General features: G+C 52.3%; 1 protein-coding gene across 8 annotated transcripts; it reads right to left on the reverse strand.

Moving 5' to 3' along the window:
* Positions 1–27333: 27333 nt before the first annotated feature.
* POSTN (periostin) lies at positions 27334–57607 on the reverse strand. 8 transcript variants are annotated; one of them, XM_045839195.1, is made up of 23 exons: positions 57445–57607; positions 56059–56157; positions 53654–53718; positions 51847–52004; positions 49554–49718; positions 48376–48522; positions 47861–48002; positions 46564–46776; positions 45864–45998; positions 44584–44732; positions 41594–41730; positions 40860–40990; positions 40372–40502; positions 40163–40265; positions 39990–40057; positions 39264–39309; positions 36212–36292; positions 33877–33966; positions 33166–33255; positions 32460–32537; positions 31554–31637; positions 29109–29150; positions 27334–28123 (listed from the first exon to the last, which is right to left on the reverse strand). In XM_045839195.1, exons 1-23 carry the CDS (start codon positions 57582–57584, stop codon positions 28086–28088), a joined length of 2532 nt encoding a protein of 843 aa, XP_045695151.1. In that variant the 5' UTR covers positions 57585–57607; the 3' UTR covers positions 27334–28085. The 8 variants fall into 8 exon arrangements, with proteins under 8 accessions (XP_045695151.1, XP_045695152.1, XP_045695147.1 ...); XM_045839196.1 differs by lacking the exon at positions 36212–36292; XM_045839191.1 differs by lacking the exon at positions 31554–31637.
* Between the last annotated feature and the right edge of the window lie 11488 nt (positions 57608–69095).

Raw genomic sequence — 69095 nt, forward strand, 5'->3', positions numbered from 1 at the left:
GCACCTGTCTCTCGGTCCCGATAACGTCAGCCCCCCGTGGGGAGGGTGCAGGGAGAAGAAAGAAACGGAGGTATGGGGTGGGGGCTCATCTGCCAATATCGGTTCATCTCCCAATTAATGAATCAAGTTACCCGACAGACGTTCCCCGAGCGCGGCCCCGAGCCAGGCAGAGGCCGGACGAGGAGGGCCGGGCCTCCCAGCGCCGGGGGGTCGCCGCAGGGCGATGCCGGCTCCGCTGGCACGGGCTCCCGAGCCCCTCTGAAATGCAGCCGCAGTCTGCGTATTTCTCTCTTCTTTTCAGACTTTCCCCCTTGTTTTGCCCATTTTAGGCCAGTTGGTGAGTATTTCGGAGGCAGAAAGAGGCGATGCTTGAGCGCTGACATGCAGGACCCCTGACGTGTCCGGGAGGAAGCCCCGCATCCCCGGGGTCTGGCCCGGCTGACTGGGGGGGCGGGGGCGGGGGCAGCCCTCGCAGGTGCGGAGCCCCGGCCCCTCGGGACAGCCTGCCCCGGCCACAGCTGCGGCCTCCCTCCCCCGGCCGGCCTCGGGGCCCGGGCTGCGTTTCCGGCCTGGAATCCTCCCTCTCATTGCCGGGAAATCTTCCTAAACCTTTCCCAGATACGGGGAGGGAACTCGGAGACGGAGGGGGAGTACGCGCTCCAAAGGACTCTGTCTGTCTGTTACAATTCAGTGCATGCATCTAGTGCGCACCGTTTCCCTTCATGGCATTCACACTGGACTAGACTGCAGTCCTCGTTTCTCACGGCGACTTTGCATGGTCACCTGTGCTGGAGGGAGGGGTGCCTCTGCACTCGCGTCGCAGCGAGACAGGCGGCCGGAGCAGGCCACCCGCGGCCCAGCCGAGGGAGCATTGCACACAGCAGGCAGCACGGTGCCGCAGCGAAGACTGCAGACCCCGGGGCCCCCGTCTCAGTTCCGGTCTCCCCTGACCTCGGACACACCGCTGACTCGCCCGTCCGTTGGAGTCATGACACCGTGAACTTCACGGGACTGTGGGGAAGGTTCCGTTCGCGGTCACACGGGAAGCCCTTAGCGCTCTCCTGGGCCCAGAGCAGCCAGCAGTACCTGAGAAAAATCACTTTACTTTCTGTCTTTGTGCAGAACTCGAACACCGAGAGCAGAGAGGGGTCGCACCGCCTCCTGTGACCAAGCCGCTAACGTCCACTTTGTTTTAAACTGCGCCCCTCCCCCTCAAGCCGGCGCCGGAAACCCGTGTTCACACGCACGGTGTGTGCCGACTCTCAGACCTACAAAGACTCTCTTCGTGCACCACTTGCACCTCAAGCACGGGATTCCGCTCCGCACCGCCACTGCCGGTGCCATTGTCCTCAGCTCGAGCGGAGAGAGCCTGTCGTCCTCACGTTATCTCAGAGCGCCCAGCCCCGCCGCCAGCCGTGCAGGTGCAGCTGGCCCACGGCAAACCGGAGTTTCATCAAGGACGGAGAACACGCGGCCCTGGCAGCGCCCTCCGTTTGTCCAAAGATCCGAAGACGGTCGCCCGGGGCGCCCGCAGAGCCAAGCAAATGGCCCAGGTGCCGGCTGTTACCGGCAGCAGCTGGAGGGAGAAAAATCCAACAGGCAGCCCTCACTCGTGTGCTCATAAATGTTGCCGTGGAGAGAGACACGTGGGGAAAAGCCTGTGACCACAGGAGATCAGTTCGATATGCAAAATCTTAGATAAGAACAAAAAAATGAACCAACCAAAGAAGTATTTCATGTTCCTAAAAAGCAGGTGAGGAGCGGCCTGCTCTCACGGGCCATGCTGCGGGGGATGAGGCACTGGCTTCCACTGGGGTACGCGCCCAGTACTCTTTCCTCCCGCGGAAAATCTGACGCCTTAGCCTGAGGGGTGTGTGATTAAACACAGACGCCCCTTCCGCGATTCCCGGTGTTTTCCCCTTTCGAGTTTCTGATCTGCGCTTCCTGGTTTGAATCACCGGGTGCGCCCCTGTCGCGCCCCCGCCAGGCACACCCCCTTTCTTCCCCCCGTGAGTAGTGGGTCTCCCTCCGCTGTCGGGGGAGCAGTTTCTTCTCCCCAGCAAAGATGGAGGGTCCCCCTCTGGTCCTGCTCATTCCAACCAGGACGCCTCACACGGAAGGACAGTCAGACGCCAGGAAGGTGGCGGTGGTTGGTGGTCTGTGCCGCCCCTCCAGTGAGGAGCCACAAGCCCCGGCTGCCAGGCCCCCCACGTCCAGAGGCTGTTCTGGCCCTTTGGGCCCCAGAGGGACTGCAGAAGTCTGCATCCTCAACACGCCTGTGCGGCAGGACGCCCAGCAGCACCACTATCTGCTCCGGGCGCCGGGCCTGATTCCGAGTGAGGAAGGTTTAGTCTGGCTCTAGGGAGGACGTTAAGGTCTCGTGAGTAACCACACAGGTTAAAAAATGAAAGTTAATGCAGTGACATGTATCACGCGAGTGCTGAAGCATGAACCAAGGTGAGAGCGGGCAGCAACGATGAAAGGGGGGGACACGGTTGCCAGCACATCAGGTAGCACATCCCACATACAGTCACAATGAAACCACACAAACTCAAGCCCTGGCTGGCGTAGCTCAATGGATTGAGCGCGGGCTGGGAACCAAAGTGTCCCAGGTTCGATTCCCAGCCAGGGTACATTCCTGGGTTGCAGGCCACGGCCCCCAGCAACCGCACAGTGATGTTTCTCTCTCTCTCCCTCCCTCCCTTCCCTCTCTAAAAATAAATAAAAAAAATAAAATATTAAAAAAAACCCCACACAAACTCAAGCGCATGGATAACAGTAATATGTAGCAAAATACGGGAAAACGATGAGTTTTAGTATTGGTCTTTGCTTTTAATGCAACTTATCCAATTTTAAGTTGATGTAGTTTATTTTTACCTGTGCCTATGTTTAAAGCCAGCCCTTAACAGTCTTGAGAATGTGACACCTGGTTCTCATCGGCCGTGACGAGCGGCCCCGCCACAGCCCTCCGCTCTGTGTTCCCCGACTGGGGGTCTCAAAGGGGAGAAATGACCCTTTAGATTTAATACGCTCGGAACTTATCAACGTACCAAACCTTTTAAACTACAGGACTTGAATACTACACGTTAGAGACACACGGGGCCTAATTACATGAAGAATGCAATATTTCTCAAAAAGAGGAAAGCGTCACTCCTGTAAATAAACTAAAGTAACGAACTCGCCCCCGCTGGGCCCACGGACCGGGATGCTGTTTACCGTGTCAGGAGCACCGGAAGCCTGGATCCTGTGATGTCACCCGTGAGCAGGCGGGGCGTCTGTCAACTAGAAATGAGACACAAACTAATGCCTGGCTTATGGGTCATGTTCACTCATTTACTGAAATGTTCAGAAGCGTGTGCTGCGTCACTGCAAGTCCTCTGCTTGGAAGGAGGCAGGTGTGTGTGGGGGGTGAGGGGGTGGGGGGGGGAGATAGGGAAGCAGCCAGCAGCCGCCTTGCTCTGGAGGCACACGGGCACATGGGGGGGGTGTGGTAACCAGGGCTTTTGCAGAACAGCCCGGACCCGTCCTGGACGTTAGCTCCAGCAGGGAGCTCGTGGTCAGAGTGAGGCCAGGGCGGCAGAGGCGGAGCATCAGCAGGAGAAAGGAGGGCACTTCCCCTAAACCGAGTTCCCACGAGGCCAGCGCGAAGGCCCCCCTCCCCCGCCACCTCGCCTACGAGGCCGAGCCAGCCTTCCGCTCCAGGTGGGGGGCCGAGGTCCGGAGACAGCAGTCCAGAGCCCGGGGGGCCTGCGACAAAGGGCCGTCGGATGAAGATGCCTTCCCTTGCTGGGCGATGGAGCAGGAGCGAGGACAGAGGCGCACACCGCCAGGCTCTCCCTGGAGGGCTGTGAGCGCCAGGGGACCCACCTCAGACCGGGAGACCCGCGCCCCCGAAAGGAAGGGGGCGGGAGGAGGTATGTCATGCAAATGGCAACGGCGACGAAGAGCTGGGGTGGCAATACCTTCATCAGATGAAACAGAGTTTCTAAGAAGGGCGGTGATAAGAAGCAACGGAGGACATTAAGTAATGCGGACGGGATCGACCCAGCGGGAGGAGAAACTCCCGTAAGCGCGAGCGCACTCAGCCCAGGGGCACGGAAGCAGACAGCGCAAGTCGGACAGAAAGGGAGAGAGTGACCGTGGCCCAGCCGGGGCCCAGAACCTAGACACACCATTGACCGTCCAGTTAAAAAGTGGGCGGGGGACCTGAGTAGACACGTCTCCGAAGAGGACACGCAGATGGCCAAGGGACGTGTGAGAAGATGCTCAACGTCACCGGTCAGCAGAGATGTTAATTAAAAGCGGGACGAGCTATCACCCACGCAACCCGACAGGCTGTCAGCAGTGAAACGGCAAACAAGCGTTGGCGGGGTGTGGGGGAAAAGGGAACTCTCGTGCCTGTGGGTGGGAACGCAGCCCGGGGCAGCCACCGCGGGGAGCAGTGTGGAAGGTCCTCAGGAAGTTAGAAAGGGAACTGCCTTATGACCCAGTGATTCCACTCTGGGTGTAAATCCAAAAAAACCCCCCAAAATACTAATTCAAAAGAATACATTCACCCTATGTTGACTGCAACGTTATTTACAATCGCCAAGGTACAGAAGCAGCCCAAGTGACCACCAATAGATGAGTGGATACAAAAGTAAGTAATGGTACGTTTACACAGTGGGATATTCATCGGCCACGAAAGAATAAAATCTTACTATTGGCGACAGCGTGGATGGATCTGGAGTGCATGATGCTCAGTGGAACAAGTCAGTCAGAGAAAAACAAGTGCCATATGGGTTCACATATTTGTGGAATAAAACAAACCAAAACAAACAAACAAAATTGAAACAGACTTGAGATACGGAGAACAGACTGATGGTTCCCAGAGGGGAGGGGGCTGGGGGGCTGGGTGACGAGCTGAAGGGGCTGAGGACACACCGGTGGTCACAGAGCACTCGCGGGGTGTCGAGTGCAGCACCGGGAACCTGGCCAGTAATATCGGGGTCACCGTGTCAGGGCGCTGGGAACATCGGGGGGCACTCTTTGTGAAGCATGCGATTGTCTAACCCCAGTGCTGTACACGGAAACTAACGCAAAATGATACTGAATGTACACCATAATTGAAAAACAAAATTAAAAAAAGAAGAAAGTCTATGGAAGATTGTACAAAACCATCACCCTTCCGTGGCTGGGTTATACATCTCCTGGCATCGTCTATTCAGGAAAGGGACAGCGGAGATTTATTTTCAGAGACTGCTTTAACTAAAAGTTTCCACTGCTGCCTTAGACAAAGGTGAACTTGCCAGAACGACCAAGGTCACGTGTGTGCAGCACTTGGCGTCGGGGCCAGAGCCGCCTCCAGCGTTATCTGGGACTTCGACGGACTGTCTCCGGTGGCCTGGGATCCGGCTCCTGGATGGATTCTCACTTCTTCCGTGCATTCAGTTTCCGCATGGGCGCGTAGAGGCGCAGTTTTAATCTCACTAGGCTATTTTTCAGGGCGTGCCTAGTTTAAGGTCTTTTTCATTGACCTCCTCCCTCAGAATATAACAAATATTTTAATCTGCATACTTAGGGAATTCTGCAAAACCCAGCAATGTTTTCTTCAACGTTGCCGTACCTTTGAGCTTCGGGTCTGACTCAGCGGTCCTGCTTCCCCGCAGGAGCACCTGTCCAGCTCACCTGCGCTTCTGCGGCCGCCGTTTGTGTGGTCATTTGAAGGTTTTGACCTTTTCTCGTGAACTTGGGTGCATCATCGAATGTTGGTTTTCTAGGACACAGTTCTATTTCTCCGGAATGCCAGTTCTTTCTCTTTCAGCACAAATTTTGATCCGCTGTACAGCTGGGTCCTCGAAACCCTTCCTTCACCTTTTTTTTTATTGCTCACACGGGCCCCTCGTTCGAGAGGCCCCCCCGACCGACACCGTCCTCACTGCTGGTTGGCGTTTAAATGCCCTCCAAAAACAGTTCAGATCCAACCGCTTCGTGTCTGCGGAACGAATCGGGTCTCACTGCTTAAAATTCAGAGTGCTCTGTGGATATTTAACTACACATAGATTTTCACCATCAGAAAAGCCCTTTGAGGAAGTATCTGACACTAATGGCCGATTCTGCGTCCTTACCCAGTTTCTGTAGTTTTCTGTAGTTCTGTAGTTTTCCTTCCCTTTTTGCAAGCAGACGAACTGTCAAGCCAAGAACCGTCCCAAATTAGCAGCACGAAATACCACTCGGATAAGTCAGCTCGCACTGCGCTCTGCCAAGTAGGTTGGACTTTCTCACACTCGGTAAGACCTGCTGCTCAGAGACGTGGGAGCACGGCTTGTGCTCATGAAACTCATTAGAAATGCAATTTATTTTAATTTAGACTCACCCTGAACACTCTGGCGTGTTCATATTTTTCCTGGCTTTTTTTTTTCCTCTCTTAAGGGAAAAACAAAAATTAGTTCTGCAGACACTCTTCGCCATTTAGCAGTTGATATAATTATGCATGAATATAATCACATATTGACTGACTATTGCAATCCAGTGGGAAAGTATTTTGATCTCGGCCTCACACTTTAGAAGTTGGCTCACTAGCCCTGGCCGGTGTGGCTCGGTTGGTTGTGTCGTGCTTCTGTAGACCGAAAGGTCGCGGGTTCGCTTGCAGGTCAGGTCACATGCCTGGGTTGTGGGTTTGGTCCCGGTCAGGGCGTGTAGGAGGTCGACCAGATGTCGGTGAGTGAAAACGGAACAGTCTGCCCAGCACGGAGGGTGCCGAGGTAATGACCTAGACCAGTGCTCCTCGAAGGTGAATGTTCATAATGCGCTCCAGGGCCACCCGTGCTGTCGCAAAGGGTGAGATCTTCTCCCTTCCAACAGCCTAGCAGTACTCCACCGTGTAAAGCTACCACCGCTTTTTTAGCCACTCACCTGCTGACGGGCACCTGGGCTGCCTCCACGCTTTGGCTGCTGTGAATAACTCCGCAGTGGACACAGGGGTGCACTCACTCTTCCAAACTAGTGTTTGGGTTTCTTTGGATAATATTTTTTTACAACAGGACATAAGGATTTAGTTTTTATAGCCCAGTGTTCCTCTTCCTCCTCTCATGTTTGTACTTTCTCTAATTCCCACTGTCAGAAAAACTTTCATTCTGTTTTTTATTAGGTTGGCATTCATAGATTCTAATGTTACGAACACATAACTGGAACTCACAGTCAAACTGTTGATCACAATGACTTCTGGCGGACAAAGATTTATGTTCCGTGAAATGGCTGCTTTTCTTAGAATTATCTGTACAGAGTGAATCGGCGTGTTTTGTAACAGAAGTGTGACTCCCCTGGCCAGTCCCCCGGCCCCAGTGGCGCTCCACCGAGGTCCCCCTCTGCAAGGGGAGACCCGCGGGGGGCTGTCCTGCTGCTGCACGGGCTCAGCGGCCGTTACTGCCGCCGGCCCAGCCTTCCTCCCGGGCCTTCCCCGCCATCACCCACGGCGGTGCGCCCAGCCTCTCTCCGACTCCTCCGGTTTCCGGATCCCACGTCTGTCTCCCCGCCCCTGGGTCATCGGCTTGTATGCGGTGACCTATCACCTAGCGACTTCCTGGCAGAGGGCGTGTGGGACAAGAATATCTTGAGCATTTGCGTTTCCCCGAAATGTCACTCTGTCCCCTTGCAGCGGGCGGGTGTTTTGGTCGGTGAGGACGACATTGAACTGCTGATATGAAAGCCAGGATGTGCTGTCCTCTCCACCCTGGTGTCCCTGCCAGGACGTGGTCCCCAGCTGTGCTGCTGCTCTGCCAGCTTCCCGGGCTCGGGTGACACGGGGCATCCGCTTCCAGGCTGCCCTGGCGGAGGGCCCCTCCACTTTCTCTGTTAGCCCAGCGGGCCACGACTGTCCCAAAGGTTTCACAACTCCCACTTGTCCCTGCCATCCCCCGGGCTGTGGCCTTTGTCCCCGTGAATCCCCCACACAGTGGCAGATCCGCAGTGGCGGGTTCAAGACGCTGCCCAGAGACCACAACGAGGAAGGAAACCTGAGGTTGTCGGACACAAAGGGGTCGGCCCTGAGCCCGACTCACGGTGCCAGGGTCAAGTTCCCGGACAGGAGACGGAGGGCGCTTGTCACAGGCCCCCCTGCAGTGTCCTCCGTCTGCGCAACGTCACTGCGTCTCTCCAGTGACTCCCAGCTGTCAGACAGGCACCCAGAGAGGCCCCGCAACCAACCTTAGGAAAGAGCATCCGGAGCCCGGGGGCAGCCGCCTCTCCTGCAGGGCCGGGACGGGAGGTGTCCGTGCACAGAGATAGCGGCACCTGCAGCCGGGGGGAGGGCCTCTGCCCCAGGCCCCGCCCCGCCGCGCCCCGCCCCGCTGCGCCCACGCTCCCTGTTCCCGCCAGCACGGCACGGGGCCTCCTGCCTCTGTCCCTGTTTCCATCTCACTGAGAGCTTCTACTTTTTTACATTACTTTTAAAAATTGTATTTCGAGTGCAGCTGTCTCCCTTCCCCCCCACCACCACGGTGAGCTTTCCAACACCGGGTCCTTCTGTCTCGTCTGCTTCCTGGAACGGGCACATTCCCCTCCTGTGGATGCATGGCACTCGCTCCCCATCCTTTCCACAAAAGGCCTCAGTGTACGTCCCCTTTCCCATCGCTGCAGGAGTATTTTCTGTGGCACCAGCAGCGGGCACGTCAGGCAGGCGTCCGGTGGAGCACATGTGACTCACGTTCCCCCCCCGTCCCTCAGAATCGCCGTGCGTGGAGCCAAATCCCGTGGCCAGCCACCACCCGCGCAAGTGGTGTTTCCTGGAAGACGCTTTTACGGAGTCGGAAAAGATAAGTCACACGGTGTCAGGTCACGAGGAGAGCGAGGCAGCAGAAACCCAGACCCTCACTTGGGAGCGGAGAGGCTGTTGGAGGCACGAGGACCGAACATTCTTTCTGGAGGGTGGGGACGTCGGGAAGAGCGCCCTGGTTGTGGGCAGCGCTCCGGGAGCCGGCCCGCCGCGGCCCCGGCGGGCCGGGGGCCGTCATCGGACACCGGGGCTCATGTGGTGCACACGTGTGCCTGGCCGTGTGCGGGGCCGAGCGAGCCGCGCCGGGGCGTGTGCCAACGTGTGCGCCCTTCTTCAAGGTTTCAAGTTCCGTCCCACAAGTTTCCAGGGACTCTCCAGGGAGCCAAAGCCATAAGCACAAGGACTGAGTGTAAAATGTAACCATCACCAAATACTTACGGTGTCTCAATTTTGTGTCATTTTCCTTCCTTCCTGCAGGACATGTTTAGTGAGGGAAGCCCACATCCTGGAATGATACATTATTCCTAATTTTTACTCTCAGTGTGTTGACTATTTGGCCACATAGACTCTTATTTTCCTTTTTTATTTTGAAATGTTTGCTATGACGTTGATGTGAAAAATACAATGTGATTCCCAATGGCTACAAACACAGATTCGCCCAGCCAAGACAGAGGTGTAGGTGGGCATGCACTGTGCCTCCTCACACAACTGAAAGGAGGAGGACATATTTTATTTTATTTTATTTTATTATTTATTTATTGTAAACATTTTATTTATTTATTTTTTAGAGAGGGAAGTGAGGGAGAAAGAGAGGGAGAGAAACATCAATGTGCGGTTGCTGGGGGCCGTGGCCTGCAACCTAGGCATGTGCCCTGACTGGGAATCAAACCTGCGACACTTTGGTTCACAGCCTACGCTCAATCCACTGAGCTACGCCAGCCAGGGCCTATTTTTTATTTTTTAATAATTTCATTTTAATTATTGTTCAAGTACAATTTTCTATCTTTTACTCCCATCCCGGCCCACCCATCCAGCCCTCCCCACCTCCCTCCCATTTCTACCCACCCCTAGTTTTTGTCCATGTGTCCTTTATACTTGTTCCTGTAAACCCTTCCCATTCTCCCCTGAAATTTCCTCTCCTCTCCCCTCTGAACTCTGTCAGTCTGTCCTCTATTTCAGTGTCTTTGGTTATATTTTGCTTGTTTCTTTGTCTTGTTGATTAGGTTCCTGTTAAAAGTGAGATCATATGGTATTTGTCTTTCACCACTTGGCTTATTTCACTTAGCATAATGCTTTCCAGTTCCATCCATGCAAGACAACAAATTTTAAAACAAAAAACAACCAGAACTGCCAGAAAATCAAACTGTATGGAAGTCCGACAACCAAGGAGTTAAAGAAGAAACACTCACCCAGACCGGCAGGAGGGGCGGAGACGGGCAGATGGCGGAGAGGACTCGTGGCGAGGTGGCAGTTGGTAGACTGGGGGGCCCATGTTTGGGTGCAGATAAACAAGGAGGAACAACTGGAGAGACTCGCAACCCAGGGTCTCAGCGGGGAAATAAAGCCTCACACCTCTGACTGAAAACACCTGTGGGGGTTGAGGCGGCGGCAGGAGAAACACCCAGCCTCACAGGAGAGTCGGCTGGAGAGACCCAAGGGGTCCTAGAATGTGCACAAACCCACCATCCGAGAACCAGCACCAGAAGGGCCCAGTCTACTTGTGGGAAGTGGAGGAGGTGACTGGAAACTGGCAGACAGCGGAGCAAGTGGCACTGCTCCCTCTCGGACCCTCCCCCCCAGACAGCGTCACAACGCAGCCACGTGGGTTGCAGGTTGCCCCGCCCTGGTGAACACCTAAGGCTCTACCCCTCACTACATAACAGGTGTGCTGAGACAAAAAAATGGCCCAAATGAAAGAACAGACCAAAGTCCCAGAAAAAATACAACTAAGTGACGAAGAGATGCACAGTTCAAAACACTGGTCATCAGGATGCTCACAGAATTGGTTGAGTGTGATCATGACATAGGGGAAGGAGTGAAGGCTCTGAAAAGTGAAATAAAGGAAAATGCACAGAAAACCACCACTGATGGGAAGGAAACCGGGACTCAAATCAATGGTTTGGCCAGAAGGAAGAAATAAACATTCAAGCAGAATAGAATGAAGAAGCGAGATTTCAAAAAAATGGGGAGAGGCTTAGGAACCTCTAGGACAACTTTAAATGTTCCAACATCCAAATCATAGGGGTGCCAGAAGGAGAAGAGGAAGGAAGAGCAAGAAATGGAAAACTTATTTGAAAACATAATGCAGAAGAATTTCCTCAATCTGGCAAAGGAAATAGACTTCCAGGAAGTCCAGGAAGCTCAGAGAGTCTCAAAGAAGTTGGACCCAAGGAAGCACACACCAAGGCACATCATAATTCCATTACCCAAGATTAAAGATAAGGAGAGAATCTTAAAAGCAGCAAGAGAAAAGGAGACAGTTACCTGCAAAGGATTTCCCATAATATTGTCAGCTGATTTCTCAAAAAAAACCTTACAGGCAATAAGGGGCTGGAAAGAAGTATTCCAAGTCATGAAGGGCAAGGACCTACACCCAAGATGACTCTATCCAGCAAAGCTATCATTTAGAATGGAAGGGCAGATAAAGTGCTTTCCAGATTCAAGTTAAAGGAGTTCATCATCACCAAGCCCTTATAATATGAAATATTAAAGGGATTTATCTAAGAAGATAAAAAATATGAACAGTAAAATGACAGTGAACTGACAACTATCAACAACCACACCTAAAACAAAAACAAAAACAAAAACAAACTAAGCAACCAACTAGAACAGGGACAGAACCACAGACATGGACATCACATGGAAGGTTATCAACAGGGGAGTGGGAGGAGGAGGAGAGGGGGAGAAGGTACAGAGAATAAGTAGCATAGACGGTAGGTAGGAAATAGACAGGGGGAGGCTAAGAACAGTGTGGGAAATGTGGAAGCCAAAGAACTTATATGTACGACCCACGGACATGGACTAAAGGGGGGGAATGTGGGTGGGAGGGTGGAGGAGAGTGAAGGGGGGAAATGGGACAACTGTAATAGCGTAATCAATAAAATATATTAAAAAATAAAGAGGACACAGGGACAAAGACAAGGGGGTGGGCTCAAGTCGAGAGGTAGGGATGGGTGGGGGCCAGGCGAGGGGAAACTGGAAACAACCGCACGTGAACACAGTAAAAATACATGTTAAAAACATGGATGACCTGTGTTTCGATTCAACAGACAAAACACCACTTGCGGCCTCTCCTCTTGATATAGGTAGTCCCGTGTCTGTTTTTCGTTTTGTTTTATTTTGGTTTAAGGAGGTGGAGGGCACATTTGTGTAAGGCTTTGAAAACCTCTCGGAGCGTGGGTAACTCAAGCCGAGACACGGACAAGGGGAAGGCGAGGGGTTTGTTCCAGCCGGGTGTGCGGCACTGTTGCCGTCCCGACCGCTGTGCACTAACGACGTTGTGACTAGCCAGGAACTACGGGGGCCCAAAACTACGTGTTAAATAGGGAACTTCTTAAAATTGTAACAATACAGTCATAATATTGTTTTCAAGCAGAACGGTTGTTAAAGGACTGCAGGCTGGCCATCACTTCACGGAGGTGAAAACACAAGGGACTTAGAAAACTCAGTTTCCACTGCAGCGACCTCGGTCGTCCTCGTCCTCGGTCAAGTGCCACGGCGTCCACGCGAGTCCCGCCTCCTTCGCTGTCAATCTGCTTCGCTCTCCGGGTCCACGGCTGCTCACGAACGTCCACGTTTATCTGTGGCCGTTTCCATGCTGCTAAGGAGACAAAATGATGGTAAATGCAATGTTTGAAAGCATTTTAAATGCCAACGACATGAAATGCGTGCATCACCGAGTGCGGAACTCAGGTGGAGGTGAGCAGGCACTCTTGGGGGAGGCGGGGGGCGGAGGTGGGAGGTGGGGGCGGCTCCCTCCCGAGGTCAGCATGGGGACGAGTGGTCCAGGCCACCGTGGGCTTGAAGCTGCGTTCTGACGTCAGAGGCGCTGAAACGGGAAGGACAGGCGACCTCAGCACGGATGACCTGTGGCAACCCTCTTTTTGTGTGCGGGCGTACCAGTCCAGCTTTTCTACTGAGTAGGACTTTTATGTGAATAACGATTTTTAGAGCTTTGTTGAGCTACAACGTACCATAGGTTTTGCTCATGTAACATACAGAATTGTGTGTACATTTGCAGATTTGCATGACCGTCGCCATAGCCTGCGTGGAGAACAGTTACTAAAAGTCCTCGTGCCTCTTTACGGCCCCCCTCCACCCAGCCCCACCTGTTTAAAAGCTAGTCTTATTGAAGTATTTAATTTGGTTTTTACATATCTGCTTGCTTATGTTTTACTTTTGCTATTTTTACAATACACTGCTTACATGAAAAAACTCTTTTGCTCCACGAAGACCCTAAGTTCTCGCTGAAGTTCCTCCGCCCCCACCCGAGAGGCGGCGTGGGTGCCTTCCTGCCGGTCGCGGGCTGTCCCGCCACGCGTCCTGGGGTCCGGGCGTGCAAAGGCCTCTCCCGTCGGAACGGCGTGCGCCCCTCCCCCACGGTTTTCTGGGCTCATTCTCGTCTCTCCGTACTCTCTCCGCGGATTCTGGTACGGCCAGCTCCGTGCCCCCTCGGGACGGGATGCCGACGGCACTGGACGGAGCTGGACGGAACCGGAGACCCAGGCCCGGAACCAGGGGGCAGGTGGGCCCCCGCCCCGGTCACGGGGACGCCTTGGCTGCCTCTAGTTCGGACATGCGGGTCGATTTACGTCCCAGTCCTAGGAGCAGGGCGGCCCTCCGTTTAGCCCGTCCCTCTGGGCAAGGGGTCCCACTCCAGGCCCCAGCGTCGGACCTGGGTCGGACGCTCACTGCGGTTCTAGTCCCGTGAGCCCGAGGGGAGCGGGACCCTGCCGGCTTCTGCTCTCCGACCCGCGCGGAGCTCGCTGGCCGCAGCCGCAGCGGCAGCGCTGCCCGCCGGCTGGGACTGCCGTCACTCCTGGCCGTGGGACAGCGCAGTGCTGTGAGGTGCATTTGTAATGCAGCCCTTTGGTGCTTAGCCGCTACCTCTCGCTGTGGTGTGAGCTACCCCTCAGCACGCGCTGTGTTTGCGTGTGGGCAGCCCGGGCTGGCTGGCAAGGTGTGGTCACCGTCTGGACTCAGGATGGGCAGGGTTGTAAAGCGCCCCGTGAGCCTGGAGGTGCAGTCTCCTCTCCGGTTTCCCCGGGATGTTTTAGACCTGCCGCCCTGCGTTCCCGGCGCTCAGACCCAGGGCGGGTCCTGGGACGGCAGATCTCCCTGCGTGAGCACAGGGCAGGGAGTGGCGGGGGAAGTGGGTGGGCAGTCCGGCCTGTGACGAACAGAGTTTACTGAGGGAAGCTTCCAGACAAGGTGTGTCTTGGGCACCTGCTGCACTTGGCAGGGGCCACAGAATTATACAGAGTAAAGCTTGGGACAGCCACAGGTGCTATTAAACAATGAGCTACAGCCCTGGCTGGTGTGGCTCAGCGGATTGAGCACCAGCCTGCAAACCAAAGGGTCGCTGGTTTGATTCCCAGTCAGGGCACATGCCCAGGTTGTGGGCTGGGTCCCCCCATAGGGGGCACACAAGAAGTAACCACACACTGATGTTTCTCTCCCCCTCTCTCTCCCTTCCCCTCTGTCTAAAAATAAATAAATAAAATCTTAATAAACAATGTAATAGCAGCAATAAAAATTCACCTTGCTTAGAAAGAACGTTGAGGGGACCTACAGATTATTAAAGAACGCTCAGAAAGCGCGCGGACGCTTCCAGGCCATCTCAGGGCACGGTTGCGCGCTGGCAGCAGACTCGGCCGCTCGCCCGTGACGGCCGGGCGGGGAGGGCTGGGGCCGGAGGAGGCCAGTTAATCATCTCTCTTCTGTTCAGGCTCCAAGGACATTGAGAAACAGACTTGAAGTCAGAGTGGGATAAAGATCGGCTTTGACTTCGGTGGGGCTTGCTGGGGGACACGGAACCCCGCGGTGGCCGGTCCTGCCCGGGGTCTGGGGAACCCCTGGTCCCACCGCAGGGGCGGCGGCCCCGCCCCCAGAGCAGGGAGGGCGGGGAGGGCGGGGCAGGCTTCCCCTCGCACTGGTGGGCCCACCGCTTTGGGGGGAGGAGGGAGTAAGTGGTGGAGGTAGGGGTGCAAGCTCCTTCCCCCAAACTCCCACGTGGGCGGGAGACCGAGGAGAGAGACCGGGCTGGGCGGGAAGGAGAACTTCCCCTTACGACTTACGAGGCCCGTCGAGTGGGAGGGAACCAGCCGCGCCGCACCGCGCTCTGCTCACCGGCAGGCGGTCCCTGCGTCTCTGGTCCGCGGGGGAGGCCGGGGGCTGCCCTGCGAAGCCCGAAACTGCTCTCGGAGCCTCGAGTTATGCCTCGGCCTTGGCAGCTGGATGTTGGAACGTTTCAGGTGGTCTGGGCTTTTTTAAAAAAATAAATCATCAGGATAATTGCTCAGTGATTTACTGTCTCTCTGCTTTAAAAACAGTGCAATCTTTAAAAAGTATTGCTTGTGATTACACCTGTATTATTCACTTTAAAATTAAAGTTATTTTCATGTATTACTGTATCTATATTTTATATTCAATTATATATAAGTTATGTACTACATTTATATTATATTCCATTTGTGATATTATTTGTTATGTTATTACCGGCCAAAGGGACAAGAAATGAATATCACGAATCTGAAACCCACACCACTATGCACTTTGGATACTTACGTAACTAAAACAGTGCAAGGTCGGGCTCCTTTAGAAAGCGTTCTTTGGCTCAGAGGTTGGTGGTCGCGCTCCACAAAAGCAGCGTGAGGTCTCTGGAACTCAGAGGACAAAGTCCTACAAAAGAGCACCGGACCCCCCTTTTATGAAAGGGGGAGCCGTGAGTGCAGCAGAGACAGAAATCTTACACCCAGGCCCTTCGCTTTAACGGGGGTCTCACACACACACGTGTTCATAAAAAGTTATTTAAAATATTTTCCCTTCGAGCCTTAGCCTTCAGTTGTAAGTAATTCTAAATCGCAACACTGATTCCTGCCTCAATTTATAGTTATCTAAAAGGCTCTCATAAAAGATTTCTTCCACTAAAGCCATTAATCAGAGGCTCGCAGGATCTGGTATGTGTCCGTGTTTACTGGTCTGCCTGTGTGGACCAGACGGGGCCCCGCAGTGACCCTGACCAGCCAGGGGGCCCGCGTGGGGGCCTCACCCACTCAGACACGGACAGGAGCCGCACAGGACGGTGTGAGGGTGAGAGTCTCTAACCAACAGCAGGTCCCGGCAGGTGGTCAGGCCCTGGACTGGAATCTCCCCTGACCAAGTCAGCGTGTGCTAACTGAGCCTGTGTGCTGTGCTGTCTTTCTGCGCCTCTGATGACACAGTTCTGGGGTGTCAGCGTGATGTCCAGACCCCTCAGGGCACAGGCGGGGCGGCTGGGGGTGGGGGGACCACAAACCCCCTCATTGTAATTGTCGTCCTGCTAATGAATCGTTGGCTGGCGAGCGCCCTGTGCCCGGCTGTGGGAAGACGCTCGTGCCCGCCACGGCACCTGTGACCCACTCCCACGGGCTCCCGCTCGGCTCTCCCCCCCCACCCCCGAATCCATCGCCATTGGGTTTCAAGGAACCCAGTTCCGTCTTCTCTTTTGATCCTAAAGTATAAAACAAGGTGCAAAACTGCCGTTTTCTGGAGCATTTCCTCAGTCCGGTGAGGTTCTGCTCCCGGCAATTGTCAGTTTGGCTCAAATAAACTCATAGAAATTCTCACCCGTGTAGCCTTTTCTTGCGGTGACACGTGGAAACTGTGCATCATGTATTGTCTAATGGAAACAGACTGGAGGGTGAATGATGGTTTACGTTCAGGGAGGGTGATCCTAATTCCGTCATGACTACAATTATTATTATAACTTTGTACCCCACAGCATAGATACCATCTTTAAAATGAACTTTCTCTCCTCCATCACCTCCAAACCCACAGACAGTTCTTCCCTGCGCCGCCTTAGCCGTGTCCGTGTATCGTTTTCTTCTTTCTCCACCGCGGGGAGCAGGACAGTCTCGCCGCGAGCCTCCTCCCGGAGTCAGACGCCGCTCGGGCCGAGGCACCTGCTGCCGCCCGTGGGGACCCGCTCAGACCGGCGCGCAGGGACGCGGAAGGCAGGGTGCGGGGGCTGCTCGGCCGGGGAGACGCACGCCCGGGCCTGCGGACGGGGTGAATGGGCACGCGATGTCCCCGCATGCACGTGTGGGCGTTCCCGGGGCGTGGTCCAGACCGAGCCCGTCGGAGGTCGGTCAGGCGCATCCGCCCGCACTTGGCCGGGAGCCGGAGCGTCCGGCTGCTGCGCAGACATTGGGGCGGGGCGGGGGTGGGTGGTGAACACAGATTAACATACGGAGGACGGCGCCCTCCGCCCTCGGGTGACGGGGGTGCAGAGGCCCGGGGTCGGTGGGGGACGCAGACAGAACAGGGACGCTCGCGGGGAGCTGGTGCCCCCACATTCCAGGAGCGAGGCAGTGGTGACCTGGGCGAACCGCCAGACCTCCAGTGTGAACCGAGTTCACACCAAACCACAGTGACAGAGGAAAAGTTGCTGTCTTCGCCTCCCTGTGACATGACGCGTGAGGAGGGACCCACGGGGTGCTGAAGACAGCGAGGGAGCTGCTTACGGACCCACCAACACACGGACTCACCTGGTCACCCAGTCATTTGTTATTTTAAGATGCGTTGAGTTCAGCATTGCCCGCCACCATGTTCTGATACAAAGGAAATCAATAAATGATGTTTATTGCCAAGCCAGCTTTCACGATCTGCTTGGAGAGACTCACAATTCACCTTACGTGAGATTGAGACCAGCCCTTGTGCCGGGGGGCCGCCCCGCCGCCCGGAGGACTGGAGAGAGAGGGAGGAAGGGAGGGAGGGAAAAGAGAGGCTCATATATGCACGGGACATATTTTTAAGATAACACAAGGAATTGGAAAGAATGGCTAAGGATAGCAACAGATCTACTTCTTAAAAAAAGTCATCTGTGCTTTGTATTTTATGTCCTGTATATTTATTACCTCTACAAAAACATATTTTTAAAAAATACCCAGAATGCTCTTTACTGCATCAAACCTCAAACCTTGGTTCAAATATTTAAACCTGGCTTCCTAATGAAGTTTTCTTTCATTGTATCACACTGCTGCTGAAGGCCTCATGCCTGTCATAAATCACTTCTATTGGCTTCTTCTCCACTGTTTTATTAACATTTACGGCTCTCATTAAATGTTAATTAGTGTCTTGAGCAATCACTCGTGAGTGCACAGGAAGGGCAATAAATCGATCATCTAATTAGCTTATAGCCTTCTCACACACACTGCACCGCACGCAGACACGGTCAGAATTTCCACGCCTGGGTTATTGCAGAGTGAAAACATTGCCATTGTTTGTTGATGCTAGGTATTCTGCTTTGTAAGAGATCTTCTTTAAAACAATCCATCTAACTTCCAGCGAACATTATATTGACTATTGCTGCATTGTTTATGTATAACCCAGAGAAGATTCAGTAAAAAAAAGTGACCTAACCCAAACAAACAAAAAACTGTAAATATAACAGGTCACTGAAGTGAAATACAATCATAACTAGGCGTTGATTTGAATTCTAACATCGTTCTAATTTTGAGCAACTGGTACCAAATACCAGAGCGTATATTTTTAACCAGTGCCCTTCCTGAAGTGTATGATGCTATTTTTTTATCCTTTCCAGGTTCAAGGAGATTACAGTGTTACCTTCAACTTGATGGAATGACCTTCAACTTCACTGAGCATTGCCGAAGGGTCCCCTTTTACACTACATTCTGCACCCCGTCTGCAGACTCTTGCCAAGGTGTCCATCTGCCGGCGTGCTCACTGCCTGTCGTGGAGCTTCTCTGCCGGCCTTCCCGGGGCCTCCTGTCCTGTTCGGTTTCTCACACGGCTCTGATTCCACGCCGTGTTCCACGGAATATTGAATTTTGCTTCTGCAGCACTTTCCACGCTCAGACCCACTCATTTTCTCGATTCCTGCTATCTGGATTCCTAAAACTCCACAGTAAACCAATGTTGTCCCTCTCTTGGGCTGTTATGAACTGATGACAAAAATCCGGATACCCAGGGGTCCTTTCCAGGGTAAGGGTGTGGTCTAAGCGGAAGCGTGATCGCCCACAGCGGAAGGAGGGGCCGTTCTTGTAAGACGAACATGGAAGAATCAAGACCCCTCCTCCCCTCCGGTCACCGTCAGTTCTGTGCTTTCCATTCTGGTGGTTACTCACAGTCACAGCACAGACCTCTATGAGAGCATCTGCTTCTCTCTAGGACGGATGCGGAGGAGATGCCCTCTCTCTCCCGAAGCAGCTTCCGATGTGCGTTGGCATCGCGAGCTCTCGGCGGCTCTGGGTCTTTTCCTCGTGCCGAGTCGCACACTCCCCACATCGGTGCTGGCTTCTTGCTGCAGTTTTTAGACTTTTTACTTTTTGTTTGCTTGTTTTTTGGTTTTTTTGTTTTTGCTTTTGTTTTGTTTTAGTGTGTGTGTATTAAATTACCAAGGCATTCATGGGTGTTGACACGGTCTTTCCCACGTTCTCGGGCTTTGGCCCGACCAGCTGCCCCACCGCCCCGGGAACTGGGAGGCAGTGGATGCCGGAGCCTGAGCGGTCGGTGCCGCGTGATGTCCCCGTTGTCCTGACCGCGGCGGAAGAGCTCAGAGCGCAGTGACTGTTCTTAAAACGATGGCTCGGGAAACTGTGTGGACGTTCGGAAGGACGGCGGGATTTTAGAGGCCTGGACAGGGGTCGTGACGTAGGAGTCCAGCTGCCGTCTCTCTGTACACAGGAAGGAAACGTCGTGTCTTGAAAAGAGCGGGCGGAGCTCACCACGAGAACGGGGACAAGCGCACCCGTGAGAGCAGCTGCCTCCGATGGTTGTTGGTACCAGGGCAGCGTGAAACTGATGCCGTCCTGACTCTTTTTAAACTTTTTTTTATGAAATTATAGTATTTACTAAACTGCTGAAATAAGTAGATATTGGAGCATATTTATTTATTTATTTTTAGAGAGGGAAGGGAGGGAGATGGAGAGAGAAACATCAATGTGCGGTTGCTGGGGGTCATGGCCTGCAACCCAGGCATGTGCCCTGACTGGGAATCGAACCTGCGACACTTTGGTTCACAGCCGGAGCTCAATCCACTGAGCTATGCCAGCCAGGGCCATCTTGACTTTTTTAATGTAATTACTCCAATATCAATTTACTTCATTACATTGAATGCTGTAAAGACTTGGTATAATTTTAATCAGAAAAAAAAGGTTGTTTTTTTAAATAAAAATCCGGGTGTTTGATAATACAGTTCCAAAAACTTTGTGTTTGCCTGAATTATCCAAATAAAGATTTTGCCTGCCCTGAGTGACCCTGCCCACAGATGAAACAAGGTGGAAAAGTAAACGTAAAACATACAGAAAGAGAAAGAAAAGAAGTGTGTTACCTGACGGCTTTGCGCCAGGGGCTGGTCCTTTGGCATGTCCGGTGACCTGTGACCTCCAGGTTCCTGACCCCTGCGGGAAAACCTCGAGGACGCGAGTCCGGAGGGCAGGGCTCGTTCAGCAGGAGACAAAGGAAGTGGCCGGGGCGCCCGGCTGCCCAAGGAGCAACAGTAGGAGCCCAAGGGGTGGCAGTCCACACGGGACTGAGTCCCAGACACAGTCAGTCAGTCCCCGAGACTTCCCAGGGCAGGGGTCGTCTCTGAGCCCTGTGGTGCCGAATTCTGACTCCACTTTCTGGCTGGGAGGGGCGCCTTGCTCCTCACGGGGTCCCTTCTGGAGGTGCCACGGCGTTAATCCCCCTCCCCCTTCTGCCTGGGATGCATGTTTTCTTTCTAATGATGGAACAGTGAGCTTTGGGGCCCTTCCCTGGTGAGCTTCACCTCTCATCCGGGGTCAGGCTGGCTTCCTCGGGTTTCTTATCTCCCTCCCTGGCCGCGGTGATTGGAACCATCTGCTGGGCGGGTAGGAGGGCAGAGCCCTGTGATTTATCGTCTGGATGCTGACCTCTCCGCCTTGCCCGGCGTTTGGCCCGCGCTCGGTCTCAGCGCCCTCCCTCCACTCCCCAGGAGTCCGCCTAGTGCCTTACTAACCTGCCTCAGAACCCACATATCTCAGACTTGGATTTCACAATGCAGACGTGATTAGAGGAAGTTGCTAGGAAAATTGTTTGCCGAACTTAGTTTGAATAATTTGCATTTCCCTAATGTCCCCTAGAAATAACAAAAAATGAATGCCATAGGTTCACTGTATTTCTTGACAGGCCAGTCACATTCTTGGAAGGAAGCCTCATTTGTGGTTGTTTGTGAACTAGAGTGACCTGACTGCCACTTGAGAGCTGTCTTGAATGGGACCAAGGTGACCTAGCCGTTTTCAGGAGAATTGGAAGCTAGGCCCCTCCATCCCTTTCTTGTTGAGCTATCGGCCTGGTCTAGGAACGGGAGGGAAGGGGAGTATTCGGCGGGAGGGCGAGGTGCGGGGCAGGAGGCTCAGACGGTGAGAGGCCGGTGGGGGTTGGGGGACACAGGCAAGTGAACCACAGGGGCTCAAGGACTCGGAGAGGCCAGAGAGGGAGGCAGCGGGCATTTCGGAAGTGGAAGTCAAACTGCCGGCCAAGATGGAGGCGTAGGTCGACACAGTGTGCCTCCTCGCAGAACCGAAAGAAGGACAACAATCAATTTAAAAACAAAAAACCACCAGAACTGCCAGAAAACCTAACTGCACGGAAGTCTGACAACCAAGGAGTTAAAGAAGAAACACTCACCCAGACCGGCAGGAGGGTTGGAGACAGGTTGCTGGGTGGAGAGGACTCACAGTGAGGTGGCAGATGGCGGACTGGGGGTCCCGCATCTGTGTGCGGATACCTGGGAGGAACAACTGGGGGGCGAGAAAGACCCACAACCCAGGGCTCCAGTGGGGAAATAAAGCCTCACACCTCTGACTGAGAACACCTGTGTGTATTGAGGCGGCGGGAGAAACTCCCAGTCTCACAGGAAGGTTCAGTAGAGAGACCCACAGGGTCCTAAAACATACACACACACCCCCACCTGGGGAATCGGCACCAGAAGGGCCCAGTTTGCTTGGGGAAAGCTGGGGAAGTGACTGAAAGCCGGTGAGAGCCAAGCAAGCGGCACTGTTCCCTCTCGGACCCTCCCCCACACACAGCGTCACAACGCAGCCACGTGGGTTGCCCCGCCCTGGTGAACACCTAAGGCTCCGCCCCTCACTATGCAACAGGTGCACCAAGACAAAAAAATGGCCCAAATCAAAGAACAGATCAAAGCTCCAGAAAAAATACAACTAAGCTACAAAGAGATAGCCAACCTATCAGATGCAGTGTTCAAAGCACTGGTCATCAGGGTGCTCACAGAATTGGTTGAGTATGGTCACAAATTAGAGGAAAAAATGAAGACTATGAAAAGTGAAATAAAGGAAAATGTACAGGGAACCAACAGTGACGGGAAGGACACTGGGACTTAAATCAATGGTTTGGGTCAGAAGGAAGAAAGAAACATTCAAGCAGAATAGAATGAAGAAATGAGATTTCAAAAAAATGGGGAGAGGCTTAGGAACCCCTAGGACAACTTTAAATGTGCCAACATCTGAATCATAGAGGTGCCAGAAGGAGAAGAAGAAGAGCAAGAAATGGAAAACTTATTTGAAAACATAATGAAGGAGAACTTCCCCAGTCTGGCAAAGGAAATAGATTTCCAAGAAGTCCAGGGAACACAGAGAGGCCCAAAGCAGTTGGACCCAAGGAATCACACACCAAAGCACATCATAATTCCATTACCCAAGATTAAAGATAAGGAGAGAATCTTAAAGCAGCAAGATAAAAGGAGACAGTTATCTACAAAGGAGTGCCCAGAAGACTGTCAGCTGATTTCTCAAAATAAACCTCACAGGCAATAAGGGGCTGGAAAAAAGTATTTAAAGTCGAGAAAGGCAAGGACCTACACCCAAGATGACTCTATCCAGCAGAGCTATCATTTAGAATGGAAGGGCAGATAAAGTGCTTCCCAGATAAGGTCAAGTTAAAGGAGTTCATCATCAACAAGCCCTTATAGTATGAAATGTTAAAGGGACTTATCTAAGAAAAAGAAGTTAAAAAATATGAACAGTAAAGTGACAACAAGTTAGTAACAACCAAACCTAAAAAAAAAAACAAAAAAGCAAACTAAGCCAACAACTAGAACAGGAACAGAACCACAGAAATGGAGATCACACGGAGGGTTAGCAACAGGGGAGTGGGAGGAGGAGAGAGGGGGAGAAGGTACAGGGAATAAGAAGCATAAATGGTAGGTAGAAAATAGACAGGGGGAGGGTAAGAACAGTACAGGAAATGTAGAAGCCAAAGAACTTACATGTACGACCCGTGGACATGAACTAAAGGGGGGGAATGTGGGTGGGAGGGGGTGTGCAGGGCAGAGGGAAGTGAAGGGGGCAAATGGGACAACTGTAAGAGCATAGTTAACAAAATACATTAAAAAAAGAAAAAAGGTATGAACAGATGTCTTCAGTAGGGAAACAGAGGTGAATAGAGCAGCTATTTTGAAGGCCTACTCCGTTTTAAAAATGTATACATAAGACTGCACCAAAGGGTAGTTTTGTTATTTTACCACATTTTTTAAAGGGCAAAGAGCTTTTAAACATTTCTTAAAATGTTTAATAGTAAAACCAAAAGATATGCCACGTCAAAACTCCCAGTGGTCAGCCAAACCATCAGGAATAGCAGTTTTCTTCAAAAAAAAAATGTGCAGCCTAGTTTGCAGAAAATATGGTTATCATTAAACGTTACTTTTTATTTCCCTCCAAGTGTCTATCTGGTTCAAGTAATGAATTCTAAATTTTTGTTTGCTAAGTTTATTGCAAATGTGCCAAAATTCGACATCTGCAGTTCTTAGTATATACTCCGCTGAGAAAAACAAAGTGTCCTTTTAATTAGGTTTGATTTCAGACCCACAAACAAAACAATGAAGTCATTCTTTCCCTCGCTTCCCAGGAGCGATGCGCACCCCAGCCAGTAGCTGGGGCTGAGGCCGGGGGATTGGGGGGGGTGGGGGGGGTGGGGGGGGTGGGGGGGGCTGGCTGGGACCCGCAGGCCCTCTCTCCCCGGCCGGCCCGCACTCCTCTGGGCTCCGGCCAGGTCCTCGGCCCGTGCGGAGAACAACCCCCAAGAGGCAGCGCACGGCGTCCTGAGGGTCCCAGGCTGCCGCACCTTCCCGCTGGCCTTCAAGGGCCTTCTCTGTTCCCCGCATTCGGAGGAGAAAGCCAAGGACGGGATGCGGTGGGAGGAGTGCGGCGACCCGCGAACTGCGCTCTGGGCCTCCGGACTGGAAAAGCAGCGCGCAGGAGACGCGCTGGCCCGGAGAGGTGGCGCCTGGGCCTGGAGGTGAAAGACGACTGGACGTGGGCTGGACGGACGCGGGGTTCCATGCGGGCGGGCGTGTGTGTTCGCGGGTGGGGTGTGCGCGTGGGGGTCACCGCGGAGAGCAGCGGAGGCCGATGTGCAGCCCAAGCGCGCGCCAAGGTGTGACCGGGGAGCCGGACTGGACGGACCGCGCCGTCGCAGTGTGGGGCCCGATGGACCACGCGGAAGCAGACGGTCGGGGGTTGGGTCCCGCGGGGGCGGCTGATGGAGGGAGTTCAGCCTCCATCCCCCCAGCTCGGGGGTGACCCGAACAAGGGGGAGACGTAACTGAGTTTGGGGTGTTGAAGGGTTTCTGGTAACAGAGAAGCAAGAGGAGGGGCAATGAGAGGCAAAAACTATAGTAAGAGATCCAAGTGAAAAATTGTGGCAGAAAAAGTGGGTATCACAGGAATAGTCATGAACAAAAGATTAAGGGAACAGAATGTTGAATCCGTATTTGCCACAAATACATGAATTTTTGGCAAAGGCGTCAAAGCAAATCGATAGACAAAAGATAGTCTTTTAGGAAACGGTGCTGGAATCACTGTCCGTAGTGGGTGTGTGTGTGTGGGGGGGGGACCTTGGTTTATCCCTGCATCTTAAAAATTAATTCAAAATGAATCATATACTTCCACATAAAACAACTCTAATAGAACTTCTGAAAGAAAACATGTTAGAACATTTGTTGACCTTTGGTTAACAAAAGGTTTCATAGATGTGATACCAAAACCACAATTCATAAGAGGAAAAAAAATAGGACAAATTTGACTTTGGTGCCTTGAAACACACCGCCAAGAGAATGAAAAGACAAGTCACATGCTAGGAGAAAACACTGACAGCCTATGCAGCTGGTAAACCACTCGAATCCAAAATACATGAAGAATCTCAGAGCTCTATAGTAACAAATTGTTAAAGTCAACCCAATTAAAAATTGGCAAAATATCTGAACAGGTACTTCACCGGGGAGACATACAAATGTCACGTAAACATGTGGAAATCATGTGTTAGGGAAATGCGGCTTTAGTGCCACAGTGAGATACCGCTCCACACCTATCGGAATAGCTAATATTAAAAAGTTCGACCATGTCAAGTGTGGGCAAGAGGAGCTGGAACTCTCTGCACTTCTGCTGGGAGTGCCAAATAGAACTCCTTTGTAATACAATTCGAGTTGCCAAAATTCTAATCATACACCCGCCGTTGGGCTCCTGCACATTAATTAATCCCAGGAAGAGCCAATCAGACAAGGCCACGCGTCGCGTGTGATTCACTTTGTAGAACAGTCTGGAACGTGCCGTCGTCTCCGGCGCCAGAAAGCCGACCGGCGGTGGCCGGGAGACGTGAGCTGTCAGCGGAAACCTCGGGGGGGCGGGGAGCAACGTTTCCCAAGGTCAGGGCCGGGACCTTGGGCGGTGGGGTCAGCCTCAGGGGCTCACGCTGGAACGCTGACTCGGCGCGTCGTGCCCAAACCTGCTCCAAGCTGGTTCCGCCGAGGACGGCGGTGCGGGGGCCACACGGGCGCTGGCCGCCTGAGTTTGGGGTTTGGGGCGAGACAAGAGAGGAAGTCATGTGACCTCACCGAGCCGCATTTTTTCTCATATAAAACTGGAGATAATAAAACGCTTCAGAATTTTCGAAGGATTAAATGGTGCGCGCAGCAGCACGCAATGACTCTTCAACTTGTAGAACGGGAGCAGGACTGCTATGCGGGTATGCATCTACTCCCAATTCGTGTTCTGTGGTTTTGTTCTTTGTTTTCATGTATTTTCGTATTCTTCCCACTATGAATTTACTTCCATTTTATTAGTAATCCCTTTTTAAGAAAATTGTATTTACACACGTCCCTGGAGAGACTCTGTACCTGACCGGAAAGACGGGCTGGCTTTTGCGCGTGCACCGGTCCGCACTGGTTTCCTTTTTCTTCTGCAGTTAAAAAAAGCGCGCCTGTACGTCGGAAGGCCTCAGCCCCCAGCCCCATCCCTGCTGTCCCGGACTACGATTTTCCAAGTCCCGCTCGGCCTCGTCGCCAGTGGAAACCCTGCAGGGGCTCAGTGGAGAAATACATCTACCGTCTGTCTGTCCAATAAACGTGTGGGGTTCTAGGCGACCATGACCGACACGCTCTGTGTTGGGATGGTCCCCGCCCGTGTTGGTAACAGTTTGGTGTTTTCTGCCATTGCCCCTCGTGTCCACCTCCTCTGAACGACTTTGTGACCGTGGACACCCCCTCCAGTCGAGACGGAAGTCCCGAGACGGTCCGCAGTTGGTATTATTTCCTGGCGGGGGCCCTAGATCCTGGCCACTGGTGTCGCCACCGCCCCAGACTAGGAAGCACCCCGGAGCACCAAGGCTCTCAGACACGTCCCCACCGAGCAGCGCTGTCAGGAGTGTGTCCTACTGCTTCTCCACCCCAGTCGTTCCCTGATGAAGAACCAGTACCTGCTGTTACCCCCAAAGTCTTCCGGGTCCTGCAGGGGCACCTCAGCTGGGGCCTCTGACCCAGGCTGGGCAAGCGCAGACAAGGTGGCACCTCCTCCCAGCAGGCCTCCCTCCGGGGCACGGCCTCCCTGACTGCCTTCCAACGCACGGCAAAGTTTTATTGCACAGTCACAGGTTTCTGCGGCGTGAGTTCTGTTTCCTGAGCACCCTCGGGTCAACCCATCCCAGCAAGGACGGCCCTTGTGGAGACCCGCCAGATCCACCCGGTACCTTTCCCGCTCTCGGCCGACATCCCCCTCCCCTTCGTGGCCGTGCAGTGGACTCTGGCCTCCCTCCAGCCTCAGCTCCGGCGTCTCTGTGGCCCCCCAGCGTCCAGCCCAGTCTTAGGAAACATTAGTCGATGTGTTTGTGCTTGTTGGTGCTGATCAGAGGCCATGGTGCATGGCGGGTAACGGATGGTTAGTCTCTACCCTTGGAAGACGTCAGCTAATCACCCGTAGATCTTGATTGACAGCTTCACACTGGTCTGGGGTGGTATTAGGTACACAGTTGTTCACGTTTATTAATTGCCTTATCGTCTAATGATTCTCTTTCAACACAGTCATTTTAAAAATTCAAGAAACGCTAACTTTATTCAACTTCCTTTAATGAGTATTTGATATAAAAAGAGGTATAAAGTCCTGTTCCCATGTTCAATCCACTTATTAACTTAGACCTAGAGTTTTGTGAATTACCAAATTTGGAGTAATTCTCTTTATACCCGAAAAACAGTCTTAGGGAAATGTCTGAGATAAAAAATAGGCATTGCAGTAAGCATATGACAAACATTCAAGAGTACAAAATGAGTTGTAGAAGTAACATAATTTACCGGTAAACCCACATTGCATTAGAAATGTGCAAAACCTTTTGATGTAAAAGTTGTATTTTTTTTTTTGACCTGAGCACCCTTTTCCATAGCTTAGCTTTCCATTGGGGGTGGGGGGGGCTGATTGCCTGCATTTTTTCTACCCACTCAGTCAGTTCAAGGCTCCGTCTTCCGGAGGGGAACGCGGCACGGCACTCGAGGGTTGAATTGTACGGAGGCCGGTGGTGGGGTTTTCTCTGATGGATCGCCAGGTCGGCCAGAACTTCCAATGTCAAGCTGTAAAAGTCTGAAATGTGTTCTGATTCTCTCCGTTCCCACCCACAGGAGGCTAACCCACAATTTCCCTCCTGTTCTCTATTCAAACAGAAACTAAGTTTGTGTTTATTTGGCACTGTTCAGTGGCTGCTTTTTGGGGGTGCTGGTGCGTTTCCTGAAGTCGCGGGGGCGCTCGCTTGTCGTCTTCCTGTAGGGCCGGGGGGGCAGGGCTGTGGAAACGCTGTCGTCCGGTCTGGGTTCTCAATGAGAATCTTCTTCCCTGGACCGCCTTCTGGACCCTGAGGAGGGAGGAGGGAGGACGTCAGATTGCATAAGCAATGAACCTGCCGAGGTTGACAGTAGGCTATTCCATGCGTTACTTTATCTATAAAACACCGTATCTCTTACTGCGACAGACTTCAGATTATACTTTCTTAATAATATCCTCCATTGATGATGACGAAATCAAGGATATCCTCTGCTTAAAGGTATATGAAAATGATCATTTAAAGCGGTCATTTCGGTTCTTTAGAAAACTTGAATTCCTGATAAATTCTTTACTAAAAATTCACTGCTCAATTTCCAATGTCTGTTTTGGATTCGTTTCCAATCAGATATGCCCATAACGCATGTCTAAGACTCGCAACTCCTTTAGACTATCGGGATGGAATTCTTTTAGAAGTTCCAAATTTGTCATTTGTTCTAAGGTCCACAAGGAGGAGCTTTGATTTTTGAACGTGTCGGAATGTGAGGTAACCTGATTAGAAGTTCGGAAAACGCACACAGACGTCGTTAGGACGGGCATCACAGTGCACGGGCGACAGGCACAGGCGTGGGACCTACACCCTCTATCCGCGGACTCTCGCCGCAGCGGCCTCCCGCACATGCGCAGTGCCCGGCTTCGCGCTGCAGACCCGGCCCAGCAGCCAGGGGCGGAGCGCCCGGCCCCTCCTGTGCTGCCGTCCGCTCGGCTCCGACACGCGAGGGCGTGTTTTCACACTGACTCGCCTTGAGTGTTCCTCAAGGTTTAATGCACCTCGCACTTCACATGAGAAGGACTGCCTTCTTCTTGATACTCACTGTGCTTGTGTTTTACCCACAGTGAAGAACGTGAACACTTCACTTTCTTCTTGCCACCCAAGTACTCTGTCGCCACCCAGGCTAACCTTTCTCTCTGACCGACAACCAAGTCTACAAAAGACACCCAGCACTCGTCTTTTCTCGACACGTCAACACACGCCCCCCACCCCCACACACACACATCGCCACAGTCAGCACACTTACCTTGAACTCTTCTGTTGGCTTGTGCCTTCCTCACAGGTGTGTCTAAAAGCAAACAGTCGTAGTTAGCAAACCTGGACATGGTGGCTGACATCACACAGGAGACCACAGCTAAGTGGAAAAGCGGGAAGTTCTGCATAAACAGCACAGAGCAGCGTAGGTTCTCTTTGGGAGCAGGGCATGGCGTCCCCGGGGGGGCTGCTGCACCGGGGACAGGCGGGCCAGAAACTTGTTCCCAAGCCTGGAGGTTCCAGAGAAACCTCCGTGGCTTTTTCCGGTTCCTTTCTCCATACCCTTCCTTAATCACTTCAGTAGTTTTAGTAAACGCAGTTCTGCCTGAGATGAGCATAAATCTCTTGATGCATTTTGTGAGGACATGTTTTAGCTAAGGGCGCCGAAGCCCCTGAGTGACAAATGACGACGTTGGCGCCAGAAGGACCGCTGCGTCGTGACTCCACTGACTGAGCGACGCAGTCGGCTCATCACAGGGCACCGGATGAACCACAGTGCAAGCCGTTCTGATGGAGAACCCCGGGCTTGGAGATAAAGCCGTAGCTGGGACAGGGGTCAACTGTCTGTGCTCTCAAAGGCAGAACGGTCACCCTTGATGATGTGATCTGTATGCACATCAACCTCTCTGTAAATCAGCGTGTGCTGAGCTCTAGGCCAGAAGGCACGTGGCTCGGGGCTGGTGCAAGAAGCATCTCAGGGATGGAGACCGTGCTAACACGTCCAGCCCATGTCTGGACACGCGTCGCTACCCTGACCACACTGCTAAGCAGAAAGGCCTTGGAAACGTTTGATAAAAACTCAAGGTGTGGCGGTGTGAAAGGCGATGCTTGTAGATTCACAGAGAAACGGGATGCCGGGAACCGAAGGGACCCATCTGTGCGCCGAACAGAAACACGTTTAGGGAGAATCTAGTAGCTAAAACCAGAAGATCATATTCTTAGCTCGTAGCAGGTTTATCGTCTTCTCTCGGCTGAAGCGATTCTTAAGTACTTGGTTCGTTGTTTATCACGGACTTGTGAACGGGAGTTTATTCACGGGAAGAAAACATACCCACCTGAAGTTCAAGCTTAAATAAGTTAAAGCAATAGACACAGCTTTAGCTACTAACCAATGCATTCTCTAAAAAGCACTACTTCTGTTCTACAAAGCTGCTTAATGTGGCAAGGACTAAAAAAAAAGAATTCAATTTAATCTTCATGACGTTTTTCACCTCTTCCCTGAAATTCATATTTTTTCACAGAGTATTAAGCATTTGGAGGTAGATAAGTGAATTCTGTATTAAAACCTTCGGTTCCGTTGGAGCTTTGGCTGGTCAAACACTCCCCGCAGTTCGGAAGGAAATCTTGCAGATTTCAGACACACATCTTTCTGCTGTGGGAAATTCAATCATCGGCTGAATAAAAATTACTTATGGTTACTACCGATGAACAGCTGAAACACTGTGCAAGATATTTTCTCCGTGTAAAATAAGGAGTCAAGAAACAGTGGTTATACATGGTCCCAAGAAAATATAAATTATTTTTTCTATTTTTGTGATACAGAGTGATACCGTTTTTAAAATTTTAAGTAGAAAAACCATCTGGATGAGACTTTGGATAAATACTAAACTTTGTGTTATCTCAATTCATAGTATATGAAAGAAGAACATTTAATTCTTCTATGTAATTTAAATACTTGTTTTTCTAAAAGAACATGCCATTTAAATAGTTATGTCATTAATAAAACAAACTAGAAATTCATTTATTCAAATAAAAATTATCCAAATTGTATTTATAACATTTACTGTTTCTTCAAATAATGGGCATTTAGAGTTTGCATAAGATTTTGAATTCTTTTTTTTCTCTTTTGCATTTAAAAGAAGGTCCTTTTAATGCCACAATCAGAACATTCCAGAGAACATTCCATACTTCAAGATTAATTTCATATGCAAAACAATGGGCAACTCCAGGTCTACATTATCACTCGAAGTGTTAGAAGAAACACATACTGATGCCCAAGAACAGAAAATTAATAAATGCATCATTTTTTTCTAGATCTAGGAGCTTAAAGATTCCATAAACATGCCTTTTATTATTGTTGTGGGGGCAGTGAATACATTTTTGAAAAATATAAAAAGTGTGTCAATTTGGGTTTGTTTAAATCATTACCAGCTTAAAAAGTTTTCCCCTTGCACATACTTAGAATATCCTTACAATTTGGGCACCAAAGCAAAAAATATTCAGTGCTCCCCAAGGCTGACGCCATACTTTTTAAAGACTGCTCAAATTACTAATCATTTCTGTATACATATCAATGAAGCTGCCGCCGAACTAATCCATCCATTAAGACAACACAGGATACCAGCGTAAAAAGAAATCACGAATGCTCAGTCTTTAAAAAGTTGAAGAACTCGGTCACCAGACCTGTTAACAGGTTAGTTGTCTCCCTTTTACTAACCTCCCTGAAGCAGTCTTTTAATTTCTTCATCTTCAAATAAGTGGCCATCACCCCCTTCAATGAGTTTGGTGACTTTGGTGACCTCTGAGAGGATATACGTTTACAGCAGAAATTGGTTTATGTAACAAAAAGACAGGAGACGCGATGTGATGATGTACCGCACACCTGCCCAGCAACGACTTCGGGACCTGGTTCTTTCTCAGTGTCGAGTGCTTTTTAAAAAATCCTCACCCGAGGATATGTTTATCGGTTTTAGGGACGGAGGGAGGGAGCAGTGGGGAAGGGAAAGAAAGAGAGAGACAGAGGGAGTTGGGGAGAGGGAGAGAGACATTGCTTTGATAGAGAAATGCTGATCGACTGCCTCTGACTTGTGCCCCGCCCAGGGGTTAACCCCGCAGCCTTTTGGGGTACAGGATGATGCTCCCACCTACTGAGCCACCTGGCCAGGGCTAGCGCTGTTTTCTGATAAGCCAATTGTCTCGTAAAGCCGTTGAACAACGCCCAGCAAACACAGGGTCTGACAGAAGTGACGCCGTGGCGTGTGGTTGGTCGGGTATGTGAACGTCTCCCAGGAGATGGACAGCGAGACTTAAAATGTCATACGGCGTGCTGGAGTGTGATAGTGTTACGTCACAGAATCACATGCTTATGATTTTGAATGATAAGATTTTATGTAATAGAGAAGGGGCACTATGTGTGCTGGACCTTGTGTATGTAACCTAACGATCAACACGACTTTCACTGAACTTCCATTCCGTATGTTTATATTTTTCCCTCGCGTTGCTATGGAACGTAAACAGAGAAACGACAGAGAGCAGGGAACATGCACGAGGTCTCAGAGACTATGTAGACACTGATACTGAGAGCTGAGGGAAAGCCACATTCTCAGTTTTTTAGAGTGCTCACCTTCTTGCAACAACTTCTTCAGCGTTTCTTCTGTTTCCCCACCACCAGCCGTGATCCTGGTATACTTTATTTCGGGGCCTAGAGAAAAGACAAAAAAAGATCTGAAGCGGGCAGGCAGACGTCCTCTGTGAAGAGCCCGACGGGAAGCCTTTCAGGCGACGCGGCCCGTGTGGCGACATTCAGCTTTGTCGCTGTGGCGTGAAGACAGCCATGGACGTCGGATACAGGGGTGGACACTCCTCACGCCGACACAGCTTTACCGCGTAAGCAGGTGGCATGGGCCACAGTTGCTGATTGCTCGTTTAAACAAATATTTATGGAATCGCTGTATTCTGAATTTCAGGCTAGTCTATTGCTGGGGGACTAGACGCCAAGGTTCCCTGAAATGAGTGGTTTTATACGAACTTGCCTCTACGTTGGTGCGTGGATGTGTAGACATTGAGGATGAACAGAAAACCGAAGGAGGAAACGGTTTTGATCCTAGGACACAATAGTGTATTCTATACCATGCGTATGATACACGTAATAAAAACAAACGCTTCTAGAGTTGTCTATGAGTTTCCAACTCGGAGGAAGAACACCGATTACAGGATTAGAATAATATTATATCCTCCAGGAAAGAAAGAAAGTTACCTCGGTAACCGCCCTAGTTCGGTCTTTAGAGCCCAAGCACGCCGGTGGGCCTACGTGAGGAGTTAGAGATTACCTGTAATGATCCGCTCTTCCCTCGTCTCCTTTTCGGTTATTTCCATGGGCACTCCATCAATGATTTTGGTGTATTTTTTAATAATTGGCTCTGAAAGTAGGGGAGGAAAAATGTGTTTCATTTGCCCCCTACGGTGGCTAAACGGCCACAGCTAGATGTTTTCATGAGAAAATGTCTCTCTCTAGACAATACCATTTAGGATCTAACTGGAATACATTCCGATCAGCAGAGGTCTACATGCTAGTCACCGTGTCCTGACTCCCGGGGGGAGGTCAAGGTCAGCTGGCGCTAACGCTCCAGGTCACGTGTGTGTCCTGACCCCCCGGGGGCCGAGCAGCCAGGGAGAATCCAGGGAGGGGTCCTGTGATCATCCCAAAGGGGCTTCCTTGTTACTCTAGCACTGATGGCCACGCTTTCTTCTAAGTCCAGCATGTCCTTGTGCTGACATGATTGTCATCATTATAGTCCACCATCGTGACTGCGCATGCAGAGACGATGGCAGTTTTCCTGGGCCCGGTGACTTAGCCTGGTTAAAGGAGTTCCCACCAGCCCCACTGAAGGTCAACTGTATTTCATTGGACAGGCTCATAAGAACCCGCAACGGAGAAAGGTACCCCACAATTTATGCAGAACCGAAGGCAAGGGAAAACGTCGGGCGTGGAATGGATTTAAACCAACGCTACTTTCAGCTAGGAGTCCTGCACAACACACCTCCATGGATGATCTCCGTTACCGCTTCGCCTTCTTTAATCAGCCTGAACTCGGGGTCCCCGTCGAGGCTCACCTGGGTTACGGTGGGTCCTGCGACATGGTTGTGGGGGACAAATCAAGGGTTAAGGCGGTCCTTTCGGTGTGCCCGAATGCGGAGTGTGGTTCTGCGGGGATGCTACTCAGACCGAAAGCGGTCTCGGGCTTTAGGAGTGCAGTTTCAAACATTCCCCATGGTCTTCAAAGTAGGCAACGTTTATGGGGAAAAAAATGATGCAGCTTTTGGGGGTTCTACTAAAATTACTGTCTCCTTCGTTAGCATTTGAATTGAGGTGTAAATCCAGCCACTCATTCACGGCTGTGAATTATGATCACACAAAATACGCGTGGCTATACTTCATCAGTCACACAGTAGGTACAGATTTGCGCTCCTGTAATGACAGCTCGAGTGGGTCTCTCTCTACCGTTCTGAGACTGTCCATTACTCCTCCCTTACTAAAATTATAATTTAATTTTAATTACTCAGTATCTTACACGTCTTAATTTCGCGGGCATAAGATTGAACATTTAAAAGTCCCAATTTTATACCTAAATTTAAGATACTGGATTTCAGGTTTCATGGGGGAAATGAATTTGAGTACTTACCTTCCACATGCAAATGATGCAAAACATTTACTAAGTAACAGGCAGTCCCTTCAAATGCGAACGTTAAACGCGTTACATTTGACTGGCAAAATGATTTCGCTCCCACAGAAAATCATTTTGGATGTTAGGAAGCTGACTACAACATGAGTTAACCGAGACCGTTCCACGGAGGGGAAGGGAAGTACGGTTCAGTACATTTAACTCGTACTGCGACGGCCTCCGGCGGCGGAAGGCAGTGCGTGTGTTTATCCTGGAGAGGCCTGCCTGCTCAGAAACTGCCAATCACCCAGAATTAAACAGTCTAAAACAATTTAGACTAATGAAAACAAAAATACGATTCTTTCAAGCAAGAAATACTCCACACCGTGCTCTTTGATCTGTGGGAAGGGATGCTGAGTGTGAAAACGGATGGCCAAGGTGTTTGCGGTGTTGATGTTTCAAAAGGAAAGTCTGCTCACAAAGTGTAAGCATAGGAAACTAGGGAATAAATGATCCAAATTAACATTCCTCTAGAAGAACCTAAACTGATATTTCAAAATTTCCTCTATAGTTAAGCTCTAAGAAGGCAAGGCCTTTCATCAAAAAAAAAAAATGGATTTTCGTTTGGACCCCCAGCCTCCGGAGAGCCGAGGCCCCGGAACTGCGCGATCGGCCTGTGCTGAGTTGAGTGGCCGCTGAGTTACCCTTCAGGCAAGAATGTGGTTAAATATCTTTTTTTAAAAAATAAGCAGCATCTCACAATTGTGCCCTGCAGCCTCGCCTATTTAGTACGAACTCAGTGAATCCGCAAAAACCGCAACAACGAGAAGGAGGAAACGCCAGGGATGTTTTTAGAGCTGGCCGGTGACCGACGGCCACCGAGCTGTCGGCCAGTCACCGTATTAAGGTGTTTACACGCAGAGATGAGAGTTTCTGAGACCCGACAAAAGCACGTGCAGGAAGGTGGCGTCCCCGGTGTCGAGCATGGCGGGCGTGGGCGTGGGGGTGGGCGAGAAGCGTGTGTGGGCCGTGCCGGGCGGGAACATCAGGAGGCACGGCTAACCCACTGCACCGTGGGGCTGGACTAAAGAGACGTCCGGTCTGTGGGAATACGTCTGTGCCCACAGACACAGTCGGGGCTGGGCTGGCGGTTTCTAAGCCTGGGCTCACTGCCCCAGCTACCGACTCCCTCCTCCGTTTCTGCCTGTCTGACTTCAGAGCATGCGCTGGGCGGTCGCAGCTTTAAAAGCTCTCGTCAGTGCGCAGCTGCTGCGCTCTGTTAAGCAGTTGGGTGCAAAACACCCGCGCTCTTCGTAAGAGCTTCTTGTAGCAACAGGACAAGAGACCCACGTCGGGGTGGGAGACACGGCCACGGTCCCTCTCTGAAGGGGACCGACCGCAGCAGAAACGCTCGGGATTGGCCTCTTTCCTGAGCAGCTGGGCCCCGGGGCCACCGCAGCAGCCAATCGGGTTCGTGGGAAGCCACCGGGCTTCCTGGGTACAGAACAAGCAAATGTACTGAAAGTGTTAGAGTGGCCCCATCTGCGCTGCCAGGGACTCTGCATGCCGCATTCCTCCACGACGTAGGCATGCCGTCGGCGGGGAAACACTCAGCGTGTTAGTTCCAAAAAGAACGGAGATACATTCGTAGAAATCAGCCCATGACATGGCGTTTTTCCCAGTCAAAGGAACCATGTGCAACATTGATTTTTACCTTCAGTTTTGATAATAGGCTGAAGACTGCCTTCAATCACTTTAATTTTTGGTTCCACAACTTTGGTTATAATTTTAGTTGCTGAAAGCATAGAAAGTGGAACATAAATGATGTTTACATAAGAAAAAAAAAACCTGAACAAAATTGTCTTCGTGTGTGTGTGTGTGTGTGTGTGTGTTTACTGGGAACTGAGGTGTCATATACGGTAATGTGTTCAGGCAGCGGATGCAGGGAACACTCGTGGTGCATTATCTAGGAGTATCTTCTCGGGTCCAGGTGGGGGCTCCCTGAGGTCCAGTGACTCGGATCTGCTTCCGGGGAACAAAGACTCGCTAAGTGCGGAATGCTACCTAGAAATCTACCGCCTCGAGCCGCACCCCTAGAGCTCTTTACCTTCGTGTGCACTTCTGGAAAATACTGGCTGCATAGCAACAGAAGACAAACAAACACGATTAATGTCATGCAATTCATCGTATCTCAAATTGCATTGCAGGGTTCTTTCTCAAGTAGGAAAAAATAGAAGAAAAAGAAAATATTTTTCATGCACTTTACAACAGTCATCTAGAGAGGAAAAACATGAAAAACAGTTCAGTATCCTGAACAGTAAAAATAAATCTCAGCCAGCCAGATACGGGCTCTAGGCACAAACACACTGTGATGAATAATTTAAGCTACAGTTGGTCTTTCGTTTGTAGCCTTAGCATCATCATCTTTTTTTTTTTTGTTAACTTAAAGGCATGTATTCTGAATGTAGGTCATCCGCCCACCTAAGATAGCAGCCAGCCATGTGGTTGGCTTTTGCTCGTGCAGATTAAACAGAAATGGGGCCGTCTAAGCAGAGCTACTGGCTCTTGGTCACTTCCAAGTGCTTTAAAGACGGCGCCAGCAGAGCACAGGCTGCCCCACGGCTGCCCGAGGTTGTACGGACGGACGTGTTAGAGGGACGTGTCAGCCCAGCTCGGGTCCCTATCACTCGCTCACCTCGGGTTTCTGAGACGTTCAGCTGTGTCAGCGTGTGAGTTAAGATGGGTTCTAGGCCTGGCGTGTGGCCGTGGTTCACTTATTTCAGGTTTTCTATCTTGGAATCTCAAGGTACAGAGCGCTAAGGCACCTCCAACCTGCGTGTCCATGGCCTGGTGTCCCAGGCGGTCTCACCCCAGACCAACCTGCCCCTGAAGGTCAGGTCCAGCGCTCAGAGCCGCCGCCGCTATCAAAACGGGGTAACTCCTCGTATCGTCCATGTCTACTTCAGGGTAAGGAGTTTGAAGTGTAGGGTGTTTGGTTGGGTGTTAGTTTTGTTTCAATCCTGCTTTTCGGGAGACAGAAACAGTTTTGACAGGTCACGCACTGGGGATTCAATAGTGATTTCCTTCCTCTTCACGGCAAATGTTACGTGTTTGGCCATGCAGCTGAGAAAATCCCCCCACAAAGAATGTTTTAAATGTATGGCATTGGGGGGACAAGAATAGGTAGCAAGGAAATTAAAGAAATGTTCTAGACCAGTCAATAAAGACATGGAATGAAATCTTGGGTGTCGTTAGTCTCTGCCTCTGTTTAAAGAACACATCTAGACACAGCATCCCCGTCGGGGCGAGGCGAAGGGAGCATCCGGCATCATCGTGTGAACCTCAGACCTGTCTCCCTGTCGCTCTGAGCAGGGAGGCGACACCCACTGCACCGGCATCAATTCATCCAGTGCGACGTCCTCTGTGAGTGAGGCCCCGGGCGCAGCCCAGCCGAGGACAAGGGACAAGTGACAGGTGCTGGCGCAGTGACAGGTGCTGGCGCAGTGCAAGCCAAACAGGGCGCGGACAGAGGTGGCCAGGGGTGCACGTCCCCTGCACGAAGTGGGACGAGCGGAGCGATGCGGGTGGGGCGGCTATACCTGCACACTCAGCGGAGACAGACAGCACACTCCCTCTCCGACGGACAGAGCCCGTAAGGGAGCTTCCGTCTCCTAGGACGCGCGCCCCAACGACTCTGAGTGCTTCCAGACTGACACTTACGCCGCGCTGAGCCAGAGCCGCTCCGACTGAGTCTTTAAACAGGGCGGGGCTGGCTGGATGCTGGGTTTGTGCTTATTATTCTTAGTAACGGAAATCAGCGCGAGGGGCAGGCACTGGTTTCACTCCTCGCCCTGTCTGCTCCTCTTTCCCGCATCCAGGGCGAGTCTCATGGGAGATTTTTCTCCGTTAAATGGCCGCTGCTCGCGGTATAAAACGGAATAAATTTGTACCCAGGAAAAATGGGGGAACTGCAGTCATGTGTGAGCTGCTGTAACATTTTGAGTGTCTCTTTGTGGAGTCAAAACAAAAGGAGAAGAAATCCTGCTTTGAGAGCGACAGGAAAGAAAGAAAGGAAAGAGGACGAAGGAAGAGCACCCCACTGAACAGAAGTACGAGGCACGTCCGTGAGAAGGAGGCGCCCCTTCCCCTCGTCTGGTGGAGGTCTGGCTTTGATAATCTGGCAGAGTCGGGGCTGAAAAAACCTCCGGTCTAGAGAGCTGACGCTTACCACCTGGCCAGCTTTTCACTCCTCCGTCCAATTTCAGGTGGAGAGGGGTTTTTAACCACCAGCTCATCCACCCTGGGGGTCTTTGGCCCACTGTGCCCGCCCTGCCTTGGGGGGGGTTGGGGGCTGGAGGGGGCGAGAAAGCCTGCGGCGACATCATTTCTGTGCCCGCCCACCCGGCTGCGCCCTCAGACAGCGCGGCGGTGCCTCTCAGCTGTCCCTGCCCTCTCACGGCTGCGGGGCTCTTTCAGCCGCTCTGCCGGGCTCGCGGGTGCGTTTTACCGCCCGTCCCGTGTCCCATTGCTCCTGCTTTGGGGCGCGCGCCCAAGTGGAGCCGGACGGACTGGCTGGGGCGGAGAGGGCTCGGGCGGAGAGGCCGTTTGGACCCGGAGTCCTGTTTCAGGTGGGGTTGAAGTTGCCATTGTTTGGAATCCTACGTGCCAGATTATCAACAGTCTCCACGTGTAGATACCAAACATTACTTTAAAAAAAAAATTTTTTTTTCTTGTATGCGACAGATAAATAGTCACTGTGTACTTACTGTAGACAGTCATGGGGATTTCTTTGAAGGTGCTGCCGCGGACGAACTGAAAATAAATGCCCAGAGTTAGTAACAGGAAAGGTGGTGGTTTGGTGACAAAATCATCCACTGCTTTAATGCTTGCTAAAGCCAGCCAAGGGAAGCTTTCAGGACACGGGACAGGGAAGAAGTCTTCCTGCGAATCAGCTTCCGGTTTCCCGCTAGGAGGGGCGGGCCTAAAAATTGCTGGACTTGTTCCCACGAAAACGTAAAGAACTGTGCATCCCAAGCTGAATGGATTTATGAAATAATACCCCCCTGTTTTCTGGCCCTTGGACCCTACAAATGTAAAGAGGCAACATATCCCTTTGCCTTTACCTCTTGTGATTCGTGGCAACTAGTACTTTATCTGATTCTTATAATCAGTAGCAAAGACAATTGAGGAGAGGTAAATTGTATTTGTCTATGTCCGTGTCTTATCTGTCCCACTGGACTGTCAGCCTTTTTGGCAACAGAGCCCTATCCGATTCAACTTCCACTTCGCGTGACGTTCAGCACGCTGCCTGGCCCCAAGCAGGCTTCCGCAGGTGTTTGTTGAGTGAACCCGTAAAGCTCTGTGCCGCCTCCCTGCGGGGGTGCAGACCCCGCCGAGAGCCGTCCGAGCCCAGTGCCCGTCCTCTCGTCCTGCACGTGCTTCCGGTCTCTCATGCTCCACACGGTGCCAGTCAACCCAGCCACGTTTCGTACCTTAATCTGGATGTATTTGACCAGCTTGTTGAGTATGTCCAGCAGCTGGTCGTTGCCAATAGGGGTGTCTGTGGAGGGAACATCGAAAAATGTCAGTGAGAACGTGTGAAGCAAGCATCTAGGTTTCTGCCGGAAACGGACCGAGCCTGTTCAGGGGTTCAGGGGTCACCCACCTGCCGGGTAGAGAAGCTTATCCACCACGTGGATGACGCCGTTCGTGGTCATGATGTCGGACTCCTTGGATTTCAGCTCGTTCACCAGCAGTGTGTCATTCACCTGCGGCGACAGGGGGCAAGGCCGGCGCGGGGGTGAATGGAAAGGGAGCCCCACGGGAGGCGGGCGGTGGGCGAACGGGCCCAGGCACTCCGCCCGGGGCACTCACTCCTTTCAGGTAGATTTTGCTGCCTTGCGTGGTCTTGAGGATGTTGGTGACGCCAGGCTCGAAACCCTTCCCGATGAAAACGCCGGGAGTCAGGTGGTACAGGATGATGTTTTGGAGGGCGTTTTTGTTGCCTGTGGGGGCAGGGGGGAATGGATTTATTTAACAATGCGCCGTCTTTCTTTGTGACCTGTGGACGCTCTGGAGACTACGGAGAACAGGACGTGTCTCTAACTCCTTTCCCACGCTGTCACTTCTCACGCCCCCGGCCTCCCAAGTGGACACCAACAAATAACCTCGCTGAACGCCCAGCTCAGCAACGTGACAATAAGCAGTTAACTGACAGCCCGAACGAGGGACCCTCCGCACAGCCCGAGTGAAGACGAGGGAAACTGAGGCCGGACAAGAAGAAAAAGAAGGAGGCGTTTCGGGGCGGGGGGCCCGACGAGGTCCCGGAACCGCGGGGCAGACCCGGGGTCGCTCCTACTCACGGATCAGAACTTCCTTCTCCTCGTTCGTCATCCCCTTAAAGGCGTCGTTGGTTGGGACGAACAACGTCCAGTCCCCGGGCTGCGTCAGGAGTTCCTTCAAGTCCGCAGCTTCCAGAAGGCTGAGGAAGATGCTGAACGGAGAGGACACACGCTTGTTTTGTTAGAGTCAGACGCGGCCCCGGTGTGCTCGCCCGCAGTGCGCGGGGTCGGGGGTCGTCCGTGTGTCGCAGGGAGCGTGAGGACACTGTGCGTCCGTTTGCACGTGTTTCAAATGCCATGTATCTGTTCCGAGGGTTTCCTCATAAGGAAATAATTTAAATGTTCATAATGCTTTTTAAAACTTCCTAAACTCCGTTTTTATCCTCCACACCTTGACAAAGTCACACTTTATAACAAATAAAAAGCATGTTTTTTTTCACTTGCTATTCTACAAAATAGCCTTTGTCTGTATATATTATCATTTTAAAAACTTAATTATAAACAACTTGCAAAGAGTAGTTCAGCTCATAAGATTGATTTTTTCCACTCATTGAATTATACCACGGTGCACCAGGAAGCAAACCCGTGCGGAGAACAGATTTTTGTTTTGAAAACATGCTCCTCGAGCTCTTATTCTAAACCCTCTCCTCCGCAGCACCGGACACTGCAGGCTTTACGGAATGCCGTGGCACAGCGCGCCGGCGCCCCGCACGCCGGGGCGGCGGGGGGGGGGCGGCGAGACCCGCCGGGCTCACCTGAAGCGCTTGTCCTGCTTCAGCCTGTCGTGGAGGGACTTATCTGCCGGCTTGATGATCTCTCGGAATATGTGGATGGCGCCGTTCCTGCCTTGCTTGCTGCCTCTCACCATGCAGGAGTTCTCGATGCAGACGGCCTGGCCAACGAGAGAAACACACGCTCCGTTTCCTCGCGGGAAATTTCCTCTGCGGGAGCGAACTAAAGGTCTGGACTGGCCCTCCTCCGAGGAAAGCTGACCTCTGCAGTCAGAGGAGACAGCTCCTCTCCTCCGTTTCTAAGACCTCGCACACCCTGACGACACACGTCCGTTCCGCCAGGCTCCCCGGCACCTGTCAAGCTACCCCGTGTGTCAGGCGGGTGGTTTGGTGAGTGAGTCACAAAAGCTCCTAGAATCCCATTTGTGCATTTTCCACCATTCCTCCTCACTTTCAACCGTTTCCCCAACGCCCTTGGGGAAAGTTGCCTCTCAGGACCGTCTTTAACCAGAAGTTTCCCGACTTCGGTTTCTCTTCTGGTCTTCAGACATATTTACTACATTTTCTCGATTGTGGGATCCCATCAATTAGAAATGAAATGATTTACTTATAGTATTTTTAAACAGATAAAGGTATTTGTATGACTCAGATTGAAGCCCGTTTTCTGCACCCTTTAAAATGTGCGCCTTGGGCACCTGTCTGGCCTAGCTCAGTGAATTGAGCATGGGCTGCAAACCAAAGCATCGCAGGTTCGATTCCCAGTCAGGGCACATGCCTGGATTGCAGGCCAGGTCCCTAGTGGGGGCCACATGAGAAGCAACCACACATTGATGTTAGTCTCTTTCTCTTTCTCCCTCCCTTCCCCCTCTCTAATAAATAAATAAATAAATAAATAAATAAATAAAATCTTTAAAAGATGTGCGCCTTGGAACTGTGGCACCGGAGTGAGGAGCTTCTGGGTCCTGTTCGGCTGTAGGTGACACCGGGCCTGCAGTGGGACACTCTAGCTGGGGCTGCGAGTGATTCCTGGACCCACGCCTCACGGCGCCACGGGTCCCACTGTGATTTCCACAAGCCCTATTTCCTGGAGTGCTTTCCTCAGATGAAGTACATCAGGGCCATTTTATACAGTTCAAAGATCTTCATGTGATTTTAAAAGCTTATCCTGAACGTCATCCAAAAGAGATTCAGTTGCTAAACTGTGATCTTGTGGTAAAACACCATCCTACAAATTTGATTCTCTATAAAAGCTACCTTGTAAACTGTAACAAACTCTAGACACCAATGTGCAAATGGCCAACAGATGTATGAAAAGATGTCCAACATCACCACTCATCAGGCGAATGCAAGTCAAAACCACAATGAGACACCACCTCCCACCAGTCCACTGGCTATAACAAAACACTGAAAAAATTAAGAATAGAGGTATCATACCACCCAGCAACCTCTCTTCTGGGTGTCTACCCCCCAAAATTTAACAACATTCATTCACAAAGATCTGTGCCCCCCTGCGTTCACTGCAGCATTATCCACGGAGGCCAAGACACGGAGACACCCGAAGTGTCCTCAGCAGATGGTTGGCTAAAGAAGACCCGGTGCATCTATGCAACAGAATCCTACTCGGCCACAAGAAAGATGAAATACTGCCACTTGCGACAACAAGGACAGACCTTGAGAATGCCACGCTACAGGAAATAAGTCAGACAGATAGAGTTAAGAACCACAGCATTTCACTCATACGTGGGATATAAAACTGGAAGCAACAAATGAACGAGAACAACCGACAAACAAAAACTCACAGACACAGACGACAGTGTGGTGGTGACCAGGGGGATTGGGGGGGTGAGGGGAGTGAGGGGGGTCAGATACCTGGTGACAGAGAAGACTTGACTTTGGGTGGGCGGCACACGGTGCAATATACGGATCGTGCGTCATGGAAGTGTGCGCTTCAAACCTGCATGACCTTATTCACCCATGTCCCCCCCGACTGAATTTAATTCAAAAGATAAATAAGTCATATACATGCAGTAGCAAAAAGAAAGGTCAACAAACAACAAGTGTAGCCGAGGGTGCAGAGAAAAAGGAATGCTAGTGCACCGCTGGTGGGAGTGCAAATTTTGCTGCGGCCAATACGAAAAACAGCACAGAGATTCCTCAAAAAGGTAAAAGTGGGTCTACCATGCGACCCAGTGATTCTACTTCTAGATATTCACTCATCTCCATGAAGAAAACAAAAACAAATTCAAAAACACGTGTACATCCCCATGCTAACGGCAGCGTGAGTTATAACAGCCAAGATGGGGAAGCAACCTAGGTGTCCATCAACAGATGAGTGGATAATTTTTTGCGATGGAATATGAGCCATAAAAAAGAACGAAGTTTTACCACTTGTGACAACACGGTGGACCCAGAGGGTATTGTGCTCAGTGACGTACGTCAGACAGAGAGAGACACACGCCGCACGACTTCACTTACGTGTGGAATACGGGACAAACAACAACGACTCCTTGGCATTAGGGTGAAACGGGTGGTTTCCGGGGGGGCGGGGTGGGGGGATGGAGGAAGGCTGGGAAGGGGGATGCGGCGAGCAGCCGCCCGGGGAGGGACGGTGCCCGGACTTAGTGGGGCGATCACACCGTAAGTAAGGCGCGGGAACGTCCAGTCACTGTGCTGCACACCTGGAACTGATGTGTGCGCCAGCTGTACGTACATTACAGATAAGGAGCAGCTTATTTTAGAGAAGTGTGGGCGATTTCTGGAGTTGAAATAATGCTTTATAAGAAAGTTATGTGTCATGAAACAAATGCAGATTTTCTGAATTACGAACACACACAGCAATGTCGTGTCATTTCCTGCCTTCACACACGTCACTCAGTTTCCCAGTCTCATGATGCGTATTAATTATTAACACTTCATAAAATTGTGGGAAACCTTTGCTGTAACAGTGCTCTTTGACAAGCGCCCTTGGACACCTAGGCCAACGTAGATACTTGACGTCCTCCTGACTCACTCACCGTCCGATACACGAAGACCCTGAGCTGTTTGCCTCCGACGGTCTCGAGTTTCTGTCCGTTGTAAAGCTCGCTGAGGCCAACTTTCACTTTCAGGATGTGATTCTGCAGAATTAACTTCAGAAGCCGCTGGTCCATGCGCAGGGTATCATCTGTGAGCACGTTTTCAAGAAGAGAAGATGGTTTTACTGAGAAAGCACTCGAGTTTCTCCTGGTAGGAGACATTCATGAAAACGGTCAGTTCTTATTATCGATATTGTGGATCCTATGCTCATATCACATGCGAGTCAATTAAATGCTCCAGGCGGTGGGTGTTGTGCGCCCACCGAAGCTCTGTGACCCGTCCCTTCCGGCGACCCTAACAGACCCCACGCAGCGCGCACAGTGGGCTTCCTCTCTGGCAGGGCTGCGTGTGGTGTGTGGTCACTGGCGCAAGACAAACTCTAACGCTGGCCAAGAATTTCTCGGAGAATTTGACGTCAATGAATCGTACGAAAGACTACTGATGAATCATTTGTAAATTTATCTTTACTATTGAGGAGAAAAATCAAAGCACCCAACCTCTTAAAGGTGGGTAAATGTTAACACATATGGACCTCATTATTACAAAGAGTCGAACATTTCTAGGGATTTGCATTTTTTATTAATAATTTCTATGTCACAATTTGGTATTTGGAAAATTGTAAAGCATGATGGTATTTATCTGTTTTTATAATTATTAAATTATGCCTCACGATCTAAATATGTTTTTATAAAATCACTTTTCTGGAAATCGTAGCAGGTTACATTAATCTAAACACTGTCCCTGAATAGCAGCTACTAGGTAAAATACTTATAACAAGAGTTCACGTTATAATATGGAAATGTATAATATTCTCCTGCTTTTATTTATTTATAATTTAACATCTTACTGTCAAATTCTGAGATGCAAAATATACCCGCGTATGTGGGTATCGGATAAGAAAATTAAATTTACTTTTAAGACACATGATGTGCGCTGGTCATGTGGTTTTATTCAGAGAGTCAGTAAACACCCCTCACACAAACCTGCACTCCAGGTGCACGATTCCCTGTTGTAATAAAACGCTTTGAAAAGCAGGACATTTTGGCAGAGTGCATCGTGCTAACCCACGGTATGGATAGCCACTACAAACACCAGTTGACACCTTGTAAAATATCTGTTATTCCTTGTTGCAAACAATCACGGGGCAGCGAAGGGGCGAGACCACGCCAGGGGCAGGAGAGCGGGCGGGGCGGGGGCCGGGGGCCGGGGGCGCGCCTACCCGAGAAGGCGGTGTTCACGGGGGCCAGCAAGGTGTACTCCCTGTCGGGTCGCAGCGTGGACGCCAGCCCCAGCTGGGCCATGAGGTCCGTGAAGGTGGTTTGCTGCTTCCCGGCCAGCTCCAGGACTTGTTTGGCTGTAAAACAAACCATGAGGAGGATTCCCAAAAGGCGCCGTCACTGTTACCATCGTCGTCGTCGTGACCAACTTCGTACGTCAGTTCTTGGCTGTTCTCTAGAAGCTCTTGGCTGCACCGACAAACACAGCTTCCCTTTTTGGGGGTCACAACCGCACAGCATGTCGGGGGGACGGTGCCTTCCTGCCTTCTCACGTGCCGTTTTCTGTAACTCTGCACTGCTCACCTCTGCACCTGACTCTCGTGAGCACCGTAACGCTTTCATGTATTCAAAGATGACCGTTTGGTTACACCTTTCCTCGTGTTGTTAAGAAGCCCTTGGCCCTGTGGGGGCCTCCTGAATATTAGACAATAGAAACCCTAGAAAACCCATGTTCCCCACATGAGGTGCTGGGGCCCACGGGTTACTGATGGGGCGACCGGCTCACTTTCCTGTTCATTCTGCGTTTGAGTTCCCCGTGCCGTCCTCACACTGGACGCCCGTCTTTCGCGGCCCTGCTCTGGAGGTGCCCTCGTCGACCAAGAGGAGGGAGAGGAAGAGGAAGAACAGGACACCGTCACTCACCAGCATCGGGGATGAGGACCTGGTCGATCAGGTGGATGACGCCGTTGTTCGTCACGATGTCTTTTTTGTTCACCATTTTGATCCCGTTCACCGTGATGCTGTCGCCGTCGCATCCGATCTCAATGGTGTCCCCTTCCAGGGTCTCAAAGACCGCGCCTCCCGTGATGGCCTCCGAGCACTGGAGCGTGTTTAGGATGTGGTACTTCATGAGAGCTGGGGGCAGAGCAAAGCGAGAACGTGTCCCTGTTGGCGGGACTGGCCCTGGCCCTTCCAAACACGCGTCACCACGACAACCAGTCTTCCTTAAAAACATAATACACGCGTCTTATCTCAGGATCCACCAAAAGCTTTTACTGTTTTTTTTTTTAAACAACCAAAGGTTTTTAAAATCTGTGCAAGTTCTTGGAATGTTTTCTCATCGTGTATGCGACAGAAAAAGCTCAGCCCAGTGGATCAGTTGCATGAAATGATTTGTGCAATACCGCAAAAAAATGTTCCCACTGTTCTAAGAAAATAATTTCTGATGTGAAGGCCAAAACAGAAAAAAAAATGTCCCCTGCAGAAAGCTTGTGAAGCTGTCTGCTCCAGAACGCCCCGGCCGTGTCCCACACACGCACGCCTCCCAGAACAGCGGCACAGAACTCAGAAAGGGGTTAACACGGGCTGCCAGCAGGCAGCTCATTCCCTAACGACAACGTCGAGGACGCAGCCAGAGAAAGATGGTCCCTTCCAGGAATCTCAAGGGATCTGTGCCTCAGCGCTATTATATCCGCACCTTCAAAACGCCTCATCGCAAGTTGGTTAAATGTACTTCGGAACAGGCCGAGTGAGAGAAGTACACTAGGCATGACGTGAAGTCCACTTGGAAACAGGGAGAGTGCAGAGAAGCCCAATTCTGTGGACCGGTAATGGCCCGAGAGAACCGCGCAATCTTCTCAGCTCAGTTACGCCCCTTAGGGTACATTTAGAATTAAGAGCATTTCATAATATGTATACAGTATGAAAATCTGGTCATCGAATATTTCTTTCCAACACTTGTTAATCCTTTTTAATGTGGCTATTTACGTACTTGAAAACAGTTCAGACATGTAATCTTTTGAATATTGGGAGTGTAATCACTTGAACTATTAAATTATTTAACGACTCCGCACATTCTTTCCAGGACTTTGTGTTTTAAGATGTTTACGGCCCAACTCAGACAAGCCTGTGTCTTTGCTCGCGAGAGCCGACAGACAACGCGGGCGCGCTTTTCCTCTTGGGAGCTGGGAGGCTCCGCACGGGGGAGCCCTTCTCGTACCTTCGGAAGCCACCTTGTCTCCCATGATCCTCTCCAGGACCCCTCGGGGAAGTCTCTGAAAAGCCTCGTTGGTGGGAGCGAAGAGCGTGAAGTGGCCGTCTCGGCCGAGGGTTTCCATGATGTCAGACGTGATGGCGGCCGCCTGCAACACAGAGGCGCTTTCAGGGGCGGGGGCGTCGCGGACCCCAGCGCGGAGGACCGCGTGCCTCGCCTGGGCCGCCCGGGCTGGCCGCCTCTGTAGACGCCCCGGCAGTTTGCCCTGGTTAGAAAACCTTCGGGCAGGGAGAGTAGCAACGTCCAGCCGTGCGCGTAGCAACCAAGGCGGGCACGTTCTAAATGCACTAAACACACAGCAGCTGCAGAACTAACCAGGCCCGTCTACGTTGTCCACATAAATGTTATTGCATAGGAGGCGATAGATTTGCCGAACAGCATTTCACTGTTCCTCCCTCGGGGCCGGGAAGAGAAGGACGGGCAGTGACCCCGGACACTCGACCGGGGCTGCTCACACTCACCCGGAACGACGAGAGGTCGTCTTCGGCCTCGATGAAGTCTTGAATGGAGGTGCCGATCTGGGTGAGCACGCGGTCGATGACGTGCACCACGCCGTTGGTGGCGATCTGGTTCCCGTGGATGATGCGCGCACAGTTCACGGTGACGACCTGGGAGAGTGTGGGGAGACCGGCGTGCGGGGTCAGAGCTGCCCGTCGGCCGCGGAGACCGCCAGCCCGTTCCGCACTTTGAGTTCGTGCGGGTGCAGTGCACCTGAGGGCGGGCGTTCTGGTGCAGACGCTGGGAGTGGGGACCCACGTGTTGCCACGTGTACGAAAGAATGAGCAAGCAAAGCCAGGAGAGAACGCAAGTACGGTTACACTGGACATGGAAAGCAGGAGACAAAAGCATTTTTTTCATTTGAATTGTCGCTCGTATTCTTTTCTTTCTTTTATAAAGATAACAATCGACTTTCTGATGTGGCGCAATAACTTGCGTAAAAAGCCTCCATAGCCCTAAACTAAGTTCTGAGGGAGGAGCACGGACACTCACAAATGTAGTGAGTCCTGTTCTGACACTGTCCTACCTGTTGCCTCGTCAGGGGTCCTCCCTGCGCCTGCACGTTGGGCGGCTGAAGGAGCCGCGCGAACGTGTACCTTGCACCCAAGGATTCTCCTCGAACACACGGGAGCCTGCGTCAGGGTAGTGGCCAGAGGCTGAGAAAGGGATTCTCATTCCCTGTTACTCTTTGATAAATTCTCTGATAAACTCTCAATTCTTATTTTTCTCTGGTTGTGGTTTTTTCAAGCACATCGCTACTAAATGTCCTGCTTAGAACAAACATCTGCGTCTACTGCCAGTTTCACTGATTCCTCACAATCACTCTTTTTTTTTAAAGATTTTATTTATTTATTTTTAGAGAGAGAAGGGAGGGAGAAAGAGAGAGAGAGAGGAACATCAATGTGCGGTTGCCGGGGGTTATGGCCTACAACCCAGGCATGTGCCCTGGCTGGGAATCGAACCTGGGACACTTTGGTTCCCAGCTGGCATTCAATCCACTGAGCTACGCCAGCCAGGGCTACAATCACTCTTTAGTAGAAATCAATCGCTGAGTCAATAATGCACCGCCCTATGATATAAACAGTACCGAGAAACTAAGGGCCATGTTGCTTAGACACACCCTGTTACTGACGAAACTTACCCCGTTAGGATAGTGGTTAATGAAAAGTCCCAGATTGTTGTACATCGAAGGGATGATCATGCCGTTTTTCAAGTCCTTGGTTAACATTCTCTTGTTGACCATGTGGCTGTGCAGAGCGTTCAGCAGCTCAACATTCACGTTGCTCTCCAGACCTCTGCGAATGTCCTAGGAAGAATTAAAGCGACAGCAGTTTAATTCACTGTGGCTCATCCTTAATAGACTGATAATTGTACCACTTCTGCTCTCATTACTTTCTCATCGCATTATCTAGCTGGGCAAACGAAACTGGCATCACTTACTTTATACCCTTTGAATTGATTAAGGGATTTTGTCAGTGCAGGTACACAGGCAAGCGTCCTGAATCTGGTAGAGTGAGTGGGCATTTTTAGAGACAAAACAAAATCTTAAACACATACACTGATGAAGTGACCATCTTGATATAATGTAAAGGGTTATGGGGATACAGGCTTATCAGATATTTAAATTATAGTGAGCAATAGAACAAAAAGCATTCATGTGTTTACTATGCAAGGATTTTGTGTTTATTCAAAAGCAAATTTAAGAATTCAAATGCCCCGGGCCTTTCCCCTTATCCAGTGGCAAAGGCCGTGCAGAGCTACGGGAAGGGCGATGACAGGTCAGGCGAAGTCTCTGCCTGAAGACCCTGGTCACGCAGGGCATGTGAACGTGAACTCGACAAGGTCAAGGGCAGGAGGAGGAAACGATGATGTCAGGGGTCAAACGAGAAAGGTCAGCGTTTGGAGGTTTGCCGACAGGCCCCGGAGGGGCGCGGGGAGAGGGGAGGTGGGGTGATGGCCCGGGCCAGCGGCCCAGCAGGCCGAGCGGAAGGAGAGCGGCGGTCGCCCCGCCCCCGCCCGCCCCCGCGCGGTTCGCACCCACTCCCGTGCTTCCCAGATAAGCCTGCGAGAGGCGCTCGGACGAGCGTGGGCGGCAGGAACGTGCAGGGCTCCGAAGCCCGAGTGACGTGCGGACTGGACGGGCCGGGGGCAGCCACCGGGATGGCGTGGCCTCGGGTCCCAGGAATCAGCCTGGGCCTCGGGGAGGCTATAGGGTGGCTGTGCACGCAGGAACGAGGGCAGCAAGAGTAGAAAACACAGGACGTGGGCGACGAACCGCGGTTTGTAGGAGCTGGAGCGGGAGCCGCTGGGGATGACCCACAGTTTTCAGTCCGAACCCTGAGGTTCCTACTGTCAGTTATGGGGGGGCGGGGGGGGGGTGAAGCCAGCAGAAAAGCAATTGTTTATGGGGAAAAAGTGGCATATGTTTCAGGCACCTTTTTGTTTAAAGATACGAAGTTGTCCCCAAGGAGCAACATGAAGATAGATATTAGAAATACTCCCCGGGGACCCAAGGGCCGCAAGTGCAAGAAACACAGGTCGCGCACGGGGTTACTGTGCCGAGGTGACCGCTGCTGACCTCACCGGAGGTCGGTGCAGGGAGCCCAGCGGACTCCCGGCCAGACGTCCCCGAGGCCGGCCCCTCGGCGGGGAAGGCGGGGAGTCGGCGGGAAGGGCGGTGGGCGGTGAGGTCGGACACCACCCGGAGCCAGAGCGAGAGCGCTGTGCCGCCGGGCGGATTGGCCGCACTGCAGACGCAGCGCCGCGCCGTCTGCGGGAGTCTGTCTGTCACCGGGTGCTAGCAGACTCCCAGGGCGATCACCGACTCACCCTCCTATCAGCTAGAAAGGGGAACAGATTCCCGTACCAGCCTCACAGATTTGGAAATCCGCTCACTCATAACTGGGTGTGTTGTAGATCACAACGTATCTGAGAATCAGATGTGTTGTTTACAGTGCTCCATTGACACATGCGTACGTGTGTTTATCAGTCTGTCGACCTCTGAACAGCCAATATCTCCACGCACACTTAAAATAATAATTAAGTATATCTATATAACATAACATAATAAACTTCAGATGTCACCAGGCTTCTTAACTTAGCTTTCTACTAGATATGCCAATTAAAATTACACATACTTTTTCAGAGCCAAGAAGGAAAGAGGAGAGGAGTAAAACCGAATAATAATAAGCGCTCGCTCAGTCCGTTCTTGGTTTGCCTTTTCTTTCCCAGGCCATGAGGCGCCGGGGGGTCGTTTCATTTACGGGCGCATTGAAGTGGTTCACTCCTTACCCTCTGCAACCCACCCCTTTCTGCATCGTCACACACGCACCACGCAAATGCACGAACCCCTGCCCACTGCCGAGGTCACCAAGCAACGAAGGCAGAGCGACAACACCAGCTGCGCGAACCGCACGAATGACAAGGGGAATTACCGGGTCCAAGTTGTCCCAGGCGTCGTTGCTGGGTGCGAAGTAGGTGAAGGAGCCTTTGCCTTCGATCTCCTCCCGCAGCTTGGAGATGTCGGAGTAGCGCTGCGTGGTGGTGGCCCCCACGATGCCCAGCGTGCCGTAGACGTGGTCGATGGGCATCACTGCAGCCGCGGGGAGAGGAGGAGGAGGGTTTAGGGTTTCATTTCAGCAATCGTATTATTGCACAGTCGTCTACACGTCGCACGGACTTCCACAATACACGGAGCTGCTCGTTTTAGCAACGGTAAAACTCTAGGACTCACTGATGGCGCACAAGAGTGGGCCTCTGAGTGCCAACTAATGAAATGCTGCTGGAAATTACACGCCTGTGGGTACATCCCTGTGAGGAAAACGAGTTTTGAATGGTCATCCCGGTCTCACACTGGGTCTGTCCGGGTGTCCCTCAGTGCCAATCATAATAGCTCTGCTACAGTCATCAGGAAATATTTCTCATTATGTCATGGCAAAGGTAACATTTTCAGTCATGTTGCCTTAAAGTTCCTAAATATAATATTTTAGGTGTAGGCACACAATTTTCAAAGATTTGGCTTCTGAAAGACATATGTAGACCTGCTTCTTTTAATCATCACTTTAGGAAGAAAGTAAGTCCAAGTATCTAACGTGGCCAGAATAATTCTCTTGAGCTTCCAGAAGAAAGATTAATATATATGAATGCCCACCTTCAGACTGGTGCGGCCAACTTGTGTTTATAACTCTGTCATATTTGAAAATAAGTCTGGTTCATGCAACAGCATTGGACAAGTGATTATCACTTTTGGGACTGTGGTGAGACTAGGCGGCACCATTAATATATTAAGTGATAAAGCCGGGAATTGAAAAGATCCCAGCAGGACGGGGAAAGCAGCGAGTCGACACTCACAGGTGTTGCGCGGTGGAGGAGGGCTCCGTGCGAGCCCCGTGCTCACGTGGGAAGCGCACACCCCGGAGGAAGACCGGCCTGACACTGCCCGTGTAAGGAAGGCCCGTGAGCAGTCTGAACCGACTGCACACTCGGTGATGAGCTACCGCTGTGACATCATCACTAGTCACAGTAGCCGAAGTTCAGGGGCCCCGGAGCGAGGTCTTGGCCTGCAAATCCTCTCAGCTGCCGGGACCACGTGACTCAGGAGCCCCAGTCTGGGGTCACAGTCAGATGGAGGTGACTGGGCCGGGGTGGGGGCTTCTCTGGGCTGGCGTCCACGCCGGTGAGAGAGCCCGAGGCCCTGCGACCTCAGAGGAAGGGAGGTGGGCTCCCCCCTCCCCCCGACAAGAGGAGCTTCTGGTGGGAGGAGAGGGTGGGCAGAGGAGGGCGGGACAGTCGGTCGGAAGAGCTGGCATTTCAAAGAGGAAAGGGATGCGCCATTTTTCTGGAGTCGGCAGCGTTGTGGGAAGCCGGCTCTCAACAGGGGGACCGTCACGGACCCAGAGCTGCCCGCTCAGGAAAGGCGGTGCCCCGCCACGTGGCCAGGGACCTGCTTCCGGACAAGTTCAAAGGGAGGGGTTTGGAGGAGGCGATTTCTGTTCTTGAAGGAACGTTGAATTAACTTAGTTTAAGCTTCTGTTGCCTTGTCCAGAATTCGGTGCATGCAAAGCAGGTTTTACCACCTTATCGCCACGATAACTTCATGATTAACATAAATATGAATCTGTGGGGGTGCAGCTGAGACTTATCATGACGCTAAACACACCCGGAGCTGGCTTCTCTGCCAGCTTCCTCGGGCTTTCCCCCCACCCACGGCAAGCCCCCCTCTCTCAGTGACCGCGGTTTTACCTGCCGGGCAGCCCTGCATCCCCTCCATCTTCATGTACCCGGGGCAGCACTCGTACAACACGGTCCTGCGGGCCGGAGGAAAGTCACCGTTACCATGGAGACTCGACTCCGGGAGATGAACACACACCCTGCAGCCTACAGAGGGTGTGTTGCAGGATTCTGCCGACTCCCCCCAAATTTCTAAAGCAGCTGTTCACCCAGAAAGCAGACATTTCTGTCCACCAACACAGTCGAGTCCTAAAGGTGTCGTTGGGAATTTGAGCACCTGCCAGTGGATGGAAATCAGGCATTCTTCCTGTCAAAGTTTCTTATTTCTTTGGTTATCCGAAACTAGCAGCTAGCATTTACATTTATCCCAGAGCCTCAGATGTAAATGTGTTTGTGAAAAAAAATGAAGCTACTTGGGGGAAGAAAATATGCTAATAGAGTTAAACAAAGGAGACATTGTTATATTTCTGGTAATGAGCCAGGCTCCAAAACAGAAAAAAAATTTCATGGAAAGCGAGCAAGAATCTTGGCATACGCTTGGCACAAGCCTTGGCATCTCTGACGCATTTATACGGTTAACAGAAGATTACATCACCCGCCTCCACTTCCAGGGAGAACATAATAAAGATTCCCCCTCAAGGTTTCGGGGAGCGGGTCCCTTCCTGCGTCGTGAGCGTGCATCCCCCAGATGCCTCACAGAGACCAGGAACAGGGAGAAGGAAGATATTTGAATCCAGAGTCTGGGAGCTCCCGGCTCGGGCCTGCCGTGCACCCTGGCCAAGTTCATGGCCACTGCTGACTCGTAATTGTGACTGTAAACACACGAAGGACTCACAAGTCTGCCTGATGCCTGTAAACCAATGGGAAGGATGCCCAGGTTAAAAAGGAGCATCGGCTGAAACCCCTCGAAGCCACCGAGTGGGAGTGGCTGGCGACAGTCTTCGGGGTCCTGCACTGGTTTGCTGCGGGGGGTGGGGGTGGTCTTCAATACGTGATTCTCATTTGGAAATAGAGATAACCCTGCCCATCTCAAACAGGCATCTGCTCACCGCCCCTTTCCCCGTCTGCACGAATCCGTTTGTTTCAAGTAGTTCAAGTACGAGGACACCTGATACCGCGAGTCATTCAGCAATTTCCCGTCCGCCCATTCGGTTTCCCTGCGGACACCCTGCAAGGCGGAAGCCCGCACCTCAGCAGTAGAAGAGATGAAGGCTCCAGGAGGTGAACTGACTCTGCACTTACTGTCCGTGCTGACACTTTAAATTTAAGAACAGGTTTCTGACTGATAACCCTCCGGCCCTCCCACCGTACTTAGAGTAACCGATGTTTAACAACGACGTGCTAAGCAGGTCTCCCCCGCCCCGCCCCCTCACCTGGCCGCTCCGGGGGTCTGCACTGTGGGTGGCGCCCTAGTTAATGGGAAGGAAGGGGTCACGGCCACCGTTCTCTGGACTGGGGGGCATCTCCGATGGGACTCCGTCTATGACTCACCACCGTCATTTCAACAGGAAGAATTGGCACATGTGAGGAGTTCTCGACCTGTATATGCCCAGGGTCCTATTTTTTCTGCTAACCCTTATTACTAGAGTCAACCAATAAGCATGTCTATCAGGCAATAAAACACGGTTTCCAACTGTAAGTTAATCAGTGCACTCTATAACCAAGTTAAAGAGTAATTGTCTTTTTGACGTTTGAAATAGTGAATATCGTGGTGGGCTTTGTGGACCCCTGGGAATCTGGCGGCTTGGAATAGAATGGCTGAATTAAGTAAAGAGATGAAATGCAAATCCTTTGCCACTTGAAATCTCATGAAAACTCTGGCGTCACTTGGAGTGCTTGAGATAATTTCCAAATGACTGTAGGGAAACATTTATTTATGCCTCAGAACCCCTGGTATTTCGGATCATGTTGTTCTTCTGGCATAAAGAGCGAGTAGAAAGGACACATTCCGCCCCGGCTGGGGTGGCTCAGTGGCCTGAGTGCCAGCCTGCCAACCGAAGGGTTGCTGGTTCGATTCCCAGTCACGGCACATGCTCGGGTTGCGGGCCAGGTCCCTCCCTGGTTGGGATGCATGACCGGTAACGGATCTCTCTCCTTCTCTTTCTCCCTCCCTCCCTTCTATCTAAAAATAAATAAATAAAATCTGTTTTAAAAAAGAAAGAAATGACCCAGTCCGCACTGCACCCCGCCGCACTGCCGCGTGCCTGTGATGTGCGGTCTCTGGGCCTCCCCACACTGGCTCGGGCAGGAGAGCCCCCCAGCGCGTGGGGAAATGCAGGCTGAGCTCCACCCTTCGTGTGCGCGACCCATTCTTTAGACACAGAACACCCTCACAGTGCGGGGGCGGGGGGGAGCGTTCCCAAGGAAAATGCAGCGCGTGCCCCAGGGCGGGCCCCCGGAGAAAAGGGCCGACTCACGTTTTCTTCCCGCAGATGGCCCCCTGGTACCAGTTCCGGCAGGTGCTGAAGTACTTCTTCTTGGTGCCCAGGATCTGCTGCAGGGCGCACACGTTGGGGCTTGACCGGCAGAGGAGAAGAAAGAGAGTTATGTCCCGGTGGCACCTGGTTTCATTTAACACTCACAGGTGGGACGGACACAGGAAACTAAGGTGACGCGTGGGTCTGACTTTGGAAGACGTGAGTGTGGTCTGGCCCAGACCCGACCCCTGGTCCGGCCCCACGGCGGGAGCGGGGGGGGGGGGAGGGTTTCCGGGAAGACGAGAGCCGAGGAGGGCCAGACCCTGGGAACCAGCGGCCAGCGTTCTGGGGGTTCACCCAGGAGGGGTCACCCAGGAGGGGCGCAGAGGCAGCCCCCCGCTCAACGGGCCTTCATTTTCCCGTGTCTCAGTACTTTCAGCCGTACACAACCCGTCCACCTTCGTAGACAAAAGGCGGGCTCACGTTGGGGCGGGGGAGCCTTCAGGGCCCCCCGGAACCGCGAGAGGTCAGAGGGCAGAAGGGACCAGTGGTACTACTGCCCACACGGTAACGTCTACAAACTCACAGGCACTACTTTCCTCTGTGGTTTTCTAGTGAGTTATGGCACAGATGCGTGAAGGCGACATTCGATACCACGGCCGCACACAGGAAAATTTAGTTTTTGAATGGAACTAATAGATCAGAACATCCTCTGCCAGGATTTTAAGTGTTTTTTTTTCCTCTTAAAGAGGCAGAAGTCTTGCTTGCCCTGTAAGGCAAGGAGCTTCGGGGCATTACGAAAAAGCCTCCTGAGGCCCAGGAGGAACTGCCAAGATCCCTTTCAAACAGCAGTGTGGTGAGGACACTAAATTAGGGCATAACTTTTAAAATGCTAAGTGGTAGCTGAATTTTTCCTAAGAAGCATACACTTTTTTGCATTTTTTACTGACTCTAAAAGTTAAAAGCTTCTTCTATGCTTAAAACAAGCCAGAGAACTACATTACCAGTTACTTAATTTTTATACAGAACTTGAGTCAAAATTTCCCTAACATCCTGTGAGCTATCTCAACGCCGTTCACCTAAGGAGGGCTTCTAACCACAGACCTCACCCCAGCTGTTTTTGGGAGAAAATAAAAACACAAGTCAACCGTACCATCAAGAAATGCCCTGTTAAATGTCAGATTAGAACAATGTAACGTTTCCTAGAAAGCGATGAGGCACAAGTTACTCTGCGAGGAACGCTTCAAGTTCAAAGCCCATCTAAGAATCACAGACCATCCAGTGCTTCCTTTTCCTGTGACTTTCTCATAAGGAGAGACAGCGTGAGCACACTTGCCCACACCACCTGCAAAGGGGGGGAAAGAAAGCGGTTTAGCCCCCACTCACCCCTGATCGCGGGCCCTGATCCGGCTGTGGGCCAAGATCTTGTCATAGTGGCCGTTGGCGTCGGCAGGGTTAACGGCCGCCAGCAGCAGCAGCAGCGGCGGCAGCAGCGGCAGAGCCAGTGCGGGTGGGAAAGGAGCCATCCTCAGCCTCTGCCTGCAGCACCTCCCCGAAAAGCACTGGAGCGGGCTTTGGAGAGCTCGGGGTTTATATACATGCCACGGGGCGGGGGGCGGGGGGTGGGCGGGTGGGTGGGGGGAGGCTCAGCAGAGGAGTCGGCCGCCGCCAGCCGCCAGCCGCCAGGGCAGACCTGCTGGGCTGGGGCTGCGGAGTCCAGGAGCCTCTTTCTGACTCACTGGGAAGAAGACCCTCACACTAAGATGATTTCCGCCGTCTTCATTGCTAACACCTGGCTCACTGGGGGTGCCTGCGTCGCTGTCATTCTGCAGTGTCATCCAGAGGGGCCTTTCGATGACACGTGATTTCCCTGGGGTTGGGGGGAGCAGTCTGCAGCTCCCCTCTTTGGGGGGTGCATGGCCCTGTGCTGGGCGACCTCCTTGTCTGCTCCGACCACCTGCTGTCACAGTCGCCCCCCGTCACAGGGGGAAGGGGGCTGTTTTCCCACCAGAACACACAGGAGGGTGCACATCCGCCAGAGGCGCGAGGGGCTGCGGACGAGGCACAGCTGCTGGGGACGCGAGGCTCCCCCGCCGCGGGTCCCGCTGAGGACAGACAGCCCCTCCGCCCCCTTCATCCGGTTTCAAGGGGGAGCGGCAAGGCGCAGACGGAGTTAACAGAACCCACTCCTGGCGCGGGGCCCTAACTCCTGAAACAAAGCAGGAGAGGAAAACATGTGGGCTGCAGTGTTTATTCCTCGCATACCTCCCCCGCGCGGGAAACCTGGAGGCCCGCACCCTCTGATAACCCCCAGGCTGAAGCGCCCCCTGCTGGAAACCGGCGGTACTGACCCGACTGTCCGTCACGGGGCATTTGGATGCCGATTAGGAAACGGGGGCATTGACCCGATGACGCTTCTGACCTTGTCAGGAGCCCCTGCAGGCCCTCAGTGTTTCCCTGCCGCTCCTCGCCAAGGGGTGTGCCTTCTCGCCGCTGCACCCAGGGACAGATGGGCCACATCTTCAGGACGTTTGGGGTAAAAGAACATCTGAATTTCGGACGTCGACCATGAGACAACATGATAACCGCTACGAGTCTCCTTGAACAAACAAGCCACGCAGTATCCTGAAGTCGAAGCGTAGGCCATTCAAACACTTCTCGTGGCCAAGGGCTTCTGCTGTGGAGACACGTGTGTTCTGCTCCCCCACGGGCGATGTCGAGAAACTCTCCCCCAGACCCCCCCGCTGGCCAATGGGAAGGCCGTGGGGGAGGCTGGACGGGCCGGAGCGATCTCCACCTCTCAGGACAATCGTGCTGCGCTTGTTGCGGGGAGTAAACAGTTCTTCCACTCGCTGCTCGTTTGTGAAGAAAGTATGCGATGGAACGACACATCCTGAGATGCGGTTCAGCTGGCTCTTTTCAGTTCGCAAAGTCTGGTCACCAGGTAGAGGAAGTAAAACAGTAATTCAGACAGAGAGGTGACGCCCCGGCCAGTCGCTCAGCTGGTTCGCGTGACAACAAAGGCCGTGGGTTCAGTTCCTGGTCAGGGCACATCCTGGGCTGCGGGTTCGATTCCCGGTTGGGGTGTGCATGGGAGGCGATAGACGGATGGGTATTTCTCTCTCACATCACTCCTTCTCCCTTGTCCTCTCTCTCCAAAACAAATGAGTATGTCCCAGGGTGAGGATTAAAAAAAAGGCAGCGATGAAGAGAAGACGTCATTAAAAGTAAATTATATTCTTTGCCTTGTGGGAAGAAGAGAATTAACCTGTTATTTATATTTCTGTGGATGAAATTATTCCAACTTCCCTGTATGTTGCGGGCACGCTCTGCACAGTAGAATCCCATGATTCCTATGTTGCGCACAGAGTGGGGATTAGGAATGGCTTACTGAGTGGGATGAAAACTTATGTAAATAATTTCCACTTAATATCAGCAAATCATCTGTCAGAACATTATTGATAACACAGTTATATAAAAGTCTTCAATTCTAGACTGGTTAGACATTATAACGTAGACTACTTATTTTGTTAAGACATAATAACAGAATGTTGGAATTACAGAAAAAAATAAATCAAACGTAAAATGGAGAAATCTCACGAGCATCACCACCATAAATAGTAGTTTACTCTTCACTGGCATGCCCACTACTGTCATGTGGTCCTTTTACGTATTAGACAGGGTGGCTGCCCGTACGCGTTGGTGTGACGTAGCTAACATCTGCCCACGTCCAGTGTGGTTTGGTGGAGAGCAAGTGATGGGGTAGAGGGAGACAGAGATACAGGCTTGGACAATGTGTATAAAAAGTAAAAGAGCTTTTCAGATACGTCCAGAGTAGCAACAGGTAGACTCCGTGATGACTATAGGGGGGAAGGAAGGATTGGTGATTTTCTGATTGCTTAATAGTGCCTGCGATGCACTGAAAACACTGGTTCTTTTCAAGAAAACTGTGACCCGTTGTTCCTTGTGACCACGGTGTCGCCCGCCCTTCAGGGAAAGGCCAGGCGATCGCCCGGGACGAGCAGCGAGGGTCGGCTGGTCCCTCCCGACCGGAGGTGGGAGGCTGCGTGCGCGAGTGCGGGCGGGCGCGGTGAAGCAGGAGACGGCGCACCCAGGAGACAGACGTTCCCTCCCCCTCTCCTTTCGGAGAGTCAGACAGGGGCACCTTCCCCACGTCCACGAGAATCTCATTCGGAACGTGTCTACGTCCCCACGGACGCCCGCAGGCGCTAGCGCTCAACACGCACCCACGCGCCAGACAGGAACGCTGCCCGGTGTTGGGGGGTCCCTGAAAGCGAGGCCGGGGTGCGCCTGCAAACTCCGCACCCACTTAGAGGTGGGAGAGCATTCCGACAGGAGGGACCTTCTAGGGTAGACGTGAAAACATTCGAAAGCGCTGCAGCTTCAAAGGCTGAGCCCGGCCCAGAAACGCGGTAACGGCGGGAACCAGTCCAAGCAACTGCTTGGGCAGAACCCCGCATCAGGGGGGCTCACCCCGGAATCCGGCCCATGGCTGACGGCGCGGGGTGGGGGAGGGAGGGAACGGCAAGGTCCAGAGCACGGGGAGAAAGGGTGGTCTAAGTTGTGGAGAAGAGAATGAGGAATCTCGAGACAAGTGCGGTTCTCTCCTTCCGGAGCACTCGTCCAGTCTCTCTCTCTCCCTCTGTCTCTCCCTCTCTCTCCCTCTCCCCCCCCCACACACACACACACCGAGCCCCCTGCCTCCCCCTCACCTGAAGACCCTGCCCCTGGGGCAGCCGCATCGTTTTCTTGGGACTTTCAGGGCTGCCAAGTCCGACCTGGAAATGTAAGTCATTAACGAAGAAGAAACCGTTTCTGTTTGATCAGAGAAAATGTTACGTGTCCATAAGACTGAGACTCGGGTGTCTAGCTTCCAAGGTGCTCATTGGTGGGCCGCTCCCGAATTATCCCACGGAGCTTGTCCGTGGGAATCTCCGCCTCCGGCCACTGGGAAGGCCCTGGGTTACACTGTCACCAGCAGGCAGCCGGCATCAGACTCACCCGACGCTCTGTAGCACTGGGCACAGCCTATGGGTTCAGAAACCCTGGACGCTCAAGCCAAGTTCAGTTCCATAGAACAGAATGTCCTGGGTTTCGAGGGGCCCAGAGTGGTTATCTGCCCCCTTCCCAGGGCCGCTTGCGTCCTCACGGGCCCGCGTGTGAGCGGGGTGAGGCCTGGAGGTTGAGGCTGCACACTCTTGGGGCGGCCACTCCCGGGGCGGCCCCTCCGCCCGGACCCTGCCTGGTTCCTGGGGGCTGAGGTCCTGCCAGAGGCCCTGTGACCTTCGGTCCCTTTCAGTGAGGGAAACGTCCTCCTAAAATTATTAGATTATGCCGGGCCGAGCCAACAGCAGAAGGAATTCAAATCGAACAAAACTTAATTTTTGCAATTGTTCCCTTTATAAAAATTCGTACGGCTAAAATGCAAACAAACAACAAGGACTGACTTCAAGAGGCGGAAAGGGCGCCGCAGGGGCTCAGAGGTGCTGGTTGCCGACCCGCCGTAGAGCCCAGACCCAAATGGGGTGCGACCTCCTGGCCCCCTCATGCATGTGTTTCCAGAGGGTTCCGCCTCTACTCCTGCGGCGCACCCGGGCCCGCACCGCACCGGCCTCGCAGAGCGGAGAGGATGGAATCGTGCGGGGAGGGGGGGGAAGAAGTGACCAGTTTAGCCCTAAAGTGAGTGCTCCGTGATGCCTCTCTAACGTCCCCTCGTTTGCACGGAGAGCAGGAGGGGTTTTTCAGGGATTGTCCAGGACAGGTGTCACGCTCACCCGGAGTAACCATGGCCACCGCGCGCCCCTCCCTGAGCCGGGTACTTCTGACCTCTCAGCACCGGAGGCAGGTCCGCAGCCCTGCCCAGCAGCCCTGCCCCGCAGCCGCGCGGACTCGCGCCTCTCTGGAGCCACCTGGTGGAGAAAGCGCAGGAGACACCTCCGGCTGCTCCGGCCGCAGGGATCATGTTCGGATTCCAATACCACAAACACGGGATCATCTTAAACCCTTCACGGGCCTATACAAATGCCAAACAACTCAAGGCTAATAACTGTCTTTTATGTGAACGATTGCAGCTTCGGGGTCCTGGGAGGCCCAGGAGGTGTGTGTGTGCGCGCGGGGGGCTGTCAGCGGGACCATCTCCGTGGGACCTCTCCAGTGTGGGTGTGGGGGGCCCCCTAGCAAGGGGGGCCCCCTGGTTACCTGTTGCTACTTGCAAGTGGGCTCAGCTCCTTGTAGGGGGCGCGCCTCCGCCCCACCCCGCCTCGGCAGAAGGATAACTAACACATTGGCGGTCGGAACAGACTGGTTTCTAGGCCTTGGGACTTCTGGTCAACCTGGAGATGCCGAGGGCGCCCTCTACCCGGTCGCTGTCGGGTACTGCAGGTGGCAGTTCGAACTGCTCCCAGTTACTTTAAGTTTATTTTACTGTCCGAAAACCACCACGCTGATCGCTGATCGCGCTTTCTCTCCCTGTGTCTCTGGGTCGCACTCCTCTTTGGAACTTTTCGGCTCGGATTACAGACGGTATAAAACACCTGTCCACACGGACGGGGAAGGTTTTGAGCTTTTTGAAAAGAAGCAACTTTAAATAATGTAAGAAAATTTAGAAGCTATTTGAAAATCAGGACGCAGGACTCTAGACTGGGAGACTTCGGTGTCGGAGCCGCAGTTAAAAGTCTGACCTCTAGTGGTTGCAGCTGATTGTTTTAACTGTAAATTGATCCGCGTTTTTTAAAGAGGATTTAAAATGCATCTTTACAGAGGATTTCATGCTGTGTGATGCTATCACAAATGGTAGGAGTCTTTCAGTTTAAATATCCAGTTGTTCATTGTTAGTATACATACGAATAAAATTGATTTTTTATATTGATCTTGTATTATGCAACCTTGGATAATTTCTATATGTCTTATTGTTGTCGATTTCTATCTAATTCCAGCTGGTCATAGAACACCCTATATATAATTTCAACCTTTTGATATTCACTGTGACTTTTTATAATGCAACATATGGTCTGTCTTGGTAAAGGGCCATATCGATAATGTTAAGTGTCATTAACATCAAACTGGTGGGTAGTGTTAATTCTTCAATGTCCGTGTGAATTGTGGGGTTCCTTACATTTTTAACCATTCTTGGGAAAGGAGTGTTGAGAACTGTTCTGCCTGCCCCCCCCCAGGGGGCGGTATAAGCATCTGCTGGGGAATTTATTGGGATGTTGAGACCGATGATGGGTTCCGTTATCAATAAATAAGAACCAAACTTACCTGGTGCTCACAGCCTGGGGGGCTTCCAGGAGGAAGCGGGCTCACCAAGGATCTGGCAAGCAGGCGAGCACATTGACTGGGGGCAGGGGGGCTGTTTTGTGTTTGGGAGGTAGGACCAAAGGGCGGGAGGTTCCCCGAGAAGCCACCCCCTCTGACATCCCAGGCGACAGAGAGCGGAGCCGCGGCCCCTCCTGACAGGGCACCTGGGGGGGGCGTCTGGGGGGGGCGAGGGGCGGACCAGCCTCTTCTTGATTTTTGCAGAATCTTTAACTCTTCCGACGTGTTTCCTCCTGCATTCGGTTCTTTCCATTTCGTGTCGTGTATTCTGAAGCTCCGACATTGAGTACGTTTTTTTTAGGATTCCTCTGTCTTCTTTATAAATTGGCCCTTTGAGAACTATGAATTGTAAACCTTTAACTCTGATAACCATCGTTGTTTTGAATTGTGCTTTCTCATTATTGCATTAGCTGGCCCAGCTCTCTGCAGACTTGGGTTTAAACCGCAGGTCTTTTTTCTCTTCTGTCTTTCTCTGTTTTTTGTTTCCAGCCGTAGTTAGGTGTAATTCCCCCGGGACTCTGTGTGAGTTCACCGGGCACAGTGTGTGAGGCGCACAGGACAGCGAGCTGATACAAGGGGAGAAATGGTGCCCCCGCAAGGTCCGCCGGCCCCTCCCCCACCGCGCGCCGTTACCCTTCGGTCGTCGCCGCCGTGAGCACGTTAAAACCTCACTCGCGTGACCTCTTCGAAGTAAACCTGGCCGTCTTATTTATTAACTGCGATCACCACGCGCGTCTTAACCCCCCGGGTCTTACCTTGTTCGTCTCAGAACCCAGCGCGTGGACCCCGGCGCCGGCACCTGCCCTTTGCCCCGCCCTCGTTTCCCGGCAACCGCCAGTCCGCTCTCTGTGGCCGTGACCTTGACGTTTCCAGATTCCATACACGTGACGTCACACAACGTTTGTCTTTCGCTACCCGGCTGACGTCACTTTGCGCAGTGCCCTCAAGGTCCATCCTTAGTGTTGCAAATGACAGGGCGGACTTTTTCATGGCTGAGTAATATTCCACTGTGCTCGTCCATCACTGTCGCTTTCCCTCAGGTGTTCAACCTTTAATAGTTTCACTCTTTTTACTTTTGTTGCCGTCCCTTTAAATTTTAAGAGTAAATATACGTTTTTATCTAGCACAAAGGCGATGGAGAGGAATGAAAGAAGAAGAATGAAGAGAAAGTGATCTCCACCGAGGGACAGGCAGGCTATGAATGTCGTGAGTTTACTTAGAGTTTTTCTCGACTTGTCCTACCAGAATCTCCTGTCGAACAAAACGAGGGCAGCTCACTTTTCCCTGCAAAAACAACAGCTGGTGGCAGATGAGAGTCTCCTTCAGCTTCTCGGAGAAAGCACACTTCAACAGATGGCATTCTTAAAAAGTAAAGAAGCAGCAGCCGCAGCCTTTCGTCCGGGGGAAGCCACGCCCCGCCCGGCCCCGGAGGGCTGGGGAGGGGGGAGACCTGGGCAAGCGGAGGAGGGGGCTTTCCGGGAACACGCCCTGGCCGAGTTCTCTCTGCTCACAGCGGAGGAACGGGGTCGTCCCCACCGCGCTGGAGGCTGCGCCCAGACTCCGTCCGCCTTACCTTCCTGCCTCTCAACCATGTGAGCTTACATAACACGAATTTTTGTTACGTTTATTGTTCGACCACGCTTTCCGTTCAGCGTTATTTTGTGTTCGTTTCGGGTGTGTGTGGCACGGCGGTTAGGCAGCCGGGTGCTTTACAGAGCGGTCCCCCCGGCATTCCAAGTCCCCACCTGGCACCTTACACAGGCACGACAGCTGACGTCATGCCCCGAGCTGCTCCTCACATCCCTGGCTGTCCCGGAACCTCCAGTCCGTGCTGCTGCGTCGTGCCACCGCCTCCACCCCAAACCCCTTCCCTCTGGCAACTGTCGGTCTGTTCGTTCCCTGGGTCCGTGAGTCTGTCTCAGTTTGGTCGTTCATTTCGCTCTTTAGATCCCGCATGGGAACAATAGACTGTAACTCGGTCCTAACACTCATCTGAGCAAATTGCTTTGTGTAGTTTGAACTACTCTCAAAACACCTGTGCGCTCTACATATTTTATCTAGTCAAGATTTCCGCGTGCTGACTTAATTAGAACCTGAGAGCGTTCGTTTGAACAACCGAGAGGACGACGACGACGAAATCCAGCCGGCGAGTCTGGCAAGTGTTACTGTAACGAGAACGGTTTGCGCGGCATCGGTGTCACCTGGCAGCCGAGGACGGAGGACTGGAGTGCGCACGGGTGAGCAGCGACGACTTCACTGTGCTGGTCAGTGGGGGTGGTAGAGACTGTTGAGTGAGCGTGTGTGCTGTGTGGTTGTCACATTCAAAATGACTGAGCGAGCAGAGCAACGAATCTGCATCCAGTTTTGCATGCAGCTTGAACCTTCCTCTGTGGAAACTGTTCAGAGGATTCAGGAGGCCGCCGCTGTGGGCAGCTGGTGACTGGCAGCTTCATCACAACAACACGCCTGCTCAGGCATCACGTCTCCTGCGGAGTCTTTTTTGTGAAACATCAAATCACCCAGGTGACTCAGCCCCCTACAGCCCAGATCTGGTGCCCTGCGACTTCTGGCTTTTCCCAAAACGACAATCACCTTCGAAAGGGAAGAGATTTCAGACTGTTGATAAGATCCAGGAAAATACGACGGGCGGCTGACGGTGACTGGGAGAGCTGTGTGAGGTCCCCGGGTGCCTGCTTTGAAGGGGACTGAGGCGTCACTGTCCTGTGTGCAGAGTTTCCTGTGTCTTCTTCAGGGAATGCCTCTACGTTTTATATTACACGGCTGGACCCCTTCTGGACAGACCTCACGTCATTCAAGTGTATCAGGATGAGATACAGTAATCTTTCACATTTGTTTGTAAATAAATATAAATTGAGTTTTAAGAACCCCTTTGTAGTATCTTGTCTAGAAAGGTCGTTTTGTTTTGTTTTGTTTTGTTGTTTATTGCCTCCTGGAGACCTAGACGGTTGGCGGACTCACAAAAGTTCAGGAGCCCTGGCGTGGGGGTGTAGGGGTATGGGGGGTGGGGGAGGGTGGGGGATCCCCCTCTGCATTTCCTGGAAATGCGGCAGTGCCGTGTTCCGGTTCTCGGGTACCGTGAGCAGGCCAGTTCTCACGGCGACCCCGCAGGCGACCCTGCACACGACCGCACTGCGAGGCTGCGCGGCCCTGCAGCGCGGGCGCCGCCCCTGCGGCCCCTGCGGGTGGCCCGCGTGCCCCTGCGGCTCCGCGGGGAAGACGACTCCCGAACCTGTCACGCTCAGGGCTGCTATTTCCGCTGGGGATCGTGTTACCATAGTAATCTGTTCCCCGGGGCTTAGATAAGACTTATTCTGCTTAAGTGCTATTTTTATATTGTTCAGAGTGAAATCGAGATAAAACGCTGGCATGTTTTTCTTTTTTGTCTCCAGCCTGAGCCGCCGTTGGGGCAGAAGGGCGCAGGTAACCACTGTGTCTCCTTAGCGACGTTCTCATGCTCCGTGCCGGCTCCTGGGGCCGCCGTCGCCTGGAAAATGACCCTGGGAGTGGGGACTGGGGCGTGTTCCCATTTGTCTTTTCTCTTTTCATTCGTGGTTGTCCTGAGTGGAGGGGGGGTGCAGAAAATGGACGCTACTCCCCAAATGTGGTCTGGATGGAGAGAGAGACAGAGAGAGAGAGAGAGAAATATTCCGGCCTCTATCGACCTCTCTCTCTTGCTTCTGTGGTGTCTGTGAATTGAGTTCAGCTCCTGGGTGCTTCCCACGTTGTTGCGCCTTAAAGAACTCCCAAACGCCCGGCTTCCATAGGTGCTCGTGACTCAGTCCGTCCAGTGTACCGAGTCTGTTACGTTGCTGCAGCAACCGGCTCCCGGGAAAGGTAAGTTAGCCCAGGGCCGAGGTGAGGGTTCTGAGGTCACCCGAGGTCTCCGGCTTCTCTCCCAGGTGGCCGACACCTGAACGTAAGCCCCCCGGCCGGACGCCAGCTCCCTCGAGTCTTGGCGCTGAGATCGGGGAGAGGGGGCCCTGACCTGCGTGCCATTCCAGTTGAAAACAAGGAGCCCACCGTTGCAGTAGCTGGTGTGACAAAAGAGAACACTGTGACGACTGCCACTGTGTCTCTGCTGGAGTCGAGCCAGGGGGGCATTCTGACAGGAGGGAAAGGCATGACTGACCCCGAGAACCGGTGACTCCAGCCGGTGATGGGCGGGGGGACGGAGGCCCAGAGACGGAGACAGGGATGGGGACAGGGACAGGGAGACGGGGACAGGGACAGAGACAGGGACAGGGACGGAGACAGAGATGGGGACAGGGACAGGGACGGGGACAGAGACAGGGACGGAGACAGAGACGGGGACAGGGGCATCCACGTCCCTGTCTGCTCTCTGCCGGCCGGCCCGCAGCCAGCTCCGGCCCACAGCTGCCGTCACTCCGCGTGGGGTGACCTTTCTTGGACCCGGGTCCTACGAGAGGAAACGCTCACATCGCTCACCCCTGAACTCTGGGTCGTTCCTCAGCGTCGTCTCAGTGGAGGGAAAGGAGATCGCGCACATGGAGTTCCTCACACGGAACACAGTGTTTTCCACTCACTTCTGGATTTTAACCATCATAATTGGGCTCCTTGGTTGGGAGCAGCTCAGTTGCTATTTTCTCCTTTTACAGACGAGCCAATACAGAATGAAATAAGGCTGGAAACTGAACGTCGTGCTTTCGAGTCCAGTAGTCAGGCAGAATATTCTAGTGAACACGCGGGGATTGGAACGGCTCTTGATTTACTGAGTATAAATCACTGATTGAATATAGTAACAATGAAAGTCCCATTTGAGTTAGTGCCATATATATACACAGATATGTATTCAGTACATATGGACCCCCGTGGTCCGATTCTGATCCGAGCCTGGGGGAACGGTGTTGGCAGACGTTGGGGGGGGAGAAATACTGTCTAAAACAGCTGAAAGGGCTGCGGAGCGGCAGAGCGCGGGGGGGGGGGGGTGGGGGGGCAGCGGCGCCTGCGCCTGGGACGCGGCCGCACTGCGGGGCTCCGGGCGGAGGCCGCCCGCCGGCGCAGGGAAGACGGCCGTTTCTGCGAGAGGAGGGAAATGAGCGCGTCCGCCTTCCAGAAACACCTTGCTCCTCGGTGCCTCCTCAGAGCCTCCTGCCTTGCCCCCTAAGCAGCTCTTCCACAGGGGTTTTAAAAACAGCCGTGAATACATTTCCATATGTAAAACAATGAATCAAGAAATCTCTCTGGATGGATTCCAGTGGCTCTTCTATATTAAATGGCTCCAAAAAGGGTCCCTTGTCAGATGAAAAACAAGTCGTCGAGTTATAGGGGCATTATAATCCCCTTTTGATAAAAGTGATAAAAGCCTATAACCTAAAGGTGCGCACCTATTTATGTTTGCTTAGGCAAGGCAACCATGAAAACCAGCAAATTGTCAGCAGTGATTTCATGAAGAGGTTGGGGCTCAAGGAGAGATGGCTAATTTTAGCTGGACCCTGCTGGTAGTTTTGACCAGCCGAATACGGAAGCTGAACTTACGAAACTGAAATGCTGGAACCGCATGACACCACCTGAGGGACGCGAACAGGGGTGCTCTGCCGCGCCGCCGTCCCGGGGGGGGGGGGGTGCTGCGGGTTGCACCTGCAGGCCACCGTGTATTTCTACATTTTCTGGAAGCTACATTAGAGTGTAAAAACAGATATGAAACTAATTTAATGAGT

This window comes from Phyllostomus hastatus, unplaced genomic scaffold, assembly GCF_019186645.2.
Source record: "Phyllostomus hastatus isolate PE091 unplaced genomic scaffold, TTU_PhHast_1.1 phas_contig_29, whole genome shotgun sequence".
Taxonomy (NCBI): domain Eukaryota; kingdom Metazoa; phylum Chordata; class Mammalia; order Chiroptera; family Phyllostomidae; genus Phyllostomus; species Phyllostomus hastatus.

Excerpts from the sequence above, each read along its gene's own strand:
- POSTN (XM_045839195.1), bottom strand. The coding sequence starts at position 57,584 with ATGGCTCCTTTCCCACCCGCACTGGCTCTGCCGCTGCTGCCGCCGCTG. Across the intron at positions 48,003-48,375 it reads ACGACCTCTCGTCGTTCCGG|GCGGCCGCCATCACGTCTGA; the intron begins GTGAGTGTGAGC and ends TCTGTGTTGCAG. Across the intron at positions 33,256-33,876 it reads AACGGAGATCATCCATGGAG|AGCCAATTATTAAAAAATAC; the intron begins GTGTGTTGTGCA and ends CCCTACTTTCAG.